At 35.6% G+C, this 68,147-nt stretch overlaps 7 protein-coding genes across 14 annotated transcripts; 4 read left to right on the top strand and 3 right to left on the bottom strand.

Moving 5' to 3' along the window:
- The first annotated feature begins 1,707 nt into the window (after positions 1–1,707).
- Positions 1,708–3,378, top strand: LOC112501855 (L-ascorbate oxidase homolog). The gene has a single exon (XM_025105590.1). The coding sequence runs from the start codon at positions 1,708–1,710 to the stop codon at positions 3,376–3,378; it is 1,671 nt and encodes a 556-aa protein (XP_024961358.1).
- A 6,954-nt stretch (positions 3,379–10,332) lies between these two features.
- On the bottom strand, positions 10,333–16,240 carry LOC112519793 (transcription factor Pur-alpha 1). The gene is made up of 6 exons (XM_025128059.1): positions 16,140–16,240; positions 15,734–16,031; positions 15,518–15,565; positions 12,761–12,901; positions 12,394–12,663; positions 10,333–10,843 (listed from the first exon to the last, which is right to left on the bottom strand). Coding segments are annotated over exons 1-6 (912 nt in total). The 5' UTR covers positions 16,142–16,240; the 3' UTR covers positions 10,333–10,690.
- Positions 16,241–18,655: 2,415 nt separating this feature from the next.
- LOC112528478 lies at positions 18,656–23,153 on the top strand. 4 transcript variants are annotated; one of them, XR_003070822.1, is made up of 6 exons: positions 18,656–19,046; positions 19,347–19,540; positions 20,706–21,027; positions 21,150–21,212; positions 21,870–21,964; positions 22,855–23,153. XR_003070822.1 is itself a non-coding variant. In XM_025139518.1 (6 exons), exons 2-6 carry the CDS (start codon positions 18,951–18,953, stop codon positions 22,879–22,881), a joined length of 729 nt encoding a protein of 242 aa, XP_024995286.1. In that variant the 5' UTR covers positions 18,662–18,766; positions 18,844–18,950; the 3' UTR covers positions 22,882–23,153. The 4 variants fall into 4 exon arrangements, 3 of the variants coding, with proteins under 3 accessions (XP_024995295.1, XP_024995278.1, XP_024995286.1); XM_025139518.1 differs by lacking the exon at positions 21,870–21,964 and having other exon boundaries at positions 18,662–18,766; positions 18,844–19,046; positions 21,150–21,239; XM_025139527.1 differs by lacking the exon at positions 21,870–21,964.
- Positions 23,154–26,769: 3,616 nt separating this feature from the next.
- On the top strand, positions 26,770–28,502 carry LOC112528091 (E3 ubiquitin-protein ligase SIRP1-like). Its single transcript, XM_025139015.1, has 2 exons — positions 26,770–26,840; positions 27,078–28,502. The coding sequence occupies exon 2, from the start codon at positions 27,115–27,117 to the stop codon at positions 28,267–28,269; it is 1,155 nt and encodes a 384-aa protein (XP_024994783.1). The 5' UTR covers positions 26,770–26,840; positions 27,078–27,114; the 3' UTR covers positions 28,270–28,502.
- Positions 28,503–30,325: 1,823 nt separating this feature from the next.
- LOC112516317 (pyruvate kinase, cytosolic isozyme) lies at positions 30,326–33,234 on the bottom strand. Its single transcript, XM_025123334.1, has 3 exons — positions 32,789–33,234; positions 31,447–31,908; positions 30,326–31,308 (listed from the first exon to the last, which is right to left on the bottom strand). The coding sequence occupies exons 1-3, from the start codon at positions 33,038–33,040 to the stop codon at positions 30,496–30,498; spliced, it is 1,527 nt and encodes a 508-aa protein (XP_024979102.1). The 5' UTR covers positions 33,041–33,234; the 3' UTR covers positions 30,326–30,495.
- A 3,375-nt stretch (positions 33,235–36,609) lies between these two features.
- Positions 36,610–51,972, bottom strand: LOC112512564 (glucosidase 2 subunit beta-like). Of its 4 annotated transcripts, none has more exons than XM_025118603.1 (17): positions 51,720–51,972; positions 51,501–51,626; positions 51,005–51,100; positions 42,114–42,353; positions 41,609–41,808; positions 41,346–41,444; positions 41,190–41,261; positions 38,813–39,134; positions 38,613–38,714; positions 38,432–38,533; positions 38,274–38,331; positions 38,063–38,131; positions 37,767–37,854; positions 37,530–37,591; positions 37,352–37,403; positions 37,010–37,121; positions 36,610–36,887 (listed from the first exon to the last, which is right to left on the bottom strand). In XM_025118603.1, exons 1-16 carry the CDS (start codon positions 51,829–51,831, stop codon positions 37,059–37,061), a joined length of 1,863 nt encoding a protein of 620 aa, XP_024974371.1. In that variant the 5' UTR covers positions 51,832–51,972; the 3' UTR covers positions 36,610–36,887; positions 37,010–37,058. The 4 variants fall into 4 exon arrangements, with proteins under 4 accessions (XP_024974371.1, XP_024974361.1, XP_024974388.1 ...); XM_025118593.1 differs by having other exon boundaries at positions 37,023–37,121; XM_025118620.1 differs by lacking the exons at positions 51,501–51,626; positions 51,720–51,972 and adding an exon at positions 43,067–44,533 and having other exon boundaries at positions 37,023–37,121; positions 51,005–51,088.
- A 6,712-nt stretch (positions 51,973–58,684) lies between these two features.
- LOC112515378 (transcription antitermination protein NusB) lies at positions 58,685–62,657 on the top strand. 2 transcript variants are annotated; one of them, XM_025122176.1, is made up of 7 exons: positions 58,685–59,147; positions 59,310–59,386; positions 59,903–60,031; positions 61,453–61,507; positions 61,603–61,690; positions 61,904–62,002; positions 62,124–62,657. In XM_025122176.1, the coding sequence occupies exons 1-7, from the start codon at positions 58,804–58,806 to the stop codon at positions 62,286–62,288; spliced, it is 957 nt and encodes a 318-aa protein (XP_024977944.1). In that variant the 5' UTR covers positions 58,685–58,803; the 3' UTR covers positions 62,289–62,657. The 2 variants fall into 2 exon arrangements, with proteins under 2 accessions (XP_024977944.1, XP_024977934.1); XM_025122166.1 differs by having other exon boundaries at positions 59,897–60,031.
- The last annotated feature ends 5,490 nt before the right edge of the window (positions 62,658–68,147 follow it).

Below are 68,147 nucleotides of genomic sequence, written 5' to 3'. Positions count from 1 at the left end.
TATTTATATTTAATATAAGTTAATTTATTAATTAAAAAAGTTTGAGGTTATTAGATTGTTCTCGCATTCTCGTAAATTACATGGGTTCTCGTTTGAACCTCCACCTATATATATATATATATATATATATATATATATATATATAGGATTGGGTTTCGGTGAAAAGAATCAAAGTGAGAAGTGCAAGAAGTGAACCCTTAGATGCACATTAGGATTAGATGCACCAATATATACTAAATCAATCCATGTATCAAGTACAATTCATGGTGGGTGAAATTAGAAGTAATCAAGGATTCAAACCTTCTTACACTTTTCATCTTAATTCTCATTCTCACAAAAATTCAATTCAATATATATCATTGACATCTTTAAACTAAAGCTAATTTAAATATATTATATAGTTTTTTTTATTGAGGTATAATTGATAACTAAAATTCGAATATTTAAAAATTTAACCACAAATATGATATCATGGAAATTCTCTTAAAGTTATGGAAGTCGAAGACTCTTCCAAAAACCAAATTAATAACTTATATAAAATATGAAATTACATAAAAACTCAGTTTCTTCGATCATAATCTGGTACTCTGGTTGAGTGTCTCAAAAGTTATTTGATGACAAACTCTATCCATGGTCATGATTTTGAAAATCATTAACTACAAATATATACGGTGTATTTGACAAGACAAAATAAATATTCTCATGTTTGGCATGTCATGGACAAAAAATACATAGAACAAGATGAGACTATTTTTAAATTTTATGGGATAAAACTTGATAATTTTTGTTCCACCAAAAAAAGTGGAATAATATAGGACTAAATATAAAAAGATTATATGAAAATAGAATTTATGAAGTCAATTTACAATGAAGACAAGTAATATGTCTTAGGAAATGATGAAAACATTTGTTTTCGGTGCAATTTGACATATTTTAGGAGATGATGAAAACAATTCTCCTTTTATGATATTTTTGGTGCATTTGACATATGGTCTTGGAATGTTAAACTTTTGATAATGTCACAAATGTTATTTAGAATTTGTGGTATGATCACAAATGTTATTTACATGTGGTCTTGTAACCTTAAAAAAAGGTGGGATTGAATAACATGTCAAAATAGGTAAATATTTAAGTACGATTGTTGGGCTTGTTCGTCAACACCTTTTTGTCATTTTTTGGATTTATATATGATGTATTAACTTGATTACGAAAACTATGTAATTAAAATATATTTTGGTTGATTTGTTGTCGTTTTACAATCTTTATATGATATAAAATAATATTAAACAACATTTAGGGGTAATATCGTGATCTAATAAAATAACATAAATATTTTAATCTAAAATTAGAAATTATATAAGAATAAAAACGTTTGTGTGTGAGTAAATTAAGGAAGAAACACGAAGGAAACTGTTGATGGAGAAAAAACATGAAGAACCAAACAACAACAACGGTGAAACAGAGTTTTTGGTGGGTATAAAATTGGAGGAGATCTTGATAAGCAAATTACAATCCCAGGTAGCACCTGGAAGAAGCTGATCTTCTTCTTCCTGGTAATTAATAAAAAAAAATTATATATTTTCTTCCATCTGTATATCTTGTTTTTTAAATAAAAGTAAATATATACATATATATATATACACACAAGAATCATACATATACACATACATATTATATCTCTTTTCTGGGTGTCTCCGGGATTGTGCGATGGATACTCAAAAGTTGCGTTTTTTCATGGTGTTGCTATGCGTCGCAACGACGCCGCTAGTGACCGCAGAAGATCCTTACCATTTTTTCGACTGGAAGGTCACGTACGGGACCATGTCCCCTTTGGGTGTCCCGCAACAAGTCATCTTGATCAATGACAAATTCCCTGGCCCCGTCATTAATTGCACCAGTAACAACAACATTCTCGTCAACGTCTTCAACAATCTTGACGAGCCGTTCCTTCTCACGTGGAACGGTATCCAACACCGCAAGAATTCCTGGGTGGATGGCACACCTGGGACCATGTGTCCCATCCAGCCGGGAACCAACTTTACCTACAAGTTCCAGGTGAAGGATCAGATTGGTACTTACTATTACTTCCCAACCACCGCCTTGCACCGGGCAGCCGGCGGCATTGGCGTCCTCCAGGTGCATAGCCGACCGTTGATCCCTGTGCCGTTTGATAATCCGGCTGATGAGTTTGCGGTTATTATTGGAGATTGGTTCAATAAAGGTCACAAGTCTATGAAGAACATTCTTGATGGTGGCAAGTCCATTGGTCGGGCTGATGGGGTTCACATCAATGGCAAGTCTGCTCAGGTTGGTGCAGCGGCTGAACCATCATGGACATTTGAGGCTGGAAAGACATATAGGTTTAGGTTTTGCAATGCTGGGATGAGGACGTCCGTGAATTTCAGGTTCCAGGCACATGACATGAGGCTGGTCGAGATCGAAGGGTCTCACATCATGCAAAATGACTACATGTCCATGGACCTTCACGTCGGCCAGTGCTTGTCCGTGTTGGTTGCAGCCGATCAACCACCCAAAGACTACTACTTGGTCGTGTCGACCAGGTTCACCAAGAAGATCCATTCCACGGTTGCCACCATCCGCTATGCAGGAAGCAACATCCCTGCGTCACAGGAGCTTCCACCTCCACCGGTGGAGAACACTCCAGGAATCGCATGGTCCATAAACCAGTTCAGAACGTTCAAATGGAACTTGACCGCCAGCGCAGCAAGACCCAACCCACAAGGCTCGTACCACTACGGACAGATCAACATCACCCGCACCATCAAGCTGGTCAACAGTAGGAACTACATTGACGGTAAGCTCAGGTTCGCCTTCAATGGTGTCTCCCACATCGATCGACCGACTCCACTAAAACTCTCCGAGTATTACGGTTTGGCTGACAAAGAGTTCAAGTACGACACCATCAAAGATGAGCCACCACCCGATGTCGAAAAGAACGTGCAGCTGGCACCTAACGTCTTGAATGCCACATATCGTAACTTCGTGGAGTTCATATTCGAGAACCGAGAGAACACCATTCAGTCGTACCATCTGGATGGATACTCATTCTTTGCGGTGGCAATAGAGCCAGGGAAGTGGAGTCCGGAGAAGAGGAAGAACTACAACCTGGAGGACGCAGTGAGTAGACACAATGTGCCTGTATTCCCGGGGTGTTGGGCGGCAGTCATGACCACCTTGGATAACGCCGGAATGTGGAGCTTGAGATCGGAGATGTGGGAGAGATTCTACTTGGGTCAGCAGTTGTACGTCAGTGTACTGTCGCCGGAGCGTTCCTTGAGAGATGAGCAGAGCCTCCCAGAAACCCAACAGCTTTGCGGCATTGTTAGCAATTTGCCCAGGCCAGCACCCTACGTTTAGATTCAATTTTTCTGCAAGTAATTAATTCACTTCCTTTCTGTATGGCCAACCAAATAGATTAAGAATTTGGGTAAAATGTCAAATTTTGAATAAACATGTACGTCATCATTCCCTCATCGAATCAAATTGGCCTTCCATTCTTCGATACTGCATGCATCAAAAACTCAAACCACCACTTTCCGATCATTCACGTATCCTTTTGAAAAATCTAGACATGAAATTGAAGATAGGGTTAATTTGGTGTTGCTGGTGCAGCATAATAAAGTAAAAGTCTGTTAAAATAACTTCGACGATGATGGGAGGTGGTGTAGAGACTTCATCACCGTTGCAATCTAGTGGTCGGCGGTGGCATTGCATACGATCGGAGTCACCCAACAGTTGCTTTTGGCCATTACAAGGCTATTATCGAGGGTTCAAAAAGCCCTAATCTAAAAATCTATGTTTCTTTTTCTTGTCGGTTTTGATTATTGTTTGACAATGAAACAAAAGCTTATGAAAAAAAAGGAAGTATTTTCTTTAGTATGCAATGTAAACATAAAAGGTTAAGCCATAAATATGTTGATGTTTGTAAGAATTAAATTAGTAAATAAGAATGTATTTTTTTTATTAACCTGGATATCCAACCCGTTATGCGAGCCGACTAATCCCAAGACGACCACCTGCATGCATGCTTTGCAGATAGCCCGGAGTCACCGCATTTGAACCTCTGTGGCCACAAGGGGATTTTTATTTCTCCGTGGATTTGGACCTGAGACCTTCTGCTACTTTTGACCTTTGAATTCAAACTCAAACCAATCAGGCACCACCCTTGTGGTTAAGAATGTATTTAGCTTACGCTCTGTAAGAATTTAAAATCGTATCAAAATTTGAATGATTAATTAATACATGTTTATGTTCTTCGATATCTTAAAATCGAATTCATTGTTGCTTATTGTTACACGGTAAATCTTGTTGGGTACCATTTTTACGATATTCATTATATTTTTCAAAAAGAAATTGAAAATGCAGCAATATATGGATAACCAAACAAGAACAGCCAAGTGCACGAAAACAAAACTCTCCCAAAAAAATGCAACCCATCATTTACAAGGCGTAGAAAAGAGGGAGGCCGCTACCCAAGCTAACAAAAACCCACATGAATCGCCCTACAAAACCAAAACAACAAACCAAAACCAACTAACATGAAAAAGCAGTTGGTTGGATAGTCAGCTCGCATAGCGGGTTAGATATCCAGATTAATAATTAAAAAAAAAGACAGTCGGTTTACAGCACTTAAAGAATTTCTAATGCAAAAGTTATTTTGTCAATTTAATAATTATTTAAAATAAAGGTAAATATGTTTTTATTTAATATGTATTTTTTTTAAGAAACTTAATTTGTGGTCGTATATATAAAGTATTATAAGAAGAATTAAATAAAGTAGCCGAGATGATCTTCAAAGAAATTCTTAGACGTGAATCACAATAAATTTTACAGCAAGTTACACTGATGATCCTATAGTTTGTCCAAAGACTAGTTAATATCTCATAATGGTTGCCAACTGACGGTACTAATTTTAAGAATCTTGAGTGTTATGAAATTGAAAAGTTAAGAACCATAAATGTAGATGGTGTTTTTTAAAGATCAAAATTAATCTAGAATTTGAGCAAACCACAAAGACCACTGATATAATTTACTCTATTTTTAGTAACGAGTTGAAAATTGATAAGTGAGTGGATGAACGTGTGTTTGATTTTTTAGTGGTATTTATAGTTTGACTATATTTAATAATTATATGTTAACACGTAATTAACTTAGAGCATATATAACAGATTATCTAAAATAAAGATTTTCGAGATTTTTACTTTAACAGATTTCTCAAAACTTTCTCTGAAATGAGAAAGTGTGAGGTAATCTCCAAATTTGGAGATTTCTCAAAAAAATGAGTACTTATGAGAGAGAGAGAGAGAGAGAGAGAGAGAGAGATGATTTTTTATTCATTATACCAATCAGATTGCTTGAAATTAAATGTTTATGAGAGAGAGAAATAATATTTTATGAGTTGTATTGAATGTTTTAATAATATAATTAATTGTGTAATCTCTAAAATAGAGAATATATTGGAGATGATGGTAAATATTTTTGAAAATTTTAACTTTTTACTTTTCCATTTTTAGAGAATTTGTTGATGATGCTCTTATAATACTTTGTTTACATATCTCAATAAAGATACGTGGACTTTCGTTACGGCAAAAATCATTGTGTTTATAGTTTAGTAGTTTTTTAAAAACATAAAGATATTTATTTAATATATAGTTTAGTTTAAGAAATTTGATCTATGACCAGATATATCAAAAAAAATTAAAGATTTTTTTAAAATATATGAATCAAATTAGTTTTAGAGTGAATTACATTGTGGTTTTTTTATAATTTGGTTTACGTCCACAAAAGGACCAATTTGCCCAACACGGATCTAACAGTTGTTAAAGTGATGGTGTTAACTCCAAGAACCTAAATGTTATGAAATTGAAAAGTTAACGATCACAATGTAGATAAGCCCATTTTAGGGACGAAAACCATGTTTTGAGTAAACCACATGAAGCAAGAGCATAATTCACTCTTAATTAATTAACTTGTAGTTTTAATGTATATAAAGTACATTATTCCGGCTTACAATACGTAGATCATGTTCATAGAGATGTTTTAATTTAGCAGCATATAAAGCTGTCAAATTGGATCGTTTCTTCTAAATTTGTTTACCAACACAAAATGGGTAAAGGTTAACCAACTAAGTAAAGCTCTTGATATCTACTTAGGATATAATCTCAATCACCAAATTAGAGCATCTCGAATGCAAGGTTCTTATAAGAAAAAGAGTGAATTACATTTTTCTTTCATGTGGTTTACCAAAACTCTAGTTCCCATCCCTCGACTTCATTAATTACATTGTTGCCTTTGTAGTTTGCATTTTGCATTGGTTTGGGTTCCTTTAAAGAGGGAACATTAGGTGGTGTCACAACAGGGGCATTTAAGTTTTTTTTTGGATGTTTTATATAAATTAAGATTATTGTACAGCTCTTAAAAAAATATGTACAAGTCATTTAAGCATTTGAAAAAATAAACAAGAACATTGAAGAACGTTAACAAAAGTATCTTGATCTCCATCATTTTACCCATCAGATCAAAAAATAAACCCATACAAATCCATTGAAATCAAACTGCACACTAATTTCTCCAAACCAGATCCATCTCAGAAGCCAAGAACACCAAGAACATTCATCCATTATTTAGAAGAACAATGAATAACGTTTTAAATGTTAACTAAAACAAAATTAAGCAGTTAAAACATCAGGAACAATGAAGAACCTTCAAATGCATTGCCTAGACAACAACCAAGATTAAGAACAAATTTCTACTAAGCGAAAATCATACCATAAATTAATGGTTTCTTAAAACCTCAAAATCAAATCAAAAACTTTTTCAAAGACCTACCATGAAGAGAAATAACCACCTAGAAACAAAACAAAAGAAATCCAACACCATCTTCTTCCCATTTTCTTGTGCTTCTTGGATCAAGATTGGAGGTGGCGGAGAAGGTTGAAGGTGGGTCTTGAGGTTGGAGGTTTTTGGCCATGATTACAGAATCCAACCCACCATTTCCGGTGACTGGAAATTGCACCATCTCCGGTGATCGCAACTCACATCATCTTTGGCGTCTTTTCCACAGGCCACAACCTAACATGCTTGTTACCTCATTTTGAAATTTATAAGCACGTCTCTTATTGATTCGATTAAAGTAATGTGTTGGTTTGCATGTTAACTATGTTTACAAATCATGCATTGTTTTGGAATTCTTACATCAATTTTGATTTTTGGTGTAATGCTTTATTATAAACTCTTAAACTCGCCAGGCATGAAGCTTGATTTATTTTTAGTTTTTGATGTGTATCCCAAGATCAAGATAACATGGTACTATTGATGGTGTAACCATTGATATGTAATGCTACGATGCAGTGTTTCTTACTACTGTTTTGTACTTTAGCTTCGAACTGAAGATTAGTTCACAATAGTATTTAATAGATTCCATATCCATATGTTTAGTGTATGATTGTAAATAGTAGTAAATGTATGTGGTGCTAATGCACGCTTTTGGTTTGGGGAGTTGTTTAGTGTATATGTAAATATAATTCACATGTAATAAAAAGGAAAAGACGAGTTTACGAATGGGTCATGCGGAATTTTTGTTAGAAATTTAGTCTAAAGATTAGGATGTTACAAATTGGTATCACCATCGATCAATAAAAGCCCATCTTATCATTTTGGGTCTAGATATGATATGGATCTAACCCATTTCTTTCGACATGGGTCTCTGTTATGCATTGATTATTCAAGACATAAAACACATATTTCTTTACTTTTAGGTAGTTTATTTGTCTTTTATCCCAACTTTGAGTCATTTTTATTATTTGATTTTCCATTTGTTTGTCCATTGAGCTAAATTAAGTGATTCACTTGTCTTTACCACATTAGGATGGCTAATTCTTTGCATGTGTGCCTATTGTTTCTATGTTGCAACATTCATTTAGCATTGGTCTTTGTAGTGTGGCTTTTTGTACAAACTTTCTGGATTCAGCTGTTGTGGGTGGATAAGGAATTTTTTTTGATAACCCTTGGACAAAGACTGAGTACTTGTTATGAATGTTCCTTTTGTGCTTTTTGGGAACCTTATCTCCTCTTAGCTTTTGTTTTCTCTTCCTCTATTCTAGTATAAATAGAGGCCTTTGGAGCTTGTTTTGTTCATCCCTCATCAAATTTACATCTGACTTTGTACTTAAATTCAAGTTAGCTCTCAAGTTTCTTTAAATATTGTTTTTCACCTTGCTTTGTTGCAACATTATATTCTGTCTTTACTTTATTTATTTTCCTTGTCATTTATTTTCCGCTCTTTACATTCAGTCATTTACTTTCCGTTATTTACGTTTATGTCTTTACTTTCTGTTATTTATTTTCCTTGTCATTTACTTTCCGTAATGAGTAGATAATTCCATTAGCTTGGGTGTGAGACTAAGGGTGAGAATTTTAACCAAAGAAAAGTCGACGTTGTTTTGCAATAACAACGTATCACTATTTCATTCAAGTTTTATAAAAACCAGTGACACTTCTTAACTATTTGATCACTTTGAAAGTGTTAAAGTGTCATGGTCTTAGAGATTAACCACTGAATGCACGTTAATTTAAATGATATGAAAAGTAGACTTGAGAAAGTTGCCGACAAAGAGATTTGTCATTTATATCTTTCAAACTAATTAATTCTCGACGGGTTGGTCACTTGTTAAAGTGTTAAAGTGCAATAGATCAGAAATGACCTACTTAGAACACACCAACTTGAATGATATGAGAATCGGTTCGAGAGAGTGATTTTTAACAAAGAGATGCTAATTCATATATTTTTAACATTTGGGACTAATTGTATATTTGCTTTTGGTCTTGATTACTAAGTCTGTGGATGTATAAAAGCTAATGTCAACGTCAGAGACGGGAAGAAAGAGGTGACTAGGGCGAGGAGACGCGGTGACCGGATTGGTAGGAGAAGAATGAAGATGAATATGTTTTTTTGGGTGGGGATGAAGAAGATGATGATGACATAGGATAGTTTTTAGTTTAAACTTTTTTTTTTCCTTTTAACTTCTCATTTGTAATAACGTTTTAAATATTTTTATTAAAAATATTTAAAATAACCAAAATACCCTCACATGACTTGCACGTGAGAGGCATTTAACGGCAGCAGCTAACGGCCGTGAGTTCAAGGGACCCAAACCGATACAAAATGCAAACCACAAGGGCAACCATGTAATTACTAAAGTCGAGGAACAATAACCAGATTTTTAGTAAACTACAAGGACGAAAAATATAATTTACTATAAAATAAAGTGTTGGGTTCTTAAAAGAACCACCATGGAAAAGATTTCTTATAAGAACCTCATATCTTTTGAATTCTTATATAAGAATCTTGATTCTTACCTTGAAAATTGATGTGAAATGACTTTTCTATCAGTTTTTTAATATATTTTATTGACTTTTCAATTATTATTGATGTTTAAAAAATACATGAAACCCACAAAATAGGTTCTTATAAAAACCTTTATTGGAGAGGCTCTTATAGGCCAAAAGGTGTGCATAAACAACATTATTCTTACCAAGTCAACACCAGTTGTCCAATAAGAAATAATAGATATTTAGGGGTCGCTACTAATTAGAGTCATCATACTAACTTTATCGAGTAAGATTTTTGCCATCAAAATGACATCCATGCAATGACTTTACCCAGTAAATGCTAACCAAGTAAGAGTCATCATTTTCACTTATTAAGTAAGAATGATGGTCCTTCCTATGCCTTTTATCGGATAAAATTCTATATACTTGCTATACTATGTTTACCCAGTAAAGTAAACAATCTGATAAAGCTTACCCAGTTAGTAAATAAGACCCCACTTCTTTCATTTTTCTTCCAAACCACTCATGATAGTTAATTGTAAGAATAAATTACATGTTTCGTCCCTTTCGTTACATGTTTTTAACAAATTTTGTCCCTTACTTGAAAATTCAATGAATCATGTCTTTGTGGTGCATTTTTACGAGTTGGGTCCTTACTTCAACAATAAGGACCAAGTTGTTGACTTATTGACAGACCAAACTCATTAAAAACTGCAACCACACAGACATAACTCGTTAAAAGAATGCAACCACAAGGATGTAGCTCGTTAAAAACGCAACCACAGGGACACGTTCCATGGAATTTTAAACAAAAACACTTAACCACAGGGACAGAACATGTAATTTACCCTAATTTTAATGAAAATAAAACTTAAGACAATATAATTGACATTTTGTATTGGATACTTGATCCAATTTCTGACACCACCATACCATTACTATTACTATTACTATTACTATTACTATTGCAAGGAGAACAATGGGCAGAAGCAAAGAGTTAAATATATTGATTGACAAAAGACAAATGAATGGCCAAACACAATATGATCCAAATTACCATAAAGGCCAACAACAAACACTCAAAAATCCTGAGAAGAAGAGAGGTGCAAACAAGGGAGAAATAAACAAGTAAAAATAACAAATAGAGCTAGCTACCTTTGCTTTGCTTGCTTATTCTGTTCTTGGTTATTTGCTTCTTGTTTTGGGTATTGGGAATCATCAAGCTTAGCATCACCAGGAGGAGAAGGATTATTCAAATTTTAATGGAAATAAATGTAAACTAAGAAAGATCACAACCCTTGCCTGCTCTATACACCGGTTCAGAACATCCAAGCCATGACTATCTTTGAGGGGGGTCCACGCTTCGCACGTTTGCACCACTCATCCCCTCGATACGATCTTTTGTTATCTCCACAAACTGCCCAACCATCTCGTGAAACTGCTTCAGCCCTGATAAAGGGAGAATGATGGACGACCGATCAGTACCTGCAACCTGCATAAACCGCCATTCATTGAACATTTAATCATCCAATTAAGACCTACATCTTAAAGATAAATCCCAAGAATCACCAACAATAATTTCAAGAATGACCAGCAAAACCAACATTTTGTGCCTAAATAAATTTAAGAAAAACACCAAATGAGCTTTTTGGCTCAAATTTAGTGAGACCTTTTAGTTTCTTAATCTATACCAGCAATAATTCATCAATTTTTGTTGCTTCTTTCAAATATGTAAAACAGACTGCAACTTTTTCTTGATAAACTTTCTTTCTCATACTCAACAATTTCAGCAAATCAGACGAGTGTCCTATGTATTCTCAAGCCTGATAGCTCAACCTGTAAAGTATACCAAAGCACGGTCCTTTTTTATGTTTGGCTACAAAAAGGATTTCAACTTCCTAACATAATATTCTAATAGTGGCTTCTTGTGATTTACATATCAAACCAATCTTAAGACATTCTTGAGTTTTATGTTTCAGCTAAAGGCTCTGTTATTAGGGCAAAGGGTATTTAATCAAAATATGTTAATTATATTACTAATCAAATACCCAGAACATTATCTATAACAAAATTGAGAACATATTGGACTTGGCAACAGGCCAGGTTGTTACACCGGTTTTAATTTTGGTGGTTATGATGGGTATGGGTACAAAAGTACCATACTTTCTGGGTATCCAATCTGATAACCCGTTATCTATACCCATGCACCCACGAAAAAATAAGTTTATCATTTGGTATTAGAAGTTGATATAAATTATCACTTTATTTGATGCAAATCTACCAAAACAAACCAAAGCATAATTGACATAAACATTGCAACTTGAAATAAAAACACTTCAAATGTTCGAAATAAATAATAGAATTTGAAGCCAGTTTGAATTGTAAATATGTGAAAATTGGTTGCATACTAATACCGAGTCAAAAGTCAAGATGAATATAAAAGGAAGAGAACAACCTCAGATATATATAATGTTTGAAGTTGTACTTTACTTGCTAGGGTTTACATCACTTGACCCACAGGTACAAAAGGTAAAGGTACAGAAATGCCTGAGATTTTTGGAGTAACGGTTGCACTATGTGCACGTAATTAACAGGGTACAGCCACAGGTACCCACGGGGTAACCGCTACTTTTTGGCCAACAACTGATCCTATCAATATCATGTAATGATTGCTAACAAACAAAAAGGTAAAATGAAAATGAATCTTCTGCAAAAGAAAACATTGCGCTTTTACCCAAAAGAAGTGATAACGGTCCTTTTGAGATGGAGGGGGTAAGTTTTATTCAAACTATAGAAATAAAACTGCTTAATTTTTTTATAAAAACCACAACTGTGTCAATTTTTAACCCTTCCTTATCTGTCCTTGTATAAAACCTTTTCCTCCATATACTTTGTATAAAACCTTTTCCTTATCTGTTTGTGTCAATCTTCATTTCATATAACAGGAGTACTATTTCCACGTAAGAACCCAGAGCCCCCAAATTTAAACCTTTTAAAGACTCATGTGCATTAAAAAAACGGAGAAAAATCTTTAAGTCACACCTCAGATATTCTCAAGTAATGGCCCCGGTTGTTGCTTCCAAGATCAAAGAAGAACCTCTTCTGATCGGCCCTGATAACTTTGGAGACCCCAAAACTACCACTTTCATCGGAAGATGGAGGTGCCAAGTCAAATGTAGAAGTCCTGTCTCCTAAGTTCAAGTCAGATGATGCCGGTGGGCCAGATTGAGTACTGTTCCCAGCAATAAAGCCAGCCCCCACATCATCAGACAGACCAACTAGTCTTTCTGGGGCAATACCTTCTGAATTTTGCTGCTTATAAGAACATGAACAAACAGAAAGAAATGATGAAAAAGGGGAGTGTGTGCTCAAACAAAGAAGAAAGGTGAAGAATGGTTGAAAGCGGAACCTGGTTGGGCAGAACAAAGAGTTTAGATGCTTCGTTTATCTCTTCTAAGATGTTCCTGAATGCACTCCATCCTTCATCTCGGGTGCTTCCTGCAGGCACAATAATAGTACTGCGGTTCCTGCTAACTGAAGCTTCAGATACCTGCAGACACACCCAATTAAGACAACAGTAGAAAGAGATAAATGCATCACATCACATGGACAAAACTAACAGAGCTATATTTGCATGCACTGCTGTGTCTACATGTTCTTATTAAGACGGTTGTAAAAATATCCTACATATAAGGCCTCCTCATAGTTCCCTCGAAGGATTGTTTTCCCCCAAACAACCTTCTTTGCCCCTATATTGTGTTGTTTCTGACAAATATTTAGTTAACAAACAAACTTTATACACTTTCTATTCTAGTTGAGGACAAAGCCAGTAGCAAGTTATAACTGCATTCAGACATATATTTGAACACTTCTTCAATGCAACATAATTGAAATTCAGTTCATATCTGAAATTATTTGCAAGCACTAGCGAGAATACACACAACCCCACCAGAGCAGAAAAATTATAACAATCCATATGGTCAGACAATGGACTAAGGGGCCCTTCACCAACACTAACACGGTAAGCGCTTACAGGGTAAGAGTCACTACCCTCACTTAACTATTCTTGGTCATAAAATGGCATAGTAAGATTGTTGGTAAGCATCTCTTACCAGGGAAGCACTAACCTAGTAAGAATCACCACCCTCGCTTACCAAGTAAGATTCTTGGTCCTTGCCATGCTACATTATTTTAGATTCACACTTACATCAGTTGCCAGGTAAGGTCACTCTTACCTGGTTAGCATTAGGTAAACGACCCCTAAATTAGAGTGCATTTAATAGAGGGACGGTCAAGTGGACTACTTCTGTTTGGCAGCATATTCCTTTAAATCAGAGTGCATTGAAATGCATATGATGTGCTGAGTATCTGATTGGACGATCAAATGATAAGCATGCAATAGAGGGACAGTCAAGTGGACAAGAATGAGATGCATGTACGAAAAACCTATTAGTATAGCTAGCATTTTTTAACTGCCATGGTCAAAACTGGACTACTTCTGTTTCTGTAGGAGAGAAAGAGGAAGTGTAGTGGCAAGCTTCCACATACTTGCAACTGGTGGCGGAAACTCCAACCAGATCAACCACAAGGCTACTCCCTTTATCCCAACATGAGCTACATTTTACTTTTCATCTGGAACCTATTAATTTTCAATAACAAACCTGATGTTACTAACATAAAACCTTTTTAATTTTGAACACTCGTAAAAAAATTGACGAAGCTATCATTTTATTTGTTTCCTAAAAATTAAGAACCCACAACAATGACGAACATGAAAAATAACCTGCTAGATTTTCCCGTTAGAGTGGTGTCTTTTTTATGAAGCAGTGCTAGTATAAATACTTGTGATATCAGCTCACCTTACAATAAAACACCAATGATATGACATAAGCCCATGCATGCAAATTTTTTCAGCAATATTCATTGCAACTATATAATCTTGCAATTTCATTCCAAGCTGGTTCAACCTAATTCATGTGTCTAAAGACAATTTCTATCACATGATTAAAGACATTGATATGAGTGTTGTAGCATGCTGCATGCGATTATACAACCTCACATAGCTCCCAGATTAATCCAAGGTAGGTGCAAAAGGCTTCACGATGACCCTTTCAAACTAATTCCCACAATTTCAAGGGTGAGAGAACTAAATCAAAGTGCTTCTTGTGCCAAATAAATTACATTTCACCAGTACGTTCTTCAAGGCCATATGAAGCCAGAATGCTTTCAAGTTTGTAATTATTGTTGCGAACTTGCAAGTTGCAATCTTAGTTCTAACATCATTAGAAACACTTTTCTTTAGAATTAGTGATGAAATGATAAACCAATGACATGGGTGTGTGCCTTAAATCATTTCCACACATATCAAGGTTTTATCTATCTCCTTCATATGCATAAGGCTTTTAAAATTACTCATTTTTAACTAATTGAAAGAATTCTTTAGGAAAAATAATCTTTATCCCACTTCCATCAAAGCGACCAAACTGACACATACATTTGCAATATCGTTTAATATCTAGTAGGTAAGTAGGCAGAGAGTACTACGAGGCTCAGCATCTTTGAACTTGTGACAGATAAACAAGGAGCAAGTACAAAACTCACCTGCTTCCGTGGACCCACAGAAATTTAAAATTTCCAATCCCTCCATCTCATAATAAATGCAACAGTATCTGTTCTATGATATGTCAGTTTAATTGCAACTTCCCCATTTTGGCACAGATGTTATCGATTATCCACACTCCATCATCTCCATCCCTGTTTAGTTATATTTTAGGACGGGATTGACTTACAGTTAAGCACCTTCATTAAACTGTGCTCACTCAAGGTTAGATTTGTTTTGGGGCCGGAAGAGTCCAATTTTATTGTACAAAATAATGCCTTATCAGGAAACTATATTTGTATTATTATATAGTCTGCAATTAGAACCTCTTCTTCAATTAATACTTTGAAACATGATCACATTCTCTTTTACCCTCTCTGAGTTTTAGTTGAACTACCACAAATTCCCATGTTGCTCCCGGTACATCTATGTTGCACTACAGATACAGGCAAGTGGCTGATAATTGATGATTATGCACAGTCAAACAGAGAGAGACATAAACTCCATGTTTAAAAGCATACTGAGTTGAAGAAACTTGAATGGAATCATAATTACACAAATGTGTACCTTCAGAAACCGACCCCTCCTGTTCTCTCCAATATCAAAGTAGAACACCTGAAGAAAGAAGCCATTAAACAGCTACTTGCAAAAATGAAAGGTTCTTTGATTAAAAAAATCATAATAACTTTGCACAAAGGGAAGTCAATTCCACATTATACAAGGAAATCGTTTGTGTAATATATATGAGAGCGCAATTATAATATATGTAATATAAAAAATTGCCTTGCTATCAAGCTGGAGTTCCTTGCTAGAAATATCTTGGTCATCAGAAGTGACGTAGTAATTGAAGATATCAAAGAACCAAGAGATTCCGTTGAAAGGTACAATTATGGTGGACCTTGTCGCCGACGTCTTCTCCGATATCTTTAGGTAACGTCCGCGTGGGTTCTCCTTGAGATCAAAGTAAAACAGCTTATGCTCCACCTGTAACGTCTTAGACAACAGCTCGACGTCATTCCCTCCACTTCCTGCACCTCCGCCGCCACCCGAGTTAAAGTCCATCTCCTCCGTCGCCCGCCGCCTTTCGTATCGGACAAAACTCACAAATGCGAATATGTTACTTGAGCTCTTAGCTTGCTCAATGAAATCCAACCAATCAATTGAAGCGGAATGATTAATTCATACTCACATGATGGATTGCAACGTGAAATAGCAGATCTGGAATTGTTTGAGTGAGAAATTGAACTGAAAATGGAAATTAGGGTTTCAGACTTGACCCAGTCTCGTCTTCCTTCGTCGTATAAACAGAACCACCGCTTTTATTATATGTTCGTCACGAAAAAATAATTTACCTATTTTACACTTTAGCTACCTTGACTTCTTGCTAAAAGCCATTTTGTACCCGATATTGTCTTAATGTTTCATTTTAAACCTTTTTTTAATGAATTAAGGGATTGTTTGGCAGTTGTTGAATGGTTTGGTGCAGAATGATTAAGTGGTCAAAATGATTAAGAGGCTCTCATGAATATAATTGTTTGGTAATTGTTTACAATGAAATTAAGGCACTGAGTGGTTAAGGAGGCCTATGATACAAAATCATTCAAATGGTTTTAGAATCATTAAGAGACAGACTTATTTTTGTCAAACAAGATTCATCTCCTAATGATTCAGAGGTTGTCTCTTAATGGAACTATTAATAGGTGAACAAATAAATACAGAAAATAACAATGTACTTTTCATTACTTTTTTATTATCGCATTGTGTTTTTTTTTTTTTTCCTTTTAATATTATACTTTTAAATTATTTTTTATTAAAGCATTTTACATTGAAAATATATATCTATACTTACAATGTGTAACTTGCTATCTTTTAAATTGGTTGTTACATTTTTTTAATTTTCTTATGTTACACAATTTAGATGTAACTTGTTTGTTACCATTGATTCATTGAGTAATAGTAGAAAATGTATGTTTATGTATATAATATTATACATGATAAAGAGATTTGGTGTCATAAGTTACACCTTGAAAAATATCGTGACTTCACCGTAGTTTCCAAGACATTAGGCTTGGACCCACCGCCATGCCACGCTATTTAGAACTTTGATAAATTGTAGCATTCTACTTTATAGCAGCAGCTATTATTGATCATTTACCTCTCTCGCACTCCCATACGTAAAGATACTCTATAATACATAGACCTAGGGCTGTAAACGAATAGAACGTTCAGCGAACCGTTCGGCTGGAAGTTCGTTTATCTAATAAATGAACGAACATGAACAATTTTTTTTTGTTTAGTTAAACGAATGAACATGAACAAAAGTCTCTTTCTTTCATTTATGTTCGTGAATGTTTGTTCATTTATGTTCGTTTATATATTAAATTTAATATATAATCTTTTATTTATTTACTTTTAATTTAAATGATATTTATTTGTGTTCGTTTAGCCCGTTTGTTTATGTTTGTTTAACATGTTCACGAACGAACATAAACGAACTCGAACACACTTGATTTCTAAACAAACGAACACAAACACAAAGATTTTTGTTCGTTTACCATTCGTGTTCGTTCGTTTGTTCGGTTAAGTTAAACGAACGAACATAAACAAGTCTTTGTTCGTGTTCGTGCGGTTCGTTTACAGCCCTACATAGACCCACCCAAATCAAATATGTTACTGATGCAAAGCTATTTTTTTCTTTTTGACGAGACAAATAATCTTATCCATTATGATGTTGTTTTTAAAAGTAATACACATTCTTCAAATTTGAACTTTCTAACCCTAATTTGGTTTTTGCTCTTGTTCATGTAAATCAAGTAAAACCCTTAATTTTAACCAATATAGAACATTACTGATTTAATTGGATCGAACATTATTTACATAATCTTAGGGGCCCAGGGGGCATACCCACTTCACATTCAACCCAAAAGACCATCGTGCAAAAGAAAATAAGTTGATTTAATACTGTTGTCATGTCAATAAATATATTACATGTGGATATCCCACATAGAATATGACGTGACATAAATATTTGTATCCTTGTGTCGTGTCATTGAAATTCAGATCAGTTGGTTATTGATTGCTATCATAGATAAATTTTTCAAAATACAATGCACTGATATTAAGTATTTTTAAAATACAGTATTGTAAAAGAAGACGGGGTGGGGCGGGAATTACATATGAGAGCGACATCCAATATCTAATGCATCTTGAAATGTTAAGTAAGAGAAAAACAAAGGTGAATGGTTTGTAACCAACAACTTTTGAGTCGACCCACACCTCCTCACGTAAAAGTATCATGTAAGAGATAAATCAGGCACATAGTGTTCCGCTATGTAGCTAAGTTACGAGGTTCGTGCCCATAAAAAGTTGAATACCCAAATCATAACTCCAGGACTTGTTACCAAACTTGATACATCACTTGTTTATTTCAATATACTGTTTTTTTACTAATTGTTTTACGTCATAGAAACACAGAGGTTAATGGTTGACTACCGAATGAAAAAATAAAGTCGTTGGCAAGTATCTTTTAGGTCCAGTAACTCAAGAAAGGATTTTATCATTGATCTATGTTTTTCGTAATTGACAATCGTGAGAGACCAAAAATAAAATTATAAGTTCGGGGACTTGAAAGTCATTTGTTTATACAAGGAGGTTGGTAAATGTAAATAAGCTAGATAAAAGCATAAGAATCGAAAAGGAACAAACGAGTTCAGTGATGGGGGTTTCATTTTCCGTTGTTCCTCTTTCGCCTTCAAAAATCCACACTCCTACTATTTAATTTTCACACACATACAACATAAACAGACAGTGATTCTTGTAAGAGAAAACCCAGTTGAAGAATCTTATGTTCTCTCTTCAAATATCGATTTAATAGTATGTGTTCTTGAATGTAGTTCTTCTCTTGGAATCGATGTTTTTCGCTATTTTGGTTGGTTGATTGAAGCGGGTGTGGATTCGAATTTGTGGGTTTCTTTGGGGACGGAAGGGTGGGGCTTGTTATATGATGCTTTGTCCTGAATTGAACACTCAGATACAGACATGGCTCCGTGATTACGACAAGATTCAATCTGTCACCGTGATTCTCATTTACATTCAAGTACTCTCTCTCTCTCTCTCTATGTATATATATATATATATGTATATATCGAGATATATGTCTTTGTGTGCGTGTGTGTCGCTCTATACGTATAGGTGGCTGGATTTATGTTAGTGGCAAACATTGTTATTTGAATGTAGGCTTGATCTATTTATGTACATTTTCGAAATAAACAAGAACTTCAATTCAGGGCCTAGAATTTTGATATCTATAACTATTCACATTAAGTTAGATGCAAGCATAGAGAATTTGTTTGTCTATTTTTCTGTTGATTGATGGATGTTGTATTGATGTTTGAAGATTGGTTGTGCTTTGATTGGATCACTTGGAGCTTTGTACACTGGAGTTTCTTTGGTTAATCTTGGGATTGCGTTGTTTGCGTTGGTTGCTATTGAGAGTAGCAGCCAGAGTCTGGGCCGAACTTATGCTGTCCTTTTGTTTTCTGCAATTTTGTTAGACATTCTATGGTTCATCCTATTCAGTCATGAAATCTGGTTAGTTTTCTTACATGCTGTTTCTGTAAGTCAATTTATTCATTTTTCGGTCACTAGTTCAGCCCTTGTTTGCTATTGACAGTTTAGGTTAAACATGGTACACGGAGTAATAGAGCTCAAATACATGAATAACCTCCCGTTGATGATCTACTTACCGTTTTACTTGCAGATTCTGACAACCATTGTTGGAAAAAGGCCCTTTAGGAGTTAAAATGCTAATTTCTATTAAGCACTTTGTTTATCATGTATTGACTATTTGTTGATTATATTGCAATATGGTAGTAACTTATATCTAGCATTCCCTCGAATGATTAATTGACATTGTCATGATAGACATTTTCTTTTACCTTCAAAGTTCTTTAAGAAGGTATGGAGATACCAATAATATTACAGTACAACTAGACTCCATATGTTGTATTCGTTTATTTTCAGTTAATATTTTGCTTGGGTTGAAGTCTATATGGTGCATAATGGGGAGAGGAACTCCAAAAAGTACTTCCAGTTTGCTGTTTGCTGACACTTAAAATTTGGGGTTCTTAAGGCTTTTGTAACTTGTCTATTCCTTAAGCTGTAAACACCACATAACTTTTCGTTCCATGAGCTACAGATTCTATTTAGGACTTTTAAATAAATTGTATTAACGATTATCATTCTAGCCAAACTATCAAAATTTTAGCTTTCACCAACGGTCTTTTAATAGAGATTAAGTTCTGATCTTAGTTTTAATCAAGAATCTTTCTGGAGGATTATTCCTGGTCTTTTTATTGGAGTGTCCTGCTTTCTGGTGGAGTGGAGTGGATGGAATTATGGAAAATAGTTAACCATCCATTAATCCAGTTTTTGGCAGGCAGTTCTCCTTGAAGTGTATAATGATATTTGGATGTTTTTGGTTTGTGTTGCTTCTACAAATGGGAATCCTTTTCAGCTTTTGATGCATGATGATTTATGTACATTTATGACAGATGCTACTCAAGGATAATAACAATAGTAAGACGACAAATTATAAAAAAGACTCAAAGTTCTGAAAAAGTATTTTTCAAGCCAACCATGGATTATGTGTATACAATGAGTTCATAGTAGAAAAATTAGCATTTAATTCTCGATGAACTATCTATTCCCTTGCTCATGGTAAAAGTATGGTCCTAAAGCCTCATTGTGAATGCAGGTACATGTCTTCTGAGATTTACGGAAAATTTGCCATTTTTTCTGTGAAACTCACTCTATTAATGCAAGTTATTGGATTCTCAGTAAGGTCTTCATCCTCGCTATTATGGATACAGATGTATAGGTTAGGGGCTTCACCGGTAGATAGTACATGTCCCCAAGAGGGCGATCAGGATTTGAGGAACAGTTTTATAAATCCTGCCACCCCTTCTGTCATGAGACCTGCTTCTGGTTCTAATGATGTATTAGGAGGTTCTATCTACGATCCAGTGTACTACTCATCTCTTTTTTCAGATAATCAAGATGAAGGGTTTTTACGTGAGGTATGTATCTTTACTCACCCCCTCCCTTATATTGAGGAAGAAAATCTCTCATTCTCTCTCCTACTGCGTCTTTGTGCTTGCTGAGTTTGAAATGATCTTGTATGAATATTGTGTATTTGTAGGGTCAGAACCGTTTCAGTAGCTCGGGTAGGTTTATATCCGATGTCCCTCAGCTGAAGTCATTGGTGAGTGGATCTTCCCAAGATATACTTGTAAGTAATGACTTCTTTTACTTTATTACTTGTATGATCAGTGTATTAAGCAATACTGTTGATGTTCTTTGGGCTGAGTGAGACTACTTGGCCGTAGATTGTTAAATTCACCAACAGTTTGATTAAAACACGGTCTCATTCTGTAGGATATATGCCATGAACTGCACTTATTGTCTTATTTTAGTGGTCTTATTATAACGTGAGTGAGTCACACAACCTTCCTATACTTCAAAAAGAAAGAATAATTAGCATCATTGGCTATATGACAAAACAATTTATGGGTGTTTTGGATCTTTTTTTTTCCCATCATGTTGGAGTTTGTGTGTCTTTTCTCCATCTGGTCATATTACCAGTAGGCCCAACCTTTCTGGGATTGGTTTAACATCCAACAAGCTCAAGCAAGTTATAAAAAGCATGTACATATCCAGTGAGGTGAAAGTGCTTTAAGCAGCTCAAGATTGGACATGCATGCAATGGTGGGTCCAGGTTTCTAACCTGGGTATGCACTACCATTACAAAAACAAAAATGTGTATTCAATACGTTTACAATTTTGTTATTTTGTATTCCTACACTACAAGGAACTACAAAGAGTATTGAGGGCTTGTACTTACTCCCATCTGTGGCTGTAGGTCCGCCCGTGCATGGATATTGCAAATAATGAGTAGCACCAACCAACCAACATGCTTCACCTTGAGAGCATGATGAGCTTTATATTTGAGTTGAGGTAACCAGAGCTGTTAGAAAGCTTGGGTTTGGTATGATGTATCAATCAATTAAGACTTGGATAAGATTTGGATTGTGATTGGTGTCACTTTTTGAAAGTAATACTCCATCCTCATTTCGGCCAAGGGTTACACGAAATTCACTTTGGGGTAATCCAAATTTATACTCTAGATTTTAGGCAAAATTGAGAGCAAAACACACAGATGCTTTTGTGTTTTTCCTATGTTCAAAATTGAAATCAAACCCTTCTATATGAGCTGTTAACCGACAATTAATTTAGGTGAGTAGGTGAACAGTTACCAAAATAACTACCAATGGATAACCGAAAAATGGTCACACCTGTAAAGTTCAAAAGCTGACTAGCCTTCTGACCATGGCAAGGGGTTCTGCCCTTGACCCCCGTTTTATGGCAATCTTAGGTTTAAGTCAACTTATACCAGCATGCACTCCACACCTCATAACCCGTATTATATATAGCTTAACTGAAAACCCCATTGATCTCGTGTAAATCACAACTAGATCAAAATGATTGATGACACTAAAATCACCTAACGTTCTCAATAATGCAATGACAAAACAAATACTTTTTCTTTCCTCAACTCATCTCTAATGAGCTCTGAGGCATGGCACGACTTGCATAAGTTTGGTCCATTGAACACATATAAAAATAACATTACAGAAAAACAAAAACCCTCTTCAAAATATTACGATAAAAAGTATCTAAGAACGAAACTGGTTAAAAAAAATACAAATTACATTGAGCTACTTGTGTAGGCCCGGTTCACTTAGGCTCAACAAGCTTCTAAGATGAGATTCCTTTATTTCATGTTGCTATAGAAGTTTCAACACAAGCAAGTACAGGTACAAATCTAGCTTCTTGATTTATTGCAGGAAAGGAGCCAGATTGGGAGTTTCTGAAGTGGGATTATGACATAAATGGAGGATTATTGGTTTATTCAAATTTAGGAGCTGTGTACAGTCGCGGTCGCTTGTGGTATTTTTGCAGGATAAGCAAAGGGAGATGGTGTGTTGCTGTTAGATTAAACGATATATTCTCTGTAGGTGCATCAATCCAATGTCCATGGCTTTAACTGCATTTTATGTACAGTTTGAATCGGATTCTCTAAGAAGACGTCCATAGACAGATAACAAAACGATTTAATGGGACTTCTGAAAAAGGTGATAGTTCTTGAGGTGTTTTGCATCAATTTTGTTTCCAGGTAAATGTCTTGTATACAAACTTCTTGTAGACCCATCATTGAATTTCGAGTCCTTTTGTGTTTTGGATGGGGAATTTTGACAGCCAATCAAATTATATAAACCATGGACAAATGATCCAATCCAGTCTAATAGCTGATTTGATTATTTGAACCAACAATTTCAACATACTATTTATACATTTCACTTACAAACATACTCATAAAAACATATCACTATAAATGGAATGAGATATTTTATATGCATAAATCATTAAAAGCAAAAAACAAGTCTTGGACAACAAAATACAAATATCACATAAAATAAGCCATTAATGTTTGATACTTGAATTGTAACTACCAATGATAATTGAATTGGATTGATTCGTTTTTATTGGATTTTGAATTAGAATTGGATAACCGATTTTGGATGCTGGTTGTAATTGGACCGGTTAGTTGTAATTGGATCGGATGAACTTTTGCAATCTTATGCAGTAGACGATTCAAACCTCTGTAACTTGACAAAATCAGGTTTTGCAGTTTGAATGACTACGTTATGTCATCAGACACGTGTCCGAAAAAGAATATGACATCCAAAATTTTGATGGGAATGTTATACACGAAAGTAGGGTGTTACAGTTGCTTCGCAGAAGATGTATCTGTATGTCTGCAAGCATTCTAGAGGTCCTTTTTCTTGTACTATAAATTGACATTTTGACCATCATTTCAAGATCTTTCGAGTCTTTAGCTAAGCTTTTTTCCCCTCGTGAAGTTTTGTGAAAACTAATCATATTTGAGAGAATTCAAAACTCAAAAAACACTCGTCTAAATTTAACATTCGAAACTACTTATGTTCATCATTGGTATCTTTAATTCTTTATTACTGTAAGTGATTTATTGAGTGTATGTTTAAGATTCACTTTAACTTTTGTCTATTTACACAACGATCTTGTTCTAACATAAAGAACACAATATTATATCATTCATTAATTATCATACCAATAGTAATTTCAAGCATGCTCACATAATAATATATTCATAACAGCATTAGCCAGATGAAATTTTAAATATATTACACAGAAGACTTCTTGCTATCATCATCACAACTCTTAATTAGTGCATTTTCGTCAATCTTATTGCTCTCTTATCTTAAGAGTTCTACCCAAAACTTACCAATCATCACTTAAAATTTTAGTTTAAGTCTAGGCATCTTAAGTCCATACCTAGTTCACTTAAACTAGATCTCTGATACCAACTTAAAACACCCCTATATTGGAGGAAATTTAAACTGCTAAATAATAGTGGAATGACAATAGTCATAAATATATTCACCCAAGAAGGGGACTATAAAAAATTTACAACAAAGGATGGATGGTAATTAACAGTCTACTAATCTAAATCAATCTAAAGTTTACATTACAACCGGGTGTCACTAACATCCCAAAAGAATCCTGTCTAATCATAACACCAAAATCACCAAAAGCTATCATTCCCAAAAGTGCCTCTACTGGCATCCAACATTCAGCTCAAGCCTTTGCGAACCCACTGTCTAGAGATCTTGATATGCATGACATCTAAGAAAAAATATTAGGTTTGACGCCTAGTAAGTCCAAACAGTTTATAAATAAAGCAAGCAAACATACAACTAGAATTATAAACTTGATAAAATCCAATAGTCCACATATTTCATTTTGAAGACTATAAAGTCCAAAATCCATCTTGTGATGACAAAGGATCCCCGATTTCCATGGATAGTAGTGGAACACAAAATTAGGCCACATGTCCATGTCATAAAGCCACATAACATATCAATAGCTATTGGGTTCAACCAATCATGATCTATAGCTCAAGGCCCCCGATGATCCTAGTTAATGTTCATTCACAAGAAATTACACCATATGGTCAATGTCCGCTTCCAGCTCCAAGAGTCTGTACCATAATGCCTCTGGTAACCTAATGCCTATTTCTGGTTGTAAGCGTTTACCCAGTAAATTGTTGCATTCGATATGTTTTGATGTACTAAAATTTTACGCATCAAAATAAATTATAGTGTTGACTTCTATTGGTAAGCATTTACCGTCTAAGCATTTAGGTAAACGGCTCCTAAGTCTTTTTTGGTTTAGGTCTTCAATATTGTAAATAGATTTCGAGTTGTTTTGATTCGATTTTTTCTGCACTACTTGATTGATTCCATATATCTGTAAAATGTTTCCTACTATTGATTCATTCTTCTACTTTAATGAAATGTTTGTTTATAATCAATTTTAGATTTATATAAAACTAAGATAATTAACTAGTTCTATAGACTTCTTTGTGATTTTACTTTATTTAAACATAAGCCGACTAACCTGAACTTTTTTGCTTAAATTATAAATATAAATGATATTAGTAATCGGTGGTGGCAGTTGTGACAAAGAACAATAGTGGCGTGTCGGTTGGCAATCGGGTTACGTGAGGATGGGGGTGTGGGTGGCATGATAATATTAATTGGTTTTGGTGGTGGTGACGACAACGATGATGATGGCGGCAGGAGGAGTGGTGGGCTTTGGTGAGGTTGTGGTGAAGGTGGGGCTAGTGGTGGGCTTTGGTGAGGTTGTGGTGAAGGTGGGGCTAGTGGTGTTGGTTAAAGGATTCACCTGTTATTTTTGTCTTTTTAAAACCAAATTTCTTCACATGGTATTTTCACAATGAATAGAATTCAATTCCTTCACTTACGTCAAAGAACGATCAAATTTCTCTACCACGTAATTCCATTGAATTCAATTTGCAAATCAAACATAATCAAGGAATTTGTCATTTTAATTCCATCAAATTGTTCAGATTCTACAAACCAAACGCCCCTTAAAGCTCTATGAATTTAATCAACGTGCAGAAAACTATTATAAAAGAACAACAATAGTGTGTAAATCCGTCCGTAACTGAACGGATTTCACTTTTTTAAACATGTTTTCTTAGACGATAAACAATATCTCAACCTAAAAATAGTAGATTTGTGTTTTATAAGTCATATTTTGCTAGGATTTGTGGAAAGTTGCGAAACCGATGTACAAATATCTTGTCTATTTGGTAATAATGTTAAAAAAACGCTTATGTGGATTAAGTTTAAGCAAAATTGCTAATCTAATGATTCTCCCCCAAGTAAATAACCTGAAAATAGACTCTATTTTGAGCAAGTAAATCTAGAGACAAGATCCATTAAGCTCATTCGATCGAGTTGGCACTTGAAATCTAAACCCCTAAATTTTACAAGGAAAATTGATCGAAACAAGGGAAGCAAAGACAACCCCACAAAATATTTGTTGATTACTCGTTTCCCAAAAAAACCCTTTAAATTTGAAGGTTTGGAGAGAGAAGGAGATCAAATCCATTCCAGCTCCCTCTTTTCCTTTCTGGGCTTTTCTTCGTTTGAATATGGGTAAAAGAAAGGGGGCTGTTTCAAGAATTTACTAACCATTTCCAGAAGCATCTTATTATAATTCAGGTGCTGGTCAAAACATGCCTTCTGATTCTTGGTTTCATTCTTCTAGATTCTTCTATTTTCTGTGTTGTACACCCCTTTTATGCATATATGACTTTGTCGCATGTAAAACACCCTTATCTTTGCACAACAAAACTGGTTTTTGATCTGGGTATTTTGGGGATCTTCTCTGTTGCGTGATTTGATGATCTTGTAGAACAAAGGTTAGATGGAAATAATTGTTTTTCTTCTGTGTTGATCGTTTCGTGTTTGCTATTTGTTTGATCCCAGATCAAGGTTTTCATATGAATCATTGAATTTGCTATTTGTTTGATCCCAGATCAAGGTTTTCATTTGATCTTTAATATCGTGTTCTGTTTTGAAGATTCAAAAGTAAGGTATGCTTTTTGAAACATCAAGATTTCTCATGGGTGTTTTTCTTGATTCGATGAAATTTGCAGAAAATTTCAAGTGAAAGATAGAGAGAGAGAGAGAGAGATGGAGGAAGAGACAGCGTCAACAAGATATTGGTGCCATGAATGTGCTAGGGTCGTTGATCCGATCATGGAGGCCGAATCCATCAAATGTTCGTTATGTAACGGCGGATTCGTGGAGGAAGTCGACAGCATAAGGAGTGATCACCACCAGCAACAGGATGGTGGTTCCGACTCCGATCGTGCACTTTCGTTATGGGCTCCAATCTTGCTTGGTATGATGACCACACCTCGCCGTCACCGGAGATTTAGACAGCTTGGATTTGATGAGGACAATGACGAAGAAGACCGCCGTGATTCGGACGACCGCCGTGATTCGGACGACCGCCGCCACCAGGAAGGAGACATGGAGTTGGACCCTGAACTTGAGTCCATGAGGAGGCGGCGGAATTCCACCGCAATCCTCCACCTTCTGCAGGGTATTCGAGCCGGAATGGTATCGGAATCTGAGAACAACGTGGAGGGCGGCAGAGGGGACAACAACCGGGAACACGACCGTGATCATGAACGTGAACGCGTTATTCTGATCAATCCTTTTAATCAAACCATCATCGTTCACGGTGGTGGCGGCGGCAATCCGTTCGATTCGAGCAATCCGTCTCAAAACCACCCGTTGGGTTCTTTCGGTGATTATTTCGTCGGACCTGGTTTGGAGCAACTCCTGCAGCATTTAGCCGAGAACGATCCCAACCGATACGGAACCCCACCGGCACAAAAGGAAGCGGTGGAGGCAATGCCGACTGTGACAATCGAAGAAAACTCGATTCAGTGTTCGGTTTGTTTGGAAGAATTCGAGATGGGAGGCGAAGCTCGCGAAATGCCGTGTAAACACAGGTTTCATGGCGACTGTATCTTGCCATGGCTGGAGCTTCATTCTTCATGTCCGGTCTGCAGGTATCAGTTGCCGGCTGACGAATCAAAGATCAACCGAGAACAAGAAACGGCGAACGGGGGTGTGGGAAATTTACTGGAATCGGGAAACGGAAGGAATAACGAAGAGAGACGATTTTCAGTATCGCTTCCTTGGCCTTTTAGCAGCTTGTTCTCATCGGGATCTAATACGGTGAATCTAAATTCGAGCTCGGTGGCAGGTCCATCGTCGTCGGGAGATTCGGAGTCATCACCGCGAGGCAATGAAGCCGAGCGTAGCGATGATTGATATAAGTTTCCGAGAATAAACCAAACGAACCAGTAACATGGTCTTGAGTTCTCTTAAATGGCTGCCATCTCCCTCAGTATCTTCGTCTCTAATCCTATCTTTCATTGTACGGCCTCAACGTCTCATACATATATCATATATATATTTTTTAATTTTTTTCCATACATACATGTTGTATATGATGGTTGAAATGTATTTATCCCCCTCATTTATAAAACTTCCTACCATCCATTTATACAACTTCTGTTTGTTTGATTCATTTTTTTTATGCATAAAGTATCGTTTATTGATGTATATTACTTAAAATTCAAGATTACAAATAAATTATGTTTAAATATAATTTATTAAAATTTTATATTTGAATTCATATAGTTAACTACAGATAAACATTGTAAAATAAAGAAAATTGAATTTGTTTAATGAAATTTGTCCTATTAAATTGTGTCAAATTAGGCGGTCGGCACCATTAAATATTGAAATTAGTGAAATGTATGAGACAAATCATAATGGAATTAAAGGAGACTTGATTACAAGTTGGGGAGTGTTAACCGGTGTCAAATGCTTTGAAAATTAAATGTTTATCAAAAATTACAAAATATTAAAATTAATCAAATATGTAATATATTTTATTATTATTTTATATATTAATATACATATATTATATTTTACATATAAGAAGAAGTTTATTTTGCAAACCATGTTATTTGTATAATTCGTACAAACCTTATTTAACTATTCATAATTTTTCATTTTGTTTATTTTTTTGCAATTATGAGAGGTTGATTAATCATATTTATTGTGGAGGGTATTAATCATAGATATTATCATCTTCGTTATTTTAATTTTAGAAAAATACATGAAACAATTTTATTAAAATTTCATTAAGTATTATATGAAACAATTTCATAACCATATATGAAACAACTTCATAAAAAAAAGTATTATATAAAACAATTTTACAAGATTAAACAATTTCATGAAAAAAATTATAAGATTAAATAATAAAATCGACGGATGAGGGTGGTTTACACAGTTTGTACAAATTGGGTGGTTTGCATTTGATCGCTCATCTTTATTTGAATTTGAACAAGCTACGAAAACCATTATTTACTTGTAATATTGAATTTTAAGTAATATGTTTCAATAAACAGTACTTCATGTATAAAAAATGGTTTTTAAAAGTTTTTATCAAATATTCTATAATATAGTATAAATTTCTATTATTATATATGAATGACATATTCATATTTATCATTATATACATAAATATTAATATTATAACTTTATCTTACTTATTTTGATATTTTTAACATTACATAATTTAAAACTTATATTTATGAGTAATTATTTATTTGGTGATGAAAAGATTTTTACAATGCATTAGTTTTATCTTTATCAAATATATGATCCCTCTTAATAATATTGTTAATTAAAATGTGTTGGTTTTAATTTAACTCAAGATCATAATATAAATACAAGATTTGATGAAATTTTAAATTATTTTTATAAATTACATTATTAGACCCAAAACGATACTAAAAGTATAATGATTTGAAAAATGAATGAGATATTTATAAAATAACTTAAAAATGTAATCACTTCTACAAAAAATAATATTTCAAATTTTTTAGGTTATTTTAATATTTTTAAAATAATGTCATTAAAAATTATGAATGAAATAAAATAAAAAAATTAATATCATACAATTCACTAATTCATGGTTATTTACCAAAAAAAAATCATCCTTACATATACTTTTAATAAATAAATCATCTTTGAAAAAATGGTTACTTTTGTCGTTTTAACACAAAAAAAAAACATGTTATATATCACTGTTTGCTTTACATTTAGGTATATCACCTTCAATTACTTTCTGGTTTAGTAAAGAAAAAAAATGACTTGATGCTATGAGAAGATTATGAATTTCCGTTTAAGGTTATATATATATATATATATATATATATGTATGTGTATGTATATATATATGTATGTGTATGTATATATATATGTATGTGTATGTATATATATATGTCTGTCTAAAATCGGGTAGATGAATGGCCGATATCCAAATAATAAGATTGCCATAGTTCAAAGGTAACTCAAAATGCATTAGGCGTTTCCCGTGAAACGTTCAGTTTATCCTTTACCAAAACCATCGACTGTAGCTTACCGACATAATAATAGATGCCAACAAAGGCTCAAAAAATACCCCAAAAACGGAATCAATCACTTCACCGTCACAATCTTGATGATCGATGAGGTTCCAATGCGGTGTAAAGCCACCACCGCATCACCAATCTTGCACAGACCTTTCTCCTTAGCATGCTGCAACGCAAACTCGATCGCTTCTTCAGTAGACTCCGCATGAGAAGCTCTCGCAGATCCTGCAATCAAAACCGGAATCAAACCCCTAAAGATTAGGCTATGCCTAGCCGGAGATTCATCGCTGCACGACCAATCGAAAGAGTCGGTCTTGATTTCAGGAACCACCACCGACAGTATAGGCATGCCGGGCCGGTACTTCGCCACCAGTTTCGCAGTGCTGCCTCCTCGGGTTAGAACCAATATCAGACTGGCTTTAGATGAGATGGCGGTTCGGACCGCAGAAGAGGCCAAGCTTTCAAGTGGGCTCATGGGCACAGGTGCATTTGCAGTGATCCTTTTGAACACATCTGAATAATTTATTGTACTTTCCGCTTCCATGCAAATCTTGGCCATGGTTTGAACCGCGAGCTCCGGGTAAGCCCCGGCTGCGGTTTCACCGCTAAGCATGACGCAGTCGGTGCCATCAAGGACCGCGTTGGCAACGTCGGTGGCTTCGGCTCGAGTTGGCCTTGGAGACTTGATCATCGACTCCAACATTTGAGTGGCGGTCACAACCGGCTTTCCTTGTAAGTTGCACTTGTATACCATAACTTTCTGAGCTAGAAATATTTTCTCGATCGGAATTTCCATCCCGAGATCACCACGCGCCACCATAAAGGCGTCGGAGTTGGCCAAGATTTCATCAAAGTTGGCTACCCCTTCTTGATTCTCAACCTAACAACAATTAGAATCAATATCATTTATGGAACATGTCGGCCTTCACATTTACGAGGGTTTAATACAATTTATGAGGCTAAGACAATGGCATTAATGGCCTAAGTTTAAGAGCCGGTATTTGTTTGATAAACGCACCTTAGACATAAGAAGGATGGTTTTCGCATGTTCTCCGAGTAACTTGCGAACCTCGATCAGATCGGAACCTTTTCGGACAAACGAGAGAGCAATCATGTCGATCTTATTAGGAACACCCCACTTCATGATATCTTCTTTGTCTTTCTCCGTCATCGTAGGGAGATCCACGACCACTCCAGGAAGATTAACGTTCTTTCTCTCACCGAGAACCGCAGTGTTCTCACAACGACAACGAACCAACCCATTTTCGGTATCACAAGACAGAACAGTAAACGAAATGGTGCCGTCTGCACACAGTATCACACTCTGCGGTTTTACGTCGTGAGCTAACTTCTTGTAGCTCATGCAAATCATCTTCTCGTCGCCTTTAATGGTGTAATCGGTGGAGATGGTGATCTCTTGACCTTGTTTCAGTTGTACCGGTTTGCCATCTTTCAGAAACCCGGTTCGAATCTCTGGACCCTAAAATACAACAAACAAAATGAACAGTTTATATACTCGATTACACTAGGCATCATCAGTTTGCAGCTTGGCATGTTCTCTATCCCAAAATGCATCCAGGAAATCTCCATGGCATTTTTGGGTACTTTTGATTTTTGGAACCAAGTTCAAACCAATCAGACACCACTCTTGTGACGATATTACATACATAGAGAGAGGGGAAGTTCAAGTGATAACGTTAATTATTTAAGAAAATAAGAAAAAGGTCGTTAATGTACAAAATCACATGTAATTCTACATTAATGTACAAAAAATTGGAAGAAAAACAAAAAGCACAAACTCGGCAAAGAAAAGCAAGATGCCACAAACAAACAAATGAAACATTTGATGTTGAGCAATGAGCAATCAGCATTTGGCTGCGACTCTTGAAAGAACCATGAAGAGAACAAATGGACAAAATCAATTAAGCCCACCAATAGGAAATGTGCACTTGTACAGTACAAACCATTTTCAATGGACCTTGTTTGTTTTCTTGACAAACAAGCTAACAAAAACAAAAACAAAAACAAAATTCTATGTTATCCTTCTTCCAAATTTGTTCAAATTCATCCAAAATCGTTGCTATTACGAACTGAATTGTTAGATGATGATGAATTTGCAACAAAACCCTAAATAATTTAGTCAAAATCGATATAAACCAATCTCAGACCTAAAAAATGGAGATCTGGATTCGATTTTGGAAGCAGACTACAGAAGAAGACATTAGGTCAAACTGTCAAAGTAATACAAATGGATGATCTGTGCACAAAATGGAACTGTAGCGTTGACGTGAATAATACGCGAGAAACATTTGAAATTAATTTAACCAATTGGTGAGTAGAAACGAAATCGAAAAACATACTTTCGTGTCGAGCATGACGGCACAGAGGATACCAGTATTATCCATGGCGGTTCGGAGATTATCGAGGGTTTCCTGATGGTATTCAAAGGATCCATGTGAGAAATTGAAGCGAGCAACATTCATCCCTGCCCTCAACAACTTCTCAACCATTGGAACCGAACGAGAAGCCGGTCCCAGAGTACACACGATCTTCGTCTTCGGCCTCTTCGTACCCACTTGTTGCAGGCTCTGATCAGTCGTCATTTGATCCATTCTCTCTTCAATCCACGATCAAAATAACCCGTCACCGATTTCTTGTTCCGGAACTAAAATCTGAAACCCAAAACCAACCTAGAAATTTGTGAATTGAAAATTGGGAGGCGGCTGTGTGAGAATGAAATGGGTTCTGTTTCTTGGTTGTTTATATATAACAAAGTGAATTGGAATATGTAACTTAAACCCTTTTTTATTGAGTATGAGTTGAGGTTTTGGAATGGTTTATATGCCATATGCTCTTCTTGAAATTGGTTTCTTTTTCTTCAAGTTTTGTCTTTTCAACCTTCCAGAAGCCATTGTTTAATATCGTTTTGACCTAATTCTCAACTTTGAATATACAGAAATAAAACACCCACCTTTATTTATTATACTTAAATACAAGGATGTTTGGGATTGCTTTTTTGAAACGTTTATAAAAACATTTATTAATTTATTATAAGTTAGAAGAATTTAATTTTTTCAAAAACTTCTTATTACCAGTTTGATATCGGTATAAGTTGTTTATTCAAACACTCAAAAATGTTTATTACCGGTGTCATATCGAAATAAGTCAATAAGTTGTTTTTATAAGTAATCTCAAACGCCCCTATATAATTATTTGATTTTAAATATTTTTTAAAATAATTTTAAATGCATCCAAAAATATTTTACCTTACTTTATTTGGAATATTATTTCGAAAAAAACCTTAAAGTTGGATCTAATAACATTTAAAACAGATCTAAAACAAGTTATTGGGGTGTTTTAAAGAATATCTTTTAGATCTGAGGTAGGTTTTGACGGAACATTTAGAATCGAACTAAAGATTTTTTTTACAAGTTTACATACTCATTGACAGTGTTTTTGTGTCATACGTATTATGGGCATATAAAAACTTACATAGAGAATGTTAGAAGTGGAGGTTAATGTGGTTAAATATATGATTATTTCATCTAAAGATGATAAAATAAAGGTTGTTTCAAATAAAAAAGCTAAATATCATGAGAATGTTAATAGATAAAATTAATTGAAGGTTCATATGTGAATCATTAAAAAAATTCATTTAAAAATACATATGTTAATCGTATGTATAGTCTGTAACCTTTGTTGTTCAAATATGAATCTTCATATATGTATTTTTTCTTTTTTTTTATGGATTCACATTATATTATGACTGAATTAAGAAGTATGGATATTTATGATGTATTTTGAAGTGTATATTACATATTTATATACTAAAATTACAAAAATGGTTTTTGACAATTTTGGACAACTTTCTACCAATAAGAGATTCTAGAAGATATGGTTGACTTTGGGGATGATCAAAGGTCCAAACACACCAAATTGGTTCAATCTTCATAAAGAGATTTTTGATGGTTTTTGAATTATACAAACAAATAACATCCCTTATTTAATATATTTAAAGATTTAAAACAAACTCCAACACTATTAACTTTTCTATTCTATTTCTAAAATTCTTACACAATTTTTTATTATGAAATTGATTATTGAAGGATGTTTAGGATTGCTTATTTGAAATAACTCGTGTTTTTCTATAAAAGCACTTATCAATTTATTATAATTCGGAAAAGTTTAACTTTTTCAAAAATTCCTTATTACCAGTTTGACACCGGTATAAGTTGTTTATCCAAACACTCAAAAATGTTTATTACCGGTACCATATCGGAATAAGTCAATAAGTTGTTTTTATAAACAATCTCAAACACCCCCTAAATATATATGTCCTCATATTATAATTATATCAAGATAGATACTCAGAAAAGCTTTTTCTTGTGGTCTCTGGGAACATGCCAAGAGGCAGTGTGACCAAAAAGTATGCCCCCTCTTTCACTTCCTCATTCATAATTTTGACATACGTATATAAATATTTATTGTATATAAATATTTATTGTATATAAATATTATATATTTTTTAAAAAAATTTGTAACTTAATATTAAAAAAATGCTAAAATTATAAAGTGGGATTTAAAGTTGTTTGGAAAGGTGAGACACATGGGTTTATAATGACGCACCAAGTATGAGTAGAAGAAAAAACGTGGACCAAGACTTGGGTTGTTTTCAAATAGTTAACTTAGGATTAGAACTAATATTTCACGAATGTTTCTTTTTATTATTAAAGTAATTTACATGTTTAATCCTTAAACTTTAAAAAACGAATCATGTTGTATGTATAAATTTCATTCTCAATCATGTTATTGTCAGTGTTTAAAAAGGCATGTCATGACGTGCGTCATGTTGTAATATGGTGCAAGACACGTCTCTGTTGTTACGAACGTTTTTGTAAGACGTGACTCATGCCAAGGCGCTTTGAGGCGCGCCACGACATGCGCTTTTTATAAGACAATGAGTTTCTTTTTTTTCTTTGTTTTTTATGTTTTTACACTTCTAACTTTATATTTTATATTTTTACAGATTTTTTTAATCATATCATTCGGAGTTTCCCAAATCACTTCACGAATAAAATGAATTTGTAAAATTACCTTTCTAAGTTCTATTTTAAATATGCAATTAAAAACTATTTTATAATAATAATCTATATGAATTTTCTTCTTCTAATATGAATGTATGTTTTTAATATCATTATTTGATGAAAAATAATATATAGAAAACACATGTATTGGGGAATGTTACAATCAGGGGTCAACGTTGTGTCCTTATCGTGACGTGTAAGACTTAGGCTTGACCTCGCTTCCATGCCACAACTCACACCATTTTAAACCTTAGTCACCCATCAGGGTTGACGGAATTTGGCTTTTATTTGAATTCTTTTTAAATAACTGTACATATCAACCAAATATTTTAAAACATAACAAACGTATCATAACATTTTACATCAATTAGCATACCAAAATGGCAATTCCTTCTATGATTAATGATTTAGTATGTACAAGAAAGCACTCTTAACGACTTCTTTTTTAAACTTAGAAACCGTTTATCAATCACTTTTACCGGGTCACATACCTTGCACTTGCAATATGAGCAGCAAGAACCAATAATCTTACTCAATTAAGAGATATGACAACCACCAAAGGTTTATACCCGGTAAGTGAAGAAGAAGACTCTTGATCAATTATTGCAAGCGGATAAAAAGCTTACAAACAATTAATTTTAATGACAAAAAATGTTAACCGACAAAGGTAAGAGAATATGATGACTGTTGTCGGTAAATACTTACCTAATGATATTAACGTTTAATTTATGAACAAATCAGATTTCTCTGGATTCTCACATTTAACTACCACTTAAAACCAATTGTGCCAAGTCTTGAGGATGCAGTTGATAAAGAGTATATATGTCCCGACACCCACATATGATGCAGTCATATCCTCATCTATATTTCACCCATGTCATCATTTTGTTCTGTTCAATGAGATGGTGATGTGTCAACATATGATTTGTGGACATGGAGTTCAGAGACACCACACATGATTTGTATTCCTGACAACCACATACCATGGGGCATACCTTAAATGCAGTTGCATGCTTTGTGAAGCCCAAAAATTTATGATGTTTTAGAATCCTCATCTCATTAAATTTCTTGGGTTTGCTAACATCACCAAATTAAGCAGAGAGACAATTTTAGGAGCATCTTTCCAACTCAATTGCAAAAACAATTCCATCTGCATTAAATGTTTTCTTAAATAATAATTTTGATTAATGCATGAGCAACAAGTTACTATAACAACTTTGTTTTGGATCTACTACCAATTTCTAGCTCTGGAAAAAGGAATACCTTGTTATAATAAGCCTCTCATGGAAGAAGTCTTGTATTCATCCTATTTAGCAACTTCACTCCAAAAATTGGAAAAATTAAAAGGACAAATGGGTCACCCTTCTTTGTTAACCTGCAAAAGAACTACCTTCATCAATCCCCTCCCATGCTTCCTTTTTATGATTTCCGTTTTCCAGGTCCAAATAAATGATAAAGATGATACAAACTCCATGCATTTGCTTCTCATTGACTTACGATAGAAACGTACTCTGAAGCAAGAGGTGTGATAAATAGTCTAGAAGAATCAAAGCTCGTCATGTTCTTCGGGTTGTTCCTTGTTCATTGCTTCTAGTTTATCTTCTAGTTCCTGAAACATTCTGTAGCCATCAGAAAGTCCAACATAGGAAACAATAGGTCCCTGCTAGATTGTCTCAGCGGAAAGGGATGGAGTTTCCACAAGGCCTCGGGGGGCCTGCCACCCTGCCCTAGGACACCACAATTTACCTTCCCCATGATAGCCATGGGCCTGGTACAGGTGGGGCGCTTTAGAGGCTAGTGCAAAACCCTTTTTCCATAACAATGGTGATAGATGTGTACCTTGAGTCTTTCTTCTAGGCAAAGGGCTGGAGTAGTTAACAGCGCTGCATATCTGCAATGAAAATAATCATTTTCACAAGGTCCCATATTGTTGAGTGCATAGCAGCAAGCCTTGTACCTGGGAAGAGAGAGAGAGAGAGAGAGAGAGAGAGAGAGAGAGAGAAAGCAAGAATCTTACTCGCAACGGCTAGGTTCATCTATATCGGAAACTTCAACTTTTGATCCACATCTTAATCTGACCTGTGATATGATGAAAGAAAACCACATAAAATGTATATAGTTTACAGAAGGTTAGATACGTTAATTTATGTTTCATGCCGAATTTATACCCAATGTATGACCTTAAAAATTGTAGGGAATAGAACTTGTATAAGTTTGCAACATCAAAGGTAAATAACACAAAGGAGTTAGATACCGTTAAACTTCTATAAGGTCCATTCCAGCATTTGTCACCGGTTGAAAAGAGCATGATTCTGTATGACTCCTCAAATTTATCCCAATGCCTAACAGGTAAATGGAGAAAACCATACGGGTCAAAGAGCAATCACGGAAAACATTCAAAAAAATTACAGGTAAACGAATTGTTCGTAGTTGATCTACTCCTAATGCAAAGGTAGAACAATCTACCAATAACTGTTGCTTCTTCGGTGAAGAAAGAAAATTTGAATTTACATATTCGAGTTCAAGTGAAAAATTATGGGAAACCCCTACCCTAAATGAGTTGTGCTGTGCCCCTCCAACTGAGAGGCCTCCTTAAAAGGGCAGACCTTGTAAACGTACCTGAAATGATGAAAAGCAGAACAGAAGTCCAAATTCAGGATAAGATGATTAGGAAAAAGAAAAAAGAATCACTGAAGAAGAATTCTATGGAGGGAACAAAACAACAACAGAACACGAAGAATAGGAATGTGAAGTTTATAACTTGTTCTCTTTTATCTCAAAACATCGACCATATAATGAATAGAACTCCTTCTCTGGTCCTGCAATATCAAGCATAGCTCATTATAGATCAAAGCAAGCTCATCTATAGAAGGGGAAATTTACTTCTATGTATAGTATCAAAAAAAAGATCAAACTCACCAAAGTCATGTCCTAGCTTCTTCGTTAAACTTGATATTCTTGATTGTATTTTAGATAACTTCCCACTGGCATCATCATATTCTTTCCGTACACTTTCAGACTCTACAAAATAAACAACAATTCATGCAATTTCAGGCATGTCTTTCTTTTATTCAAATGAACAAAGAACCTTGATTTCTACCAGATGTGTCCACAGGAGTCTGAAACGGGTTAACAGCCTGTAGAAAATCCCGGACAGTTTGTTGAATCTTCTCCAACCATGATGGGCTTGTGCCTTCCATATCTTAAGCATGTAAATTCGAAAAGCCACCATCAGCAAGTGATATTCTATGCAGCTTGTGGACAAAAATGACGGTAAATTCATTAAAAATAGTTGTGCACCTTCCATTTCATCATCTGATTCGTATTTGTGTTCACTGGAATCGTCATCAGCTTCATCTCCTCCAACATCATCCATCTGATCTTCATTGTCATCCTCCTCATGGTGCTGATGGTCTTCCTCAGTTTCCGTATCATACCCACTGTCTTCCTCCTCATGTGCAGTATCAGATGTCTCATCATATTCATTATCATCATTGTTCCTAGCAGTACCTGCATCTTCATCTTGCCACTGCTCTGCTTTTTTCCCTGTCCAACGCGAACCAATGGCACGACCTAACTCTTCCCTTGATGATGACTCGGCATTTTCAGATGCATCTTCTTCCTGAATAGACGATTGTGAATAAGGTTGTAGCTTTGCAGGGAAAAAGGAACGACATAATATGAAATGATTGCACATTATACAACATATTGCATACAAGGCATTCTCTAAGGATATAATGACGGTGGTAAGAAAAAAGAAGCCCCATAGCTATAAGGAGGATAAATCAAACCAACCCAGTATACCCCACTCGGAGAGGGTGGACAAATCATATAAATAAAACATGAAGCAAGCAAGAGATGACAGTCATGTAGCAGTGAAACACACTAGCCCTTTCCAAATAACCGGTCATAAATTCATGTGCAAAGGTAGAAATCACATCAGGACCTCCACCTTAAGGGATCAACTTCGTCTCACCACTGCACTGTACTAACCTATTCCATTCATTGTACTGGGGGTTTTAACAGCTTGAAAGCATGAATCGTTCTGTGCCAAAAGAACTTCAATTGTAGTTAGTTAGTATCAACCCATTAGCAGGAAAATCCACTGTGCTATGTGTAAAGGTTATGTCTAGTTAATCAAATATGTTTAAAATAGAAAATGGTGCGAGTTATGATGGTCTTTCTGTTGAAACACTAAGAAAGCTGCAGAAGGATAAACCCCCTCCAATTAAAAAAATGAGTCTTTTGATTATTTTTGAACTTTCTAAGTGATATTAACATCCTCCTTGTGGTTTTTAAACATTAGGTTAAAATTCAATTACAATCCTACACTTTTGTCTTGATTAATTTTCTCTTGATCACCATAGTTATGTAACTACATGAGTGTCATCAAGGGTGTTTATCATCAGATTTCACACATTATAGCTCTTTTCTATTAGGTCAATCAAAATGTGATCTTTTACGACGTTTGATGGCAAAATAAACCTAAATTTCTCGTAAATAATACATCATCAATCACTTTGGTGATTTGCGTATCAAAATAATAGAAATATTCTCTTGACTTTTTTATGTTCCGAGACTGAAGCTCATTGATTTTTGGCACAGAGGGGATAGAGTAAAGCTGTAAAAGAGACAAATTGCACTCTTCCTTGAATGAACATCTCAGATACTTGATGCAGCTAACCCTTACCCCCAACCAATCGAAAAGTAATAATCATTAATATTTCATCTTCATTGAGAGCAATATCCTCCTCTAGAACACCTTACTTTCACAATAAATACTATACCATCAAATTTCATTGCTCCTTGTAGTCAGAGCTCTTAGTAGTGAAGTGAATCCCCTCACTTTTTCCTATTTCAGCTACTGCCATAATCTTATAATTGTCCAGATACTTGATGCAGCTAACGCTTGCCCCCAACCAATCAAAAAGTAATAATCATTAATATTTCATCTTCACTGAGAGCAATATCCTCCTCTAGAACACTTTACTTTCACAATATCTAGTCTATACCATCAAATTTGATTGCTCCTTGTAATCAGAGCTCTTAGTAGTGAAGTGAATCCTCTCACTTTTTCCTATTTCAGCTACTGCCATAATCTTATAATTGTCCAGATTTAGCACCATGTAGGAATGTTGCTCTACTAAATGATTCCTTTTCATCTCCCCTACCTCACATTAATTTTCACTATATCTAGTCCACACTATCAAAACTGATTGCTTCTTCTAATCAGTACACTTAGTGGGAAGTTAATCCTCCCATTCTATTTCCTATAATCCTACAATTGTCCAGACTCAAACACCACGTAGGAAAGGTGCTCTACCAATGTTTTCATCGTTTTCTAGATGACTAGAAGGTTAGTTGATCTTATGAGTGTTCTTAACAATGATTAAATACTATTGTTCAACAAGCCAATTACTTTTCCAAAAGCCCCATTGTGTGTTGTTCACTCTATAACAACAAAGGTAGAGACGGAACCACTTTCTCGATGAGTCACAAGGGTTTTAATAAAACTATACAACAACACTTAAGCGACTTACATAGAATCATATACTAAGCGAAACAAATCAAAGGCAAACTCAATAAGTGAAATATGTATCATAATCTGATGAATTCCATGGTAACTAAATAAGAACTCAACAGTTGTAGCAATTGCTCACAATGACCAAGAAGGTACCTTACTTCCAGACCCATGAGAAGGATCATGTTCATGTGCAACTTTAGATGATTCTTCGTTCTTTTCAGCATGCTATACAAAGTGAGGGGAAGTTCAGTACTGTGAATAGTGCACAAAAATATATCAGTGAAAGAATAATATGAATTTAACAATGACCTCTTCTATATTATGAACAGACGCATCCTTGTCATCATCGTCGTCGTCATCATCATGTGCCAAACTAACCCCAGGGTCAGCAGCGCCCTTGTTTGGATCCTAACAAATGAACCTGAGTGAGAGACTAGAAGAAGTGGGATGGTAAGGAACAAACAGCATCAGAAGATGCAAAATCATACTGACAAAATTGATGCAGGGAATTTTTAGACATCATGATGCTTTGTTTCCAAAGAGGGAAATTCTGTATAGATAACCACTCTAACCTGACCCGAAGGAGGGTGATTGTGAATCCTTGCATCATCGTCAGACTTACTTTCTTTATATTCTTGCTCCTGAACATTCACTATTTCTTCACCTTTTTGTTCCTTTACTGTTGCTTCTTCGGCTTCCTTTTTCTGCTTCTCCTCTTTTTCTTTCTGAATACGTTCTTTCTCCTGTGCCTTCTCTATTTGTTCCTTACGCTCTAGAGAGAGGGGGTGAACAAATTCATATTAAAATAATATATAACCTAAAACCCTCCAACACAGAAGTAAAATATGTGAAAAGCATATATCACTGCAGATAAACAAGAAGGCACTGTGAAACTTGTCAAAGAAGCTCCCTAAATGGAGGTCTTCTGGACCTTCCCAGAGACCTACAGTGAAGCCAACATGATGGGCCTGATGTCCCTCCAACCTCACACCTTTCAAGAAGGATCATATTTACTTGGCCTAAATGAAGAAGCGAATCTAATAGTTGATTAAAGACAGATGATTTTGCAAAAAGTACCCTTAAGCTGCTGGACAAGCCCCTTGAGAATGTTCTCCTCATTCTTTAACCTAGATAACTCTGCCTCATCCTTTGCTGCTAAAATTTTTGCTTGTTCAACTTCATGCTTTCTTATAATGACGCCCTCCTTAAAGGTTGCAATCTTTTTTGTTAATCTATCTCGTGCTACCTTTCCAGCTTCCCAGCAGGTATTTTTGCACTTGATTTTACCATTATACTCATCACTTCCATCACAGCAATCTGCTCAACAGAACCAGGTGAAATAAGGATAATTAATCATTACAATTACAATGCAAAGTAAGTTTTTGGCGATAATGATACAAAAGTGGAAGGATTGCATAACCATTGACCATAAAAAGAAGTATTTGTTTCTACACTCGATGGATAGAGAAATACATAGCCAAACTTATCAACCAAGAGACAATTTGGCAGGCATATGCTTTTAATAAGAACCAAAATATAATGTTAAGCATCACAACTAAAAAAATGAATTATTTCAGACCAGAACATATACGTTTTAGGGGTATCATGTCAGGTAATCTACAGCCGCAAGCTCAGGTGGTAACAGATCAAGCTTTTAAAATAAACATATCAGAATGCTTTTCCACATCCTGATGACCTGATGGCAATGGAAACAGAACATCAACAAATGGTTAAGATACTAAGATGTGAAGTTGTGACCTCAATCATGTGTGTGCGACCAAGTCATGCGACTATGGGTCGCATACGAAGGTCACGAATGAGAAAACACAAGAGCTTGTTAAAGGCGATTAGGAATTCACCTTTAACAGAGGCAAACAAGATAAAGACACAGAGATAACAGAGGGTGAGGAGAGAGAGAGATGAGAAAACATTATGTTGATTGATACCCTTTTCGAATTACAAACCAGCTATTTATACATCTACTTACAAGCTTTGGCAGTTAACCAACAAGAAAGCTCCTTTTCAACTACCTCTGTTGACTCCCGCAACTACTTCCGCTAACTCCTGTAACATAGTTTCCCCCTTCAAAAAGGCTTGTCCTCAAGTCGACATGGAAATCAGGAAATCGATCTTCAAAGTCATTGGCCACCTCCCAAGTAGCTTCTGTTGCAGAAAATTCATCCCATTGAACCAAATATTGAACTTGTGGCTTGTTCTGGAACTTAATCACTCTCCTGTCCAGTATAGCAGCTGGTCTAACATCACTTGTCACAGGTCCATCTTGGAACCAAGAAGGAACATGAGTGGCAATAGGAAGAGTACCTAAAAAGCTTTTAGCTGGGATACGTGAAATACATCATGGATTTTTGCTGTTGAAGGAAGTTTGAGCTTATAAGCTACCTTTCCAATGATTGCTACCACTTGAAAAGGTCCATAGAACCTTGGAGCCAGCTCGCGATTACTCCTGTGTTGAATGGTTTGCTGTCAGCAAGCTTGTAATTTTAGCCACGCCCAATCACCCGCCTTACACGATCTGCATGACCGCTTTTTATCAGCTTGACTTTTCATTATGGCCTGGGCTCTAACCAAGTGAAATTTGAGCAGAGTAATCATCTCCTCCCATCTCTGTAAGCTTATATAAACCGCCTCATTCGATGATTCTCCTGATAAGCAAGGCAAATGCAGGGGGGGTGGTTGGTTGTATACCACCTCAGAGGGTGTAATGTGAGTGGTTGAATGAAAATGGGTATTGTACCACCATTCAGCTAAAGGCAACCATAAATTCCAGTGTTTACGGTGTTCACCACACATACATCTCAAATATGTTTCAAGACACCTGTTCGTCACTTCAGTCTGTCCATTAGTTTCCTGGTGGTATGCAGATGACATCAAGAACTCAGTTCCATGTATTGAAAAGAGCCCTTTCCAGAATTGACTTAGGAATATTAGATCCCTATCACTCACAATGCTTCTAGGTGGCCAGCCATGGAGCTTGAATACATTGTCCAAGTAAGATTGAGCAACACGTTTGTTGTGAACGGATGAGAAAAGGCTGAAGTGAGCATACTTGCTAAGCCGATCCACCACCACAAAAATTACAATTCTTCTAGCAGATTTTGGTAATCTTGTAATAAAATCCATCGAAACATCCACCCAAACCTCCTCAAGAACACATAACATTTGTAACAACCCAGGTTTTGCCTTTGTTTCATTCTTTGCCGCTTGACATACTTGACAATTCCTTACAAACCTCCTTACATCCCTGCTTAATCTTTTCCATCAAAACATACTCTTTACTCTCCTTGTGATATCCCTTCCTGAATGGCCACTCCCGGAGATGCATGCTGCCAGGCAATAATTTTAGACTTGAATCAGGTCCTATGACAAGTTTTTCTTTCCTTCGAATCAACCCATACTTCAACTGAAATTTAGGCACTTCTTGCTGCTGCAGTTGCTAGAAAACTGTTGCCAGCATCCCATCCATCTCGTAACTTGCTCTAATTAAATTCGAAAGATTCGATGAGACAACAGATAGAGCCATATAAAATACTTTCAGCCCCTTGTACCCATAAAGCATCAGCTGCTACATTCTCCTTGCCTTTCTTGCTATGATGTTAATCGCACCGCTATAGCGGTGCTATCACGGTTAGCGGTCATCAGACAAATAGCGGTCTTAAATAGGAATCCTGCAATTAGCGGCTCTATTGGCCGCTAAATGACTGCATTTTGAATGCAAAAAAGCAGTTGCATAACCGCTATTTGTAGATAGTTTGTTTTGGTGTTAAAAGATTAATTTTGAGGGCTTTTATTTAGAACTTGCATTTGGTTTTTATTTTAGTCCAACAATATCAAGGCTTCATTATTCTTATTTTTTGGACCAGGACATCAATATTTTCATTTGTTTTGAACCATGACGCCATTATTCTTATTTTTTTGGATTTGGACACCATCACTTTGACCTCTTGATTTGAATAAAAGTACACATTGTTCAATTATTTTTATTTGAACTTGGACATTATTATTCTTATATAATTTTGTTGAATAAATAAAATTATGTTGAGTTATATATGCATATATATAATTCTAATTATTATATAAACCGCTATTTTTCGACCGCTTTACCATCGCGATAACCACTATTTCAGATCATGGTCATTGTGATTTCATATGACTGATGTAACAGCATAGCTTTCTTGTATTGTATCTCGTAATCAAACCCTATCAACTTTGACAACCAAAATTTTTGGAAAGGAGAAATTTTCTGCTATAGAAATAACTTGAGACTTTTTTTGGTTTGTTCAAATAACAGAGTGTCCCCCATCAAATATTGCTCCTATTTCTGGACAGCAAACACAATTGCTAGTAGTTCTTTCTCATATACCGACAGTCGTTGCCACTTGGGACCCAATGCCCTGCTGATAAATACCCAAAGATGCCCCTCCTGCATCAAAACAGCCCCAATCCCATTCTTGGACGCATAAGTCTCTACTACAAAAAGTTTCAGACACTCTGGAACTGTTAAGACAGGAGCAGATACCAGTGCATTTTTTAATGCTATAAAAGCCTCTTGGGTTTTCTCATTCCATGTAAAAGCTCCTTTCTTCAACAAATCAGTAAGTGGTTTACTGATTACCGTGTAATGTCTTACAAACTCACGGTAATATCCCGCTAGCCCCAAGAAATTCCTTTAACTCCTTTGCTGAATTAGGTACAGGCCAACTATCCAGCGCTGATACCTTTTGTGGATCAGTCTCCACCCCTTTCTCCGATATAAAATGCCCTAAATACTCCACTTTATTTGTAGCAAATGTGGACTTGCTGGATTTAGCAAACATTTTGTGTTCCTTCATAAGTTAAAAAACATCATTCAAATGTTGCCGATGCTCCTGTTCAGTTTTGCTATATACAAGTATGTCATCAAAAAATACAAAAAATACGAGTATGCATCTGGTTTGAACACACTATTCATCCAATTTGGAAATGATGCAATAGCATTAGAAAGCCCAAAAGGCATAACTAAAATTCATAATGCCTCGTATGCGTTTTGAAAGCAGTCCTGTAAGTATCATCCGCATGTATTCTCATTTGATGATAACCGAGCCGCAAATCCAAGTTGCTAAACACCTTAGCTCCTGCTAACTCATCAATAACAAGGATGAGGAACTTATTCTTCAAAGTTCTCTTATTCATTTCCCTATAAACGACGCATAACCTCCAAGTTCCATCTTTCTTTCCCACCAAAACCACTGGCAAAGCAAAAGGGCTGAAACTATCCTTGATGATTCCCCTATCCAACATTTCTTGGATCAACTGCTCAATGATCTCTCTCTGTTTGAGGGGATATCTATAAGGTCTAATATTTATTGCTCTTGCTCCAGGCTCCAAGGGTATAGTATGGACGATGGTCAAATACCCCTCGAGGAGGTGGTAACTCCAGTGGTTCAACGAAAACCACATCATATTTTTCCTTCAATTTCTCCAACTCCAAATAAATGGTCTTAACATGTTGCTAATTCGGCACCTCCATCCGAGATGTCTCTAGTACTTGCAATAAACAGAGTTGAGTTGTTGCTTCCATCATTTTAATTGTAGGTTCCCTTCTAGTACTTTTAGCTTCTGTAGTGGAACACCCTTTAGTAAGTAGCTTACCCTCCCATTTAAACTCCATCAATAATTTCTTGAAGCCTCAATAAATGGGTCCCAAAAAGCTAAGGGGTTGTATGGTTGGTTTTCCATTAAGTCCCGTATGGATAAAGCTGTCTATGTGGATTAATCTGTCTTTATAAATTGAGAAGGTTTTTCGTTTGTGAGTTTTTTCATAGATAAAAGGAGCCTGTCTTTTACTTGGGAGGGCAGGTTTGAAAAAAACTTGGCTTTATGCATAAAGCACCCCCTAGAAGCTTACTAAATAAGCCACTTTCTATATCATTAAGCCAGTACCAAAAAATCATGCATAACTGACCGAATAAGCTATGAATCCCATTAAGCTCGTTAAGTTGCTAACAAACATGCCCTAAGCCATTGTACTCCCAGCACCATATCGCAACTTCCCAATAAAATCAACATTACATCAGCCTCAAATGTCTTCCACTGCATTTTCCAAGAAAAATCATTACAAATATGTTGGCATGCTAAATGATAATATCAGCTACGGTTATAGCTTGTGGTGGAATTATGTTGATTGGATACACCAACTTTTGGGCCAAAGTCTAAAAAATTATGGATGCTTCAAGAATCCACCAAAATGTGCAAGGGTTTAACATCGATTGTTCTTTTGACCCTCACGGTATGGAAATTTTGATCACTAGATAGTGCATTCACTGAAATGCATGTTCATACAATTCAATGCTCGCTTCCTCCAATTCATTTTCAGACACACCAATTTCACTGTTGCTTCCAGGTATCTCTATTGTAAACAGTTGTGGCTCCCTATTCCCTAAACTACCACTTGTGTTGCTTATCATAAGATTGATCACAGTAGTAGCACAAGCCTTAGCAAAAAAAAGTTGCTCTCGCATCAGCAGAAATGTATTTCAAGTTCTTAATAGTATTTACACCAACCTTTGTCACAAGTTGTGGTAGAAGTTTGATTGGAAGATTTGGTAGTAAAGGTGGTTTAGAACCGACAAGTATAGGACCAGATTGCAACGGACGTGGAGAGAATGACCCTTGTTCTATGATTGATTTTGTGTTTGAACTGATGAAACCCAACGATTCTTCTTGTAGCCTAGCAACTTCCACCGCCCTTGCCTCTGTTCTGGGTTTAAAAGCGCGCACCATCGATTTGACATATGGTCTCAAGCCCCCAATAAAATTGTCGGGTATATAGGCCTCGAGTATTACATGATTATTTTGCAACATAAGGGCTCTTAGATTTTCGAATTCATCTATATAGCCTTCAAGAGAGCCTTGTTGTAACAATTTGTTAAAATGTTCTACCACATTTGCTCTTGTTTCATCTTTAAATCGAGTTGTAAGATCAATAACAAAATCATTCCAGGCAACATTTCGTCGGACCGACAAAGAGCTCGAAATCCAATTTTCTACTTTGTTGACCATATTCAAATAAGCAAGATCCACTCGTTGATCTTCCGGTATCTTACACAATGTAAAGTACTTGCAACATTTTTTTATCCAGATTCTAGAATTACAACCATCAAATTTGGGAAAATCAAGTCTTGGTACATACCCTAGATTCCGATTTAGCATAATTGAATCCACCACTACCGCTAATTCTTGGTGACTCTGTCGATTTCATATATCGCATCAGTTGTATCATTTCTTCGAACTTCTTGCTTTAATCGTCAAATCTTCTATTCTGATCTTCAATTTTCTTTTCTAGGCTTTTGATTTGTTCCTTCATTGTTGTTGCTACTACTTTAGATTGAATCAACCGTCGCAACAAGATCAAAGCTCTGATACCACTCTTGAAGGCGATTAGAAGCAAACAAGAGAGAAGCCAGAGATAACAGAGGGAGAGAGAGAAGAAAGAAAGAGAGATGGGAAAACATTTTGTTGATTGATACCCTTTTTGAATTACAAACCAACTATTTATACATCTACTTACAAGCTTTAGCAGTTAACCAACAAGAAACTCCTTTTCAACTACCTCTGTTAACTCCTGTAACTACTTCCGTAAACTCTCGTAACAGAACTGCAATACATTCCTTGCAAGACAGCCATCTGGTACATGTGCGACCTTATGTTGCGAAGGAAGGTTGCCGCAAGCATGAATGTGATATGGACTCAAGTCGCCTAAGCAGATGGAACCAGGTGAGCTGTTGTGTGCGATCTTGGGTCACATACCAAGGTCGCATGCAAGGCTTGATGTTTATTGTTGAAATTAGGTCTAATTTCTCCATCATTATTGCTCTTTTTCACACCAAAAGCTAATGGAACAGTTCTCAACGTCCTCCCCCGTGTTTTTTTCCCTTCCTGGGTTTCCATGTAAAAATATCTAGTGTTACTCTTTCCTTCGCGTTGCTTTCACTTATATTAGGTATGCTTATTGCTTGATGATTGCTTATGCTTGCTAGTTATCATTATTACCCTTTGCAATTTGGTTCCTCATTAAAACAATATTAGAAATTTGTTATTGATTGATCTTGGGGATATTGAATTTAGTTTGACCTAAATGGATGAAGTTTCGATTAGAGGATTGATTATCCTTCCAGATATTATCCTCTATTCACAGCATAAGACATTTGCATGATTCACATTGTGCATTGTAACAACAACAGGAACTGAAACAAATACTTGTAAGATGTTGATTAATCTATCAAGCAGGGAAAGGGTCCACTTGACCACAAACTCTAGAATTTTTCACCAAAGGGCCTTTGGCCTAGCGGTATCGTAGCCCTTGGCCTTCTAGGAGGTCAGGGGTTCAAACCTCACCATAGGTGAGGAGGGTGTGTGAGTTTATTTGTTGCATTTGCCGTATATAAATATTATATACTTCAAAAAAAAAAACTCCAGAACTTTTCAAGTACAACAGAAGCGCCTAAAGAGGGAAAACCCATGCTATGATGGACATGTCCAAATTATTATGGATAGACTACCAAGCACCCATAACAAAACATGGAGAAATCCCATATGACCCAAATCCCCAAGTTTAATCCACAATATCAAATAGCACTTCGACAATAACGTATTGTCTCTTTTACACTTGTGTGGTTGAGTCTATATTTGAAGCTTTTGAGTCGATAACATACTTACACCCAAAACTGTATGATTCATAGTTCAAATCAATTCATGAAGCATCATGTTGGTATAAGAATAGAAATTCTATTTGTATAGTTTTGTGGACTTAGGTGTATATTCATCCAAAGCTTATTAGTAGCCACATGAACAAAAGTACCATTTTCTAGTGTGGTAAAGTCATTACAGACGGACAATTAGACAAAATAGCTTCCTCATAATAAGTATTTTGGTGTACCCATAACTAGAATGCTTTATTTTTTAGTTTTATATCTTCACAATATTATACAAGTTACTCAGAGAACTTTTAAGTGAATCTACAGTTCAATGTTGTTCACAATTCATAATATTAGACAGTATAGGGGATCTCAATTCATAAAATTAGTATAGGTTTCTCCATTTGATTCCCTATTCACAATTTCATATTAAGTCTTGTAATTTGAGAAAAAGGGTACACTTTTACTTATATATTGTACTTCTAAGGATATAGATCAAACATATAAACATGCTTTCTAATTTCTATACAAAATGCAAACTTGCTCATAGCTAGAACCTTGATTTTGTTTGTTAATATAACAAAGAGTGATGTTAATACCCAAAAACCCAAAATAAATGCTCATCATCCAAGTTCCTGAAAGAGTGTCTATAAAAATATAAAATCAAATTCTGGACATTTGGGCATATAATTTCATTAATTTAATGTTATGCTAGTTAAATCTTGGTTTACTAGTTAAATTGCTTGTTTGGTGGAGTAAGTTCTGGTAGTCCAGAGCTTCTTTAAGGAGATTAGGACACACAGATGCCAAAGAGCAAGACTACAAATGAACAGACAAAGAGGATATGATGTTAAATAACGCACTCATTTCATCTTAGAGGTTAGACCATCAGAAGGGTTAAACACTTCAGGATTCTAGTGGAGGTTACTTTCATATGAAAAATAAACATACGTCAAAAATCTATGGTCTTTGACTTTTTTTATGTGCCTGTGTGTACATAGCACAAGCGGGAGGCGGTGTTTTTATTTCATTGTAAGTGGTTACTCAAGTTTGATCTAAATCAACAATAGACTAACAGTATGAATGTATGATCTTTTACCCATGCTTTCATTATATTGCCATCTCCATGTTCCCCAAACTCAAATGATACTTTTGACAAGATACAGTTCAATTTAATTAAAGAAGTGATTGCAAAAGTTCTAAGACTTTCAAAAACATTCATTGCAGGTAATATGGATGCAATAAGAAGAGAGAGTGGGTGAAAAAGTTACTTACCACATATCCCATCATTAACCCGGGAAGAAAATATAGAAAGTGGAGTATGTCCTGCATTTCGGCAATAGAATTTCCCACTAGGACATGCTGACGTTCCTGCAATGCCAATAGTTATATTAAGATGACCACAAACATACCAAGGCTGGTTCAAGATACATTTAGGTTATACTTCAGAGGTTCTGACCAATTCGTTGGCTCAAAAATACGTTTAACAAAACCTCCCACTGCACTCTCTAATTGTAAGCAATAATCATCGACTATCAGGCATCTTCTTCTCTCAGTAAGAAGAAGAACAAGAAAAGAAAAACTAGTTAAACTAAAAGCGAAATGTCATGATCATATGCTTTCAAGAACTTGAACATGTGGCTAGTAAATAAAAAACAGTGATTAAAAACAGCAAGAAATAGAACTCCAGTGATGAGCAATTACAAATCTGATTCTAAGTTGCTAATTTCGTGATATATTTTTATTTTCTATCAGATAATAGCTAGTAGACCTGGCTCGTCGGTGCCATCAGAACAATCACAAAAATCGTCATTAAGTTGAGTCGTTGTGAATGTTTTAGATCCATCTTTGCATATAATCGTTCCTGACGAAGATAAGCCCTTGTAGTATTCCTCGTCTGTTCAACAAAAGAAAGACATAACTGAAAAAATTGATAACAACGGAACAATCATTCAATCACCAATCAGGAACATCAGAGTAGAAATTGCACCTTGAGGAGCAACTCCGAGAAGGTTTTCTGATAGAACAACGGCCGATCTGAGAACCAACATCGAATAAAACACGAGCAGTATGTAGGATTGTGTCTGTATCTTCATTTTCATTTTCTATTACTAATTTAAGTCGAAATTATGAATCGAAGCTCGAATTATACAACGCGATTCTCAGATCATTTGAATCCCTATCAGCCGTACCTACACAACTCACTGTGATTGCAGTTGTGCGAAGCGAGAAGCCGAGAAGCAGACCGGGGTTTAACTTCAACCAGACTCGGGGGTGTTTGGGATTTAAAACAACCCTTTTTTTTTCTTTTTTTTTCCGATGTTTGCTAGTTGTGTAACTATACAATGTAGCAGGAGTCGTGATTTTTAACAATGTTAAAGTTTTATTGGTTTTATTAGAGAAGACTTAACGATGATATAAGTTATACTCGATCTTTACATATTAATACAATTTCAATAAATAAGAGTTATGGTTTCAATTACAGTTTATTGATGAAAAAAATTGTATGATAGTTTAAAATCCAACGTATTAAAACGACTCCACAAATATATTAGATTTACACCAAGAACAAAGAATCAAGAGATCGAGAGTGAGACCGAGAGTTCTAGATCAATTGAATGGGAGATGAATGAGAGAACTTTTAATAACTCATGATGAATATCAGTTTGAATCTCACATTGGGGATAGGGAAAAGACATAGAGGTATGAGAGGGTGAAGACATGAGTGAAGGGTGTCAAAAGTATCTCGGGAACATTAAAATAAAAAGTAATAATGTGCATTGGTAATTGTACTATATGTTATTTTAATCGTAGATTAAGAGATTTTAAGACTGAATGCATAAAGTAGTAGTACTTAATGCATTATAGGTTGTTTTTAAGACTTTGTACATAAATGTATAGTACTTTGTGTATTAAAAATTGTTTTTAAAACTTTTGACAAATCTGGTTTATAAGATAGTATAGATATGTATTAAACCGGAGTTTTATAATAATAAAAAATGGATTCGCTTATGGTAATTTCAAAATGTAATAAGTTGATAAGTTAATTTTTAGTATTTTATAAATTTTGTTTATACATGTCAAATGACCAAAAAGGATCTTGATCGTCCCTGTGATTTTACTTATACAGAGGGTTACTTTAGGGCAAATTTTACTTATACAGAGGGTCACTTTAGGTTTAGGGCTAAAAGCCCGAAATTCAAACAGTCAAATCTAGATCGATTGCCCCTGTGATTTCAAGATCGTCCCAATGATTCAAGATCTTGACCCTCCCTATGATTCCATTAGTGAAGAAGATGGACAGGTGTGTGAGGGAAGAGGGACCGGTGTATTATAATGAAACCATGGGGGAACGATGAAGGTAAAAGGGACGATGAAGTAGGGAGGAGAGAGACAACGGAGGAAGAAGAGGAGGAACTTTACCAGAGGATAGGATTGTCACCGTGGATGGGGAGTCGATGTGGCTGGATGGAATAGGGCGCCAATGTGGTCAGAGATACGATGGGGCGTCGATGAGGCTGGAGAATGGGATGGAGCTTTACCAGATGATAGGATTGTCATCGTAGGAGAGAAGGTCTATTAGAGTCAAAAAAGTAATTTGGTTTTCAAATCTAATAAGTTGTTTCTGATAAGTTAGAAGATAGTAACTTATCAAAAACTCTTTATTATCGGTTTGACACCGGTATATGTAATGTTCGGTTTTAAGATATAGTTGGTCGGGTTTCGAAAATAGATAACAATGGAAAGTTCAGGGGTAAAATTTGACATTTGTTAGAAGATGAGGGACCAATAATGAAACATTGGTCACTTCCTTGTGTTAATCTGATGTTGGTCCAATAGGTTGGTAGTTGGCTGAATTTTCATGGGGGAGGGTGTGCATGACCATGCACCGCCTCAACCCCCCCCCCCTCTTTACCCCACTTACTATATGTAGTAAGGGCATTGTACTGGGAAAGGTTTTGGTGGGTGAAAAAGTTTCAATGAACTAGAGCATTCAGTGAAGTCACAGTAAAAGATGAGTTTTACAATGTTTTGGTAAATATGAGTATAACAATTCTGGTAGTATATTGTGTTATATGATATTAGTTGATAGTATTTCAAAAGTTATACCAATTTTGTTATATTTATTATCGTACAAAGTATGGTCCAATAAGGACCTTTATCGTTCACAGTGTTGTCTGATGCGAACTCTTTATCGTTCAAAGTGTTGTCCAATAAGGACCCTTATCGTTCACAGTGTTGTCCGATACGGACTCCTTATCGTTCAAAGTGTTGTCCGATAAGGATCCTTATCGGTTAAAGTGTTGTCCGGTGAGACCCTTATCGCTCAAAGCTTCATCGGGTGAGACCTTTCATTGCTTAAAGTATTGTGCGATGAGACCCTTTATTGCTCAAAGGGTTGTCCGGTGAGATCCTTCATCGCTTAAAGTGTTGTCCGTTGAGATCCTTCATCGCTCAAAGTGTCGTCAAGTGAGAGCCTTCATCGCTCAAAGTGTCGTCCGTTGAGACCCTTCATCGCTCAAAGTGTCGTCCGTTGAGACCCTTCATCGCTCAAAGTGTCGTCCGTTGAGANGTCCGTTGAGACCCTTCATCGCTCAAAGTGTCGTCCGTTGAGACCCTTCATCGCTCAAAGTGTCGTCCGTTGAGACCCTTCATCGCTCAAAGTGTTGTTCGGTGAGACCCCTCATCGCTCCTCATCACTCACAGTATTGTCCAAAAAGAATGTGTTGGACTTCGATAAATGAAATGTCGATGTAACTGCGATACATAAAATGGTGGTGTAACCGCGATAGATGAAATGACGGTGTAACCGCGAAAAATATTTGATAATTTTATCATAAAAAGAATCAGGTATGAACTGTATTAAAGTATTACAACACTTTTTATTTACAAAAGGGAATTTCACTCGCTATATCTTCTAGTTTAACCCTCAGTTGTTGTAATAATTTATTTTGCAGATCATCAATCATCGAAGGATAAAGGCAAAGAGAATATGTGATAGAATCATAGAAGAAAGTTTTTGTTATGGCAAGATTTTTGTTAATTCAGATTTTTGGGTTATTTTATGTAAACAAACTTGAAATGTTTGTAAATATTGAAACCTGACATATACTATAGCATGAATTCTATTGTTTGTACTTGGTGGGTTGTTTCAGTATAAACATTCTCTTTTTTCCCCATCCAAACACTAAAAGGGATTATTTCCGGTACCACACCAAAATAAGTCAATAAGCACTTTAAATAAGCAATCCCAAACACCTCTTAGAATGACATCGTCTCCGGTCCACGTCTCTCGTCCCAATCTTTTTCCTACTAATATATTTCTTTTTCTTATTGAAGTAATATTTCTTTTCTTTTAATCACTTATTTTTGGCGATCTCTCAATTTTTTCATTTTTATATACCACCTATGATAATTAATTTGGTCACCAATTTTTTAAGGCAAAAAATGTTATTAGATCACGAAGGTGAAACAAAGTAACAATAAAAAAAAAGGAAACACGAGAAGCAGAATCTGTAAGGTGCAGAAATTAAAAAGACAGAAAATCAGTCAAAGGAGAGAAAAAAGGATACAAACCCCGATGTGGTCAAGTATCTCAAGCCCGTCGACGAAGATTTATATATAACCATCATAACCGAAGTCTCTCGAAGACCATGAACTCCAAGAGATGTTAAGGTATTTTGACCATGATGAAGACCAAAAAAACGATAGTAGTTGGGCTTAAAAAATTATGTCTGAATGATTATGACGTTGGTTGCAATAGAGAAGACCAAATCATTTTGATTTCTCTGAATTACATAAAGAGAAGTCCAGATTGTAGATTGTGTTACTCCACGTAACAAAGATGCGGCTGCCCGATTAGGAAGTTCCAAAATGTCGTTGACCGTCAATGAGGACGCCAAGGACATTTTACACCATCTATGCATTATCTCTCATACCTGTAAAAGATTAGAACATGTTGTGAAGCAATGATCCAAGGATTTGACCTCCAATCCACATCTTTAGACATAACACCGAATGGAGATTGAAGCCAAGATGGTTAAGGTACTCCCCAACTGGGAGTTTACCCAGCCTTAGTCCGATTAGCAACTTTAGAAGAATGAGTTTACACCATGGGGCTATGCAACTTTATAAGAATGAGTTTACCCAACCTTAGAATCAATGAGTATAGTTTTAGACTTGGAATCAATACCAAAGTTTGACCTAATTGTTTATATTATTGATTTAATCTTTTTCCCTTGTATTTACATGCCTAACTAGCAAGTCCCTAAATCAAGTTTAAATGCAGAAGCTAGTGGGTAGGTATGAGTCCTCATGGAAAAGATGAAGATGGTGAAAATCTTGAATCATAACCTTTCATTCTAGGAGGAATTAAGACTCATAAATGATACAGGTGCTTCCAAAATCGGTCCCTAGGTTTTTAGTTAAGATAAAATGTAAGTGGAAGGGAGTAGATGGAGTGCGTAATGAGAACAAGGACCAAAATCTCGGTTTAAGCAGCAAATGACCGTACAACTCAAGTTTTACATGCGTTTCACACCTATAAACCCCCCCCCCCCCGGGAATGCACCAGACACCCATACCTAATTTTTTGCTGCTATTTCACTCCCGAGGAGGGTTTTTTCATGCCTACCATTTTGTTACCAAATACCTCTTTCACTCCTAAACTCAAATCCAAACATCCTACACCTCGTAAAACTTTATTCTTAGCATTCTCAGGATAAAATAAGTATAAAATCCTAAAACATTACTTACTTTAAATTTTTCAGGTGTTACAGTTTTTTGGTTCAAGATTTGAACCAGTCACTGAACCAATCTCCAAAACAATCGACATTTTGGTAGGTAAATAAAGATGAGACATTTCTATTGCAACATAATTTTTACATATATTCGAGGACGATAATTCAGATGATGAAGAAATTTATCCAGTAAGGAATAGTTTTTGGAGTATGCCCTACCTAACACCTTGCACTGCCCCAGTTATCAAACCCAGAAGAAACCTTTCCTACCAGCCCACATCACATGTAAAAGTCTACAAACATTTGACAAGAAAGAAACATTAAATCTGGCATTGGGATTAAAATGCATTCATGAAAACTTCTAGATAAAGGTTAAAAAAAATCATCCAAACACCGCTACGAGGTAGTATATAACTCCTCATACTGTCCTTGGCATTTAATGACAGTTTCTACCAATGGTATCGGTATCTTTCAGGTTTGGAAGTTACATGATGAACATATTTGTTCAAAGTCCCAAGTCCATCAAAACCATTGTAATACGAATAAAAAGGTTTTGGGTCATACATGGCAGTGAGTTTGAAGGACTGTAGGAGAGTCTACCATGGAAAAGAACTCATGGAAGATGTGAACCAACAGTTCAATATTAGCATCTCATACAACCACGCATGACGAGTAAAGATATATGTCTTACAACTGTTAAAGGGGACCCATGAATCGTTGTTTGACCTACACCCGATTTATTGTCACAATCTGAAGATAGTGAATCTGGGGATTGTGACTGAGACCGCCATTGATGAATTAGCTTGTTCGATACGTTATTTGTCGTGCTTGGTTGTTGGGTAAGAATAATTTTCATTATATTGTTTAAATTTATAAATTTATTTTGTGTTTTGAGGTTTATATTTGTAACCTCGATCATCAACAAATCCATTCGTTTCTGGAACATTTGCAAAATCTCCTTATAATACATGGTGCTCATCTGAAGGGTCCATACGTGGGCAACATGTTCTTAACGATCGACATGGATGGAAACAACCAGATTGTGCATATTGCAATGGGAGTGAGGAAGACAGAAAGCGACCCGTCATGAATATGGTTTTTATATAGGTTGAAGCCATGTATCGATGAAGTGTCTAATTTAACCTTTGTAATCAATAGAGTTGTTTCTATTGAGTTGCTCATTAGAACGGTATTCTCCAACGCACATCACATACTTTGTTGTCAGCATTTAAGCTAGAACTTGCATCTAACCTCGCAAAGAGACAAAAGAAAAAGGTGGATGTTCTGGGAGACATGCAAATCTTATATGGTATTAGAATTTGATGTGTCACAAACTCTGCAACCTCCTTGGATTATCACTTAATTTATCTTTAATTTTACCTATAATTTATATTTGTCCCCTCAACGTCAATAAACTTTGGACGAACATCTATTAGAAAAATCATATATTAATGTTGTAGAAAAATACATTAAACAAAAATAGACTATTTAGTTAAATGATTTTTTTTACAATTTCTACATATGGTTCCATGATATATAACGATGGAAGGTGGTACGTGGCGACGAATGGTGGTGGACTACGGTGGTAGCAACGGTAGCAACGACGGACGTTGGTGGATGATTATGTTCGTTGGCAAGGTATATGGTGGTGGACATCAGAATACAATGGCTGTTCAGGATGGTACGTGGTGGTAGATGGTGATGGAGAGGATGTATGTATATTGTATATATAAAATGATGGTCCCCCACGTATTATATACTAGATTTTTTGGTCAAAAATCTTCTCTAAATGGTAAAATATCACCCTTTACGTGTGTCAAATCCGTCATAGAGTTGTCAAATGAGCCCTAAAATGTGTCATAGTTTGTCTCCAAAAGAAGATGAAATAAGGGGCACAAATTGCCCAAGGTGGAAGATTTTTGTCATCCAAATCGTAAGTATGTGGGACCCATTCGTACCAAAATGTAAAAATCGCCTTACTAGAGGCAAAAATCGTCTTACTCAGGTGATTTTTTGGTCATTTTATAAGAATAGTTTTAAAAAATAGTCATTTTGTTAAAATAAGCTATGAAAAATATCATTTTAAGTAATTTCCCTATAATTATTTGGTTTCAAGGATCAATATGTAATTTTCATATAACCATAGGGACTCAATTTGTAATTTACTCTTTATTGTATGCTTTTAATTACCGAGACTCATCCCATTTATCACCCTGCCACAAAAACCCTATAAAAAAAAATTCAAAAACCCCTGTTTCTTATCCATTACCTGTTCTTCTTCATCCTCTGTAACCGCCCTTCAAGAACCTCCAACGGGAGTCACAGGATACTTCAATGGACACAAGCTCTGTTCTAATGTCTACACCATCATCATGCTCATATATGTCTTTTTCATCATGTTCTAAACCTAAATTTACTCCCAATTCATCTCATTCTTCCTCTTTTATTTGTTATCCATTTTGGAAATGCCTGCGGTGGAATTTCCTCCCGCCAACGACTACCGTGATCTTCTCTGTACCTAAATCATCACTCTTTCGCACCTCGGCGCTTGCGGTTGGGGAAATCTTGGAGAAGTCTACGTTGGAGGACTCTGTTTCGTCGTTGCCTAAAGAGCCTATGCCGAAAATCGATAAAAGTGGGAGGTTTTGTAGTCCTAGAGCCGCCAGAGAGCTTGCACTGTATGCCACTTTATACCTCAAATAGATAATTAGATACCTTGATTTCAGTGAATTTCGAATTTTGTTTGTGTATTGGATGTACTCCAAGAGAGTAACTTGGATTGTTCTGATTACTGATGTAGCTGTTTTGTTTGAAATAAATTTTATGTTGCTAAATGCTAGGTCAATCATATATGCTGCTTGTCTAGAAGGATCCGACCCCGTACGGCTGTTTGACAGGCGAATCAATGCCAGAAGAGGTGCCTATATATATATATATATATATATACTTAGACTGCTTGATGTATTTAAGAACGAACATTCCTGTAGATGCTTATAAGAATTTACGTGTCAGAAAGTAAAATTTTGCTAATATTTACATGTCAGAAGCAGTTAAGTATTGGAGAAATGAGATTGATAGAACAGAAATATAGCTAAAAATGACAAAGATCTGTTTAGGACATATAGGTGCTTCTATGAATTCTGTTGCCAATGTAATTGCAAGCATTTACTTTTGTGCCTTTGCGGTGTGCTTTTTGGCAGTTCAAGAAAAAAGAAATATCTTCATTAACTAGCTTAAGTTTTCTTGTCGATAGCAATTGCGAAGCGGTTGTTCCTTTTCTTTTATCCCACACTCCTTATGGTTTTCTCAAATGCTTCTAAGCAGACCCATCTGCTTATACGTAGTTTATGCCCTAAAGACATCGTGTCTGAATCTTATCTAATTAACATCTTTGAGCCTCACCATAAAGTATGTTTGTGAATTCAAGAAATAGGGTATGAGTTCGATAAAGAGGCATTGATGGAATACAATCATATGAGCTTTGGAGGACCCCCTGTCAAAACCGAAACAACTGAAGAAGCTGATGAGCTTCTGCGAGTAGATGAGAAGGCCTCCGAAGTTGGTAATGCACTTGACAGTTATTCACATTTCCTGCTTGTAGTATTTATTTTTATTGTAATGTATTTATGTATGGTATGTTAAAATAACAGGTTTCAAATAGACAAAATTCTAGCTCAATGACTCGATCTTTTTCAAACATCTACTTGTCTGCTGCCTCTCATATTTTTTTTTGCTTTTACATACAAACCCTATTATCTTTCAAGCTAATTATCTTCTTGCAACAAAATCATTTCACATGATGACAGCTTTTGTTTCTGTGATACAAATATCAAATAAGTTTCATATAGCGTGCAACAGAAATCAATCAGCCAAATTCTCCGAAAAATTCCACTCTGTCAGATACACTCAAGTGATTGTCTTTATAGAAGTCTAGCATTTTTCGTTCAAGAAAACTAGATTCCTGGCTCTCAAGGTTTGCCTAGATGTCAAACAAACCTTGCTAGTTGGTGACAGCATGCATCAATATATGTTATGTTGAAAATAATTTCTTTTGGCAGCTATTGGAGAAATAGACAGAGCAGTTCAAAATCATGTCCAAATAAGGTTGTTGGTTAGCCTATTATTTGTGCAACATATATGTTAAATTGCATTTGTAGCTTTGCTTGTTATGAGGACTTGTTAACATGACCAAGTCTTCTGTTTGGATATATGTGACCGAGAAAAAGGCCACAGCTAAGAATCAGTTTATTGAAACCCCATGGGTTGGCCTAGCAGTCAACCACTCGGTCTGGAGCCTCATGCGACATTAGGTGCTATCAAACTCATTTGAAGGCCACATCTATTGGTTGGAAGACCTAAAGTTGGCTTTGACCGCGTGGAGGGGATACTTTCCATCAACTTTTGGGCTAGTTGGGCCAAAAGCATCAAATACCTTATTTATCATAAAAAACAAAGAACCACTTAAATTAATTTCTTTATTTCTTATCCTCTCCTTTGAAGAAGTACAGATTAAAATGTTTTTGGTGCTTCTAATGAAGCCTGTCAGTTGTGCCTGGAGTACTTAGACCATGAATAACATGTAGTCCTTCAGTTTCCATAGGGAATTCACATTTTTTACCATGCCCATCACTGGTAGGTAGTTTCTTGTAAACCAAACGAGCCCAGTTTATCGTGCCCATGGGTGGGGTTTGGGAGGTGGGATGTACCATGCATGCAAACCTGACCTCTATCCCAAAAGTAGAGCGACTGTTTCTGTGAAGACCCCAGGTTTATGCAAACATGCGAAAACGTAGTCAGTTTCTTTGTGCTATGAAAATGCTCTTGCTCTATCTGGAAGCGCGAACTGAAAATCAAGGCTCTTTGTGTGCATTACTTCTGACAGTGAGCAATTTAGCATCAACTGAAAAATTCTTCAAATAGCTTTTGCTTTTCATGGTAAACTCTCTCTACGATGTTTGACGTAATTTCGCTCTTTTATCTCAGAGGCGGAAGTCCTTTCAGCCCCTCCAAAGTTGGTGTACAGTAAATTAATCTTGCGGTAAGCATTCAACATGAGTAAAAATTTGATAAAACTCTTGTTCTAATAACTGTGTGCCTGAGAATAATAGTTCTGTTTCTTGTCTTCAAATTCAGCTTCACAAGGAAATTATTGGTGGCGGTAGCAGAGAAGTGGGATGGCCATGTTTTGGTCATCGATAAAGTTGCTCCACAAAATTGGAAGGTTTGAAGCAAATGCTTGCTTGCTTAGTACTCCCTCCTTTCCCAAAATACATGCCCACTTTAAAAAATAAATGTCTGTTTTGCAATTCTACACCTTTAACTAAGAGAGAGAGAGATTCATTGCTCTATAAAATTGTCATTTAGTTAATCAAAAAGTATAATAATTATACGCTACTATGCATACAATTTAAGTGTGTTTTGAAACTTTTTTCAGAATGAACCAGCAGGCAGAATCTTGGAGCTTTCTATTCTTCACTTGGCAATGTCTGAAATTGACGTGCTAGGAACACGTTATCAAATTGTGATTAATGAGGTGTGTTCCTACATACCCTTTTTAAAAAGATCTCGTCCTCTTTGACATGCATATCGGTGTAGTTTTAAATTTTGACCACAACATCCAACTTACCGAAAAACATTTGTGGGTGTTTGTAAAGGCAGTAGATCTTGCAAAACGGTTTTGTGATGGATCAGCACCCAGAATAGTGAATGGCTGCCTGAGGACATTCATTAAGGACCTCAAAGGAAATAGCAATAGTGTGGTACTGCCACCTGCACCTGATCTTGAAACCGAAAAAGAAATCACCTCAACCGACTCGTAAATTTATGTTTTCTGAATATGCGACCCCCACCTTCCTCTTCGGACTTGGTGAGTACGAGAAGATAGAGACTCAAGAAGTATGCTTCACTGAATTCATGCAAAGATGCAGGATTTTGTGCACTTGTTGGCAGGTGTTGCCTGGAATACCAAGAGAACACCCCCTTTATTGTGCATCTAAGAGGGTGTGATGGATCTACTACTACATTTGCATGGTTATTGAAGTTGACATTTATTTGACAACATAATCGTGTATAAATCATGTATTATTATTGTCTTTTTAGAATTGAACATTCCGTTGTTAAAAAATAACTTGCATTTGGCTTGTATTAAGATGTATAATTCATGTTGTTGTATACGGTTTTGTTTCTCTTGCAGAAGCATTCTTCTCCTGACCAAGGGAAGCACTAATTTCTTCAAGAATAGTTTGGATGAATCTATTAAATGGCCTGGCTTGGTCTTGGTCATGGTCATGGTTATGGTCAATTGGACGGCTTCAGAGTAGAGATGCACAAAAAGATCGAAGCATGAAGCCTTGCTGGAAAAAAAAAACCCGAGTGTAGCAAATCCAAGGCCTAGACTAGGCTTTAGAGTAGAGACGGCCACAAATCGGTCCCAATCCTTGTCCCGATCATTGTTGCCGCAACCGATCTTGGTCCTGGTCGAAATCTTCAGGCCCGGTTATGAGAACCAATCTTGGCCCGAGTACCAGGCCGGTATTTTGTATTTTTTTTTAAATTCGATTTTTTACATAATTCTTTTTTTGAGACTTTCTTTTAAAGAATACACTTGAAAAAATGTAATTGGGTTAATTAAATACATTTAAAAAAATATATTTTATTATAATTTTATAATTTGTTTTCAATCAAATACACTTAAAAAGTTTAAAGTATATCAATGTAAATATGCAATCCTAGGTTCCTTCATTTTGAAGTTTAAGAAAGAGCTTCAACATCATCAAGGTCGGATTCATCATCATCATCTTCAAATTGGGAGTGTTGTTGATATCGGTAGTTGGCAATGTTGATAGGTTCATGGTTATACATTTTCATCCGAGATTTCTTCCACCTCTATAGTTGAGTTCTTTCATTCTTATCCAAATAATCTTTCAAACATACACACTCCACATACTCTAGGCTTAATTTTGTCTGGCACATCGAAATAATCTTGCCACTAAGAGGAAAAGCGTATGCCAAAGCTACGATACTAGCTTGGATTGTTAGTATATCACGGGTCATGCATACCAAAACCGGAAATTGGGGTTGTTTTTGTTTCCACCATTCTAATAAATCAATATTTTCAAAATCTTCGACATTAGAAAAGGAAATAAAGTTAGTGCATATGTACATATTTAGTTCACTCAAATCGGTATCAGGTCTAGATTTTCTACTCGTTTCATTTTGAGCCTCGTTAAATAAGTTAGTCATTAACTCCTCCTAGTTTTGGCAATGACCACTAGAACTAGAACTCGAAAATAAATGACTTGAAGAGCTTTGTTATTGATTTCTTCCGCCAAATTTATTTTATGTTGATTAAAAAATCGCTAAAATTATTATTAAAGACACATATTTGTTTTTTTGAAAAACTGGTACTAACAGATGTATCTAAACCAAAATATAAACATATACTTGAAATTAAAACTCCAACACAGTAATATTTAAATACGGGTTTAACGTGCGACACGCATAAAGGAAAATGGATTGCTACAAAATATTTTAACAATTTTTCTTTCATTGAAGCAACCACCATCCCCTAATCATGATTGTCTTCGTATTATTGTATCTTACTTGCCAAAATAAATAATTGATTTAAAAGTAAATGACTTGTTGGACAATAAACACCGGATAAAAAAGTTGTTGCATTTTTAAAATCGCCCAAGATATCGTATTAATCCCTCAAGCGCGGCCCAGCCTAATACACCAACACAGTGTTACGAGCTTAATGAATAATGAATTGTATAAAATGTTTGCAAATAATTTTTTTGTTTTATCAATTTTTCAATCATAAAATAAGTCGAATTTAATATAATAAGAATACCAAAGTTGGGTCCCAAAGCTTAAAAACCAACATCGTCGCAATATTTCCTATACACAGTGCATTTTTTTTTTACCTTTTATGAAAATTTGCCGTAATATATGTCTAAACTTATCTTGTACGAATTTACATGTTCTTAAATCATCTTGAATGGCTAAACTGATAATGGGTACACAACAGCGTGTATGAAATAATTGATCGTTTAAAACAAGCATCAAACCTAACTTTAATTTATCCACACATCGCGTATTATTACTAGCATTATCAAATGAATTACTAATGATTTTAGAATGTAAATTATAAGATGAAAGACTTCTTTTAATAATTTGAAATAAATGAATACATGAATGTGACGCACCAAATGCTTCAAATATGATTACACGTTTTACTAGTTGTCACGATTGTGGCTCAATCCAGTGACACATTATGGATATATAAGAATGTGGCAAACCGTGTAACACGCTCCATACGTCACACGTAAACAAAATGTTATTAGGCAAAAGAGAAAACATTTGTCGCATTTCATTTTGACACGTTTTCCACAATTTAATTATATCATGTCTAAGAGTTTGACGACTTACCTGCACATAGCAAGGTTGTAGCTTTTTTGGATGAGGTTGGTAATGTGAATGTTATCAAAATGTCTGGACATCAAGCCGACTCAAATGACACATTATGTTGTCATTTGACGGTTCAAATCGACGTCGAGTGTCCATTTTCCACCTTGATTATCAAGTATAGATTGATTTTCATCACCTTCCGCCGACCTCAACCACGAGGAGATTCCTTAGAAATGCTCCTATGGATGACAGGCTCAGAGACATGGGATGTAAGAAAGCTACCTTCAGCATCGGTAAAGTCCCTATCAATAATAGGTCGGAATGGTAGGTTAGGGGGCATGTTTTTTCAGTGTGACGCCTCAAGTTGGAATTTCCCTCGGCCATAAGGAGAGCATAACACATTTTATATTGTGTCTTCCTTTTCCCGTTGGCGAGTAAGACCATACTGTAAGAATTCCAAATCTCGGATTTTCTTCCACGATCGGTGATAACTTTGACAATGCTTTCGTTGGATGCATAATGTTGGGCGGCCATCTTGATTCTTGAGTAAGTAATAACAAAAAGAAAAAAAGAGAGAGAGATGAGAAGTAGGATTTGTTAAAAACCGAAATCGAATACGAGCCGAAATTGCGAATTATAGCCAGAAGTGTGAACGTTTTCTGCGTTTTTGAGTTGGTATCTTTCCCCATACACCATATAGCTTATATATAGTGTATAGAGGCTCAAAAAGACAAAAAACGTAAAATGGCAAAAACCGGTCGTAAGACCGTTATCCCAGCGCTATAAACGGTAACTTTTGAAAAAATCATATCGGTTCGGGCCAGTCCCATAACCGATCTCGGTCGGGCCTTCATTTCCGCCTAAAAACACAACTCGTCCCGAACTACCGGTCCCGAACAGGTCTCAAATTGGTCTCGTTATGGTCCGAACGAAACCTATTTGGCCATCTCTAGCTTGAAGCCTGATCGGCTTAAGAACCCAAAAGCGTTTGGGCCTAAACACCTGATCAGCTCCATTTGCACACAAAAAGCCTGATCGAATCCTAAAAAAACTTCTTTTTTATTTATTAAAAACAAGTTTGGAAAGCCAAAACCTAAAAAAGGCCGAGTCTTTTAAAGTTATAATATGACAAAAGCAAATAGAAGAGCGCTCTCCAAAAATAAACCGATGATCAAATTGAAGTGAACAAATGCATACCATCTTCCATCTTTACTATAAAGAACGAATCACTAGAGGTGTAAACAGTTTGAACTTTTAATGAGCTACTCGAGCTTATTTATGTTGAGCTCGAGCCAACCATGAACACAAAATAAAATTCGTTTAACTTAACGAGTCAAGTTTCATAACACCAATGTTCGACTCGGCTCGTTCGAAATCTAGATCAAATTTTTTCAATTGAGCCGAACAATTTGAGTATACATTTAAGGCAAACATGCACATACGTTTATGAATCATACAATACAAATATAAAAATTATTGAGTTCGAGCCAATAAACGAGTTAATTGATCGCGACTTTGAGCCCTTAAAGGAACATCGAACTCGAGCCCTACATTGAAAAAATTATTCTAGTTTGGGTCGAGCGCAAGCCTAGTATTATTTCTTCGAGCCTAACTCGAATAACCTACTGCTCGACTTGACTCGTTTACTCCCCTATGCTTCACCGCATGGCATAATATTAGCCCTTTGATCGTTGTCAACCTACAATCTCTACTACTTATTGGTGCATCTTTGACATCGGTTGGGGATACAAGGAACAAGTAAAACAATTAGCATTTTAAATAACCATAGGGCCATTTATGTAACTCAACATTTCTGCAACTTAAAGTGGAACCTCATTAAAGGTAGGAAGTATGTGCTTATTTTTCTACGACATAAATCACAAAAGACGTTAAAAAAAGCATCACAAATCCGATTGCACAAAAAGTTTGATCGGAGGTGCCAAAGGGTCAAGGATATGTTTCATTGGGTCATTTAGGTTCAATAGGGTTTATATTTGGAGTAAATCTATACTATCTTATAAACCAGATTTATCAAAAGTCTTAAAAACAATTCAATACACAAAGTATTATATATTTATGCACAAAGTCTTAAAAACAACTCATAATGCATTAAATACTACTACTTTATGCATTCAGTCTTAAAATCTCATAATCTACAATTAAAATAACATACAACACACGTTACCAATGTACATTGTTACATTTTCTTTTCATGTTTCCAAAATACCTTTTGACACCTTTCACTCATGCCTTCACCCTCTCATACCTCTATGTCTTCCCCCCATCCCCCAAGGTGAGATTCAAATTGATATTCACCATGTGTTATTAAAAGTTCTCTCATTCATCTCTCATTCGATTGCTCTAGAACTCTCGCTCTCGATCTCTTGATTCTTTGCTCTTGGTGTAAATCGAACACATTTGTAGAGTCATTTAAATATGTTGGATTTTAAACTATCATACATTTTTTTCATCGATAGACTGTAATTGGAACCATAACTCTTATATATTTAAACTGTATTAATATGTAAAGACCAATTGTAACTTATATCATCGTTAAATCTTCTCTAATAAAACAAATGAAACTTCAAAATCGTTAAAATTCACGGCTCCCGCCGCATTGCGTGGGTACACAACTAGTTAAAAATGAAGCAAAAAAATATAATTTCAATGATGACTGAGATCAATAGACATTCTAATATCATAGCTCTATCACCAGCGGACCATGCCCATACCCTTTTACGGGCAAATTTAAGGGCTTAGCATATGTTTAACTACTAGCTCATCCCTGGGATGATGATACCAAATCCGAGTCAAGGCAAACCATCTATCAGAAAGCAACTCAATTGGGAAGAAAAACACTAGGCTGTGTTTGGCAAACGAGCTGATAGCTGATAAGCTAGCTGGTGAAAAAACCATGTTTGACAAAAATTAGCTGATAAACATGTAAAAAGAATATCTTGAAAAATTAGTCAATTACAATATTTCATAATATAATTAAAACAAATTTAGTAACATAACATATTAATACAAACAAGATAGTAAAGAAAAATTAAAAGAATTTTAAATTGATTATTATATATATACTAGAAGCGTACTCGCGCAATGCAGCGAGATACATCGTGTGTTTAATATTTCATTTTATTCTTTATCTCAGTCGATATTATAATATGGCTTTATGTGATTTTGAGAAAGCGATGACGTTTTTATTTTTGAATAAAATATATGTTTGACGATATCATAAAAATTTGACAAAAATATATCGATATTAG

The sequence above is a fragment of the Cynara cardunculus genome, assembly GCF_001531365.2.
Source record: "Cynara cardunculus var. scolymus isolate 2C chromosome LG 1, CcrdV1, whole genome shotgun sequence".
Taxonomy (NCBI): domain Eukaryota; kingdom Viridiplantae; phylum Streptophyta; class Magnoliopsida; order Asterales; family Asteraceae; genus Cynara; species Cynara cardunculus.
Note: the sequence above shows the minus strand (reverse complement) of the source record. Positions and strands in the feature narration are given on the sequence as shown.

Excerpts from the sequence above, each read along its gene's own strand:
- LOC112528091 (XM_025139015.1), top strand. The coding sequence starts at position 27,115 with ATGGAGGAAGAGACAGCGTCAACAAGATATTGGTGCCATGAATGTGCT.
- LOC112528478 (XM_025139510.1), top strand. The coding sequence starts at position 18,951 with ATGATGCTTTGTCCTGAATTGAACACTCAGATACAGACATGGCTCCGT. Across the intron at positions 21,028-21,149 it reads ATGAAGGGTTTTTACGTGAG|GGTCAGAACCGTTTCAGTAG; the intron begins GTATGTATCTTT and ends GTGTATTTGTAG. Across the intron at positions 21,240-22,854 it reads GATCTTCCCAAGATATACTT|GAAAGGAGCCAGATTGGGAG; the intron begins GTAAGTAATGAC and ends GATTTATTGCAG.
- LOC112501855 (XM_025105590.1), top strand. The coding sequence starts at position 1,708 with ATGGATACTCAAAAGTTGCGTTTTTTCATGGTGTTGCTATGCGTCGCA.
- LOC112516317 (XM_025123334.1), bottom strand. The coding sequence starts at position 33,040 with ATGGATCAAATGACGACTGATCAGAGCCTGCAACAAGTGGGTACGAAG. Across the intron at positions 31,909-32,788 it reads CCGTCATGCTCGACACGAAA|GGTCCAGAGATTCGAACCGG; the intron begins GTATGTTTTTCG and ends GTTGTATTTTAG. Across the intron at positions 31,309-31,446 it reads CCATCCTTCTTATGTCTAAG|GTTGAGAATCAAGAAGGGGT; the intron begins GTGCGTTTATCA and ends AATTGTTGTTAG.
- LOC112515378 (XM_025122166.1), top strand. The coding sequence starts at position 58,804 with ATGGACACAAGCTCTGTTCTAATGTCTACACCATCATCATGCTCATAT. Across the intron at positions 59,148-59,309 it reads GCCGCCAGAGAGCTTGCACT|GTCAATCATATATGCTGCTT; the intron begins GTATGCCACTTT and ends GCTAAATGCTAG. Across the intron at positions 61,691-61,903 it reads TTGCTCCACAAAATTGGAAG|AATGAACCAGCAGGCAGAAT; the intron begins GTTTGAAGCAAA and ends AACTTTTTTCAG.
- LOC112512564 (XM_025118603.1), bottom strand. The coding sequence starts at position 51,831 with ATGAAAATGAAGATACAGACACAATCCTACATACTGCTCGTGTTTTAT. Across the intron at positions 38,534-38,612 it reads GACTCCTGTGGACACATCTG|AGTCTGAAAGTGTACGGAAA; the intron begins GTAGAAATCAAG and ends TTTATTTTGTAG. Across the intron at positions 37,404-37,529 it reads GATGAACCTAGCCGTTGCGA|ATATGCAGCGCTGTTAACTA; the intron begins GTAAGATTCTTG and ends TTTTCATTGCAG.
- LOC112519793 (XM_025128059.1), bottom strand. Across the intron at positions 12,902-15,517 it reads GGAGGGGTCGGTTTCTGAAG|GTATCTGAAGCTTCAGTTAG; the intron begins GTACACATTTGT and ends GTGTGTCTGCAG. Across the intron at positions 10,844-12,393 it reads ATTACTTGAGAATATCTGAG|GTTGCAGGTACTGATCGGTC; the intron begins GTGTGACTTAAA and ends CGGTTTATGCAG.